The sequence below is a fragment of the Schistocerca americana genome, chromosome 8 (assembly GCF_021461395.2).
Source record: "Schistocerca americana isolate TAMUIC-IGC-003095 chromosome 8, iqSchAmer2.1, whole genome shotgun sequence".
In the NCBI taxonomy this organism is placed as follows: domain Eukaryota; kingdom Metazoa; phylum Arthropoda; class Insecta; order Orthoptera; family Acrididae; genus Schistocerca; species Schistocerca americana.
In genome coordinates, this window is record NC_060126.1 from 192,675,367 (window position 1) to 192,747,455 (window position 72,089).

The 72,089-nt window shown below is 39.8% G+C and overlaps 1 protein-coding gene across 1 annotated transcript; it reads left to right on the forward strand.

The window, feature by feature from the left end:
* The first annotated feature begins 6,435 nt into the window (after window positions 1–6,435).
* LOC124545101 (peroxisomal targeting signal 2 receptor) lies at window positions 6,436–44,193 on the forward strand. Its single transcript, XM_047123914.1, has 8 exons — window positions 6,436–6,577; window positions 6,959–7,081; window positions 11,552–11,727; window positions 21,731–21,844; window positions 33,943–34,051; window positions 35,122–35,315; window positions 36,441–36,526; window positions 41,987–44,193. Exons 2-8 carry the CDS (start codon window positions 6,976–6,978, stop codon window positions 42,168–42,170), a joined length of 969 nt encoding a protein of 322 aa, XP_046979870.1. The 5' UTR covers window positions 6,436–6,577; window positions 6,959–6,975; the 3' UTR covers window positions 42,171–44,193.
* Window positions 44,194–72,089: the final 27,896 nt, after the last annotated feature.

Here is a 72,089-nt window from a genome sequence, read left to right on the forward strand (position 1 = left end):
GTGCGGGCTAATCACAGAAACTATTGTAGGGATTTGTAGGGATTTTAATACGGTTTTCACTAACAGATAGATCGATCCTTGAGAAAACTTTGTGTGCACAATTTATAAATATTTCATGCAACTATGATGAATCATAGACCCCTTCTGCGTTTTTCTGTCTATATGTACGCTGATCTTAGTAATTTTCAGGAATTTTGACACGGTTTTCATTAATAGATAGGTTGGTTCCCAAGCAACGTTTCTGTACATAGTATATAACAGGTATAAGTGTAGTTACTTCTGTCGGGGGCTGAGAATGGTGTACTGCACACCATTACATTATATATTCGGACATGTTCGAAAGAACAGACACGACACATGCAGGGTGAATCACCTAAAACTTGCACCACAAATACTGCGGAAATGGAAAGTTCTGTTGATGTGTGGTTTTCACAGAATGAAGGGGCTCATATTGTTAGCCAATACGCTGATACTTAGAAAGCGTACTTTTTGTACGAACATACACCTTTTTAAGTGGAACAATGCCTACTGACATTAACAACCTATAAGTAGGGTAAATTAGAATGTGAGTGGTGTTTGTTGTAGGATTCCAGTGCGAGTCGTTTACGATATGTCGTATTATGCAAAGTTTCCGTATGGACACTAGTTTGTGCCATTCAACCTGCATTGTTGATAGGTACGATGCTGTTATGTTTGTTTACAATTTGCTTGTGTATTCTTTGACTGTATTGAAACCTGATAGCCGTGCAGGATTAGCTGAGCGGTCTAAGGCGCTACAGTCATGGACTGTGCAGCTGGTCCCAGCGGAGGTTCGAGTCCCCCCTTGGGCATGGGTGTGTGTATTTGTCCCTACAATAATTTAGGTTAAGTAGTGTGTAAGCTTAGGGACTGATGACCTTAGTAGTTAAGTCACATAAGATTTCACACACATTGGAACATATTTGAAACCTGATAGTCAGTTAGTGTGTGACGGTCCAAGCAGTAGGTCACGAGGGGACGATGGGATTTACCAATGCTGAAAAAACCAACGTGCTCATGGTATAAGGAGAGTGTAGGAAGAATGCAGTTCATTCCTGTACGGTGTATGCGGCAAGATATCCCTCTAGACGTGAACCATCTCGGTCCGGCACACAGTTTTAATCTGCCAGGAAGTTTCATATAAGCGCACACTCCGATGCAGAGCGAAAATGTCATTCTGGAAACCTCCCCCAGGCTGTGGCTCAGCCATGTCTCCGTAATCTCTTTCAGGAGAATTATTCTTGCAAGTTTCGCAGGCGAGCCTCTGTGAAGCCTGGAAGATAGGAGACGAGGTACTGGCGGAAGTAAAGCTCTGGGAACGGGTCGTGAGTCGTGCTTGGATAGCTCATTTGGTAGAGCACTCGCTCCCGAAAGGCAATGTGCCCCAAGTTCGAGTCTCAGTCCGGCTGCCAGCAATTTTCATATCAGCACACTCCTCGCTGCAGAATGAAAATTTCATTCACTCTCGACAATTATTTATCAACCTCTTCAACCAGTTACGTGAAAGCTGCAGAGTAACACCTACACAACGTAACAGAAGGAAACAAGTGACGACATAAGAGGGGCAAATTAATGTTCTTGCTAATGTTGCGGTTGACCCGTACGTTAAATGCCCGGCCAGTGTGGCCGTGCGGTTCTAGGTGCTTCAGTCTGGAACCGCGTGACCGCTACGGTCACAGGTTCGAATCCTGCCTCGGGCATGGATGTATGTGATGTCCTTAGGTTAGTTAGGTTTAATTAGTTCTAAGTTCTAGGCGACTGATGACCTCAGAAGTTAAGTCGCATAGTGCTCAGAGCCAATCGTACGTTAGGTCCTGCGCAATGGCACTAGGAGGTGGACGAGTCAGGCAACTGTACTACACATTTTACATTGACATAGGTTCCATCCCTATCACATCACTCTCGGTTAAGAGCTGTATAGAAATGATTACGAAAATCGTGTTAACTTCTGTACAAGGGCATTAAGACACTCCAGATGTATCATCTACCTTGTTTAGCGATGAAGCCACATTAACCAATCATGGCCAGGTAAACCGCCGAAACATGCGCTATAGGTCTGTCGACAAACCCCGTTGGTTTCGTTAAGAGGAACGTCAACATCCATTGAGCGTAAATGTGTGGTGTGGGATAGTGAACCATCAGCTCATAGGCCCGTTTTTCGTAGACGGAACGCTGAACGCTCCCAAGTATCACAGCCTCCTAACAGACCATCATCCACCGATACTAAAAGACATTCCCTTGCGATTAGAGGAACCAACATGGTAGCTGTTCAACCCATAGTGCACGAAGTACTACAGCATGTCTTCACGAATTGTTTCCAAATTGTTAGATTGGATACAGAGGACCTGTGCCTTGGCTGGCCCGTTCCCCAGATATCACGTCCTGGAGACTTTTTTTCCGTGGGAAAAGCTGAACGACGCTGTCTGCAATGATATACCAACTACACTCGATGATATGCAACGACGTATTACTGCAGCCTGTTCGGACGTCTCCGGTGAAATGCTAGCGTCGTTCCATACCAGACTGGAAGCGTGTATTGCTGCTGTCGGTGGTGATTTTGAACACAGCCCGCGATGGTCAATTGTCTAGTTACTGGTCAGAATCCACGTAACTAGAGTATGCACTTAGTTGTCCTTTGGTGTGTGCTACCAAAGGTATTGTGCAAGTATAGGTGTTGTAACTTCTCAAAATACGATATCTCGTAAACGACTCGCACTAGAACCTTTCAACAAACACCAGTGACATTCTAATTTACCCTACTTTTAGTCTGTTAATGTCAATAGGCTTTGTTACATTTAAAAAAGTGTGCGTTTGAAAAATAATGACTTTCTAGGTATTATTAAAATGTATTTATTGGCTAACAATACGAGCCCCTAACTACTAGTCCATTCAGTGAAAATTGCACATCAATAGCACTTTCCATTTCCTCAACATTAGCGGTGCAAATTTTTGGTGAATCATCCCGTGTTAGTAAGGCGAAGACGGCCAATGGTCACTTCAGTGCGGATGCACACCATGCCTGAACTCTTACGGAAATCAGCGAAATACCACGAGTAAGGAGGCACTACACGCACTACATCAGTGGTGTGCGAATACATTTAGAATTTGGGTATGACGGGAGCCGTGCTAAGGTAGTCCGTGCAGTTACGATACCATTGTGTCTGGATGGAGCAGTGGTCAGCGCATCTGCCTCGTAAGCAGCAGACCTGGTCTGGCACAAATTTTCAACTTACCCCATTGATTCAAACAACGCCCCCTGGCACCTGATGTTATTAATTCCTTTGTGTCTTGAACATCACATCAGTATTTACGCCGTTTGCACACTAATAATTATAGCCATTACAAGTCGTACGTTTGTAGGTTTGTTAATACCTCCAAGAATATGCGGAAAGAGAAAACCATTAATGCTTGTTTTCCCCTGGGCAACAAGTGAAATGTTCAAGTGTTGACAGGTAGACACAAAACGGTGAGTCTATACAGACAGGCGTAATCTGGGCGTAGGTTGTGTTCCAAAAATGAACAGCATAGAGACAGAAGTGATGACACTTTCTGCAGGACCTGGCCATCATTTTGCAGGACAATGCACAAGCATTTACAGTGCAAACTGTTACTGATTTGTTTGACTGACGGGGCTGCTAAGTGCTATATCACCTACTACACTACCCTGACTTAAGCCCTCGTAAGATCAACTCGATTTCTAAACTGAAGGAAACACTTCACGGCATTCACTTTAGAACTGCTACAAATTCGTCAGGCAATAGACCTCGCCGCTCGAACTGTCAACACAACTGGCACTGCTAAGAGTATCCTACGGCTTCCACATCGCCGACGACGGGTTATACACAATGCTGGTGACTATTTTGAAGGCCAGTAAAACTTTGAAACACGTATCTATTTTGTGCGAGCTGCACTATTAAAGTTCCAACTATCGTATTTAGTTGGTGCTTAAGTTCGTAGCGTTTTTGTTTTGCTTGTTGGTATTCCTGTTGCTATGGATTTATTTATAGTGTCATTTTTTATTTGTTTTTGAGTTTATGTATTGTCATTTTATCATTTGAAGATAGTGAGTAGAGCTGTGGACGCTAGAAAACGGGGTGCCAAGCGGAGAAATCGAAACACTTCCGACATATTCTTCTGTTTGAGTTCAACAGAGGAGTGACTGCAACCGAGGCAGCCAGAAACTGCGCCGTGAAAAGGGATAACGCCAATGAACAGAGCACGGCAAGAGCATGTTTTCTCTTCAAAAGGAGTATCGTTTTGACGTACGTGACCCCCACATGCAGTAACACCTTCTGGGTTTGCTGATGATCGTTTAAACGCATTAATCCATTCGAAAACGCATTCAAAAATGGGTTGGGGTGGGGGTACTAAACGCTCTAAGCCAAGATCACAAAAATCAGCGTGTGGTCGTATGTGCAGCTCTGCTTGGTAAAAAACATCGTTCATTCCTGTCCTGTAACTTTTATGGTGACGAGAAACTGTGTCTTTATGCTAACATCAGGAAAAGAAAGGACGGATTGAGCCCAAACAAAGCAGCAACTCACCCACCTTATTCACCTGATCTTGCGCCCTCACTTTACGAACAAGTTTCCGGATGAAAATGCCCTCCGACCAAGGCTCTACGTGTTCTTCGCCTCAAAACATCGTAATTTCTACAGCTGCGGTATATAAAAGTTACCCCAGCGTTGGCGGACTGCTGTAAATACTGAAAGAGAATATATTATTGATGACTAAAATCTCTGTTATGTGAATCTGTTGTGCTTATCAAACCTAATGGAAGAACGCTACGAACTCACGCACCAACCTTTAATGTGATATTTAACCCACAAAAACAGCATTGTAGAGCAATTTTTGAATTGAGGCCCTATAACGTAGCACTGAAGCTCTATTATTTTACTGTATAAAGTTTTACCATACAATTTATGCTTCAATGAAGTGACGAGATTGAAAATATATACAGAACTTAAATTATTTGTGCCTTCAACAGAATTCGTTAACATTGCTATATCAGTTACATTAGTAGTAGCTTAATCATAACGACAAAAACTATTTTAAAAAATACATTCGTATTTTAAAAAACGCTTTCCTCGCCTGGCAGTAGGGCCCTGCGGCCTACATCACAGTACGTGACAGTACAGGTTTTATAATTTGCAGGGACCATATCTGACGAATAGTGAGTTACTATTTTAGACCAGTTTAAGAGCAAGAAGTCGAATGAAGCTCTAAAATGAGTACAGTACAACTGGCGTTTGATTGAGATCGGTTGATTTGGTTGTTGTGACGGACAGATCTGTAACATAGCCCGTGGTCTGGATTAAGTTGCGAAGTGGTTATTTAGTTATGAGTTGGCGAAGCCAACGAAAATGAATGCCAAATAAAGATTGTGATAACAGCAGAGTCTATAGACTGTGGGAATATACTGACCTGTAGTAGCGTAACCTAATGTTTACGCTCGCGCCATATTTGCACGATCGATTTCAGCCGAACGCCAGTTGTAGATGCTCATTTAAATTGCTCGTGTAAGCCGTTGCCTTATCAGTGCGCTGTCAATCACTATGGATCTTATGACAGCTTGCACCTTTCCCATAATATCTTGTTAGCGAATAAAGTTATCTAAAACTGGTTTTTCCAGCTCATAGGCTCGGGACCCGTGTCTGGCGACAGGAAATATATAGTTGTTAGGGACCTTGGTTTGGATAAAATGAGATATGGAGCCAGTCGGCTTTCCACGAAACCGAACTTACATCAAACAGCCAGAATTCTCTTAACCGTTGTTTTGAAAGTGTTATCGATGTTTCCAACTGAAATGCCATGAGCTTGACTGGGATTTTAACGTGAGGTGATGTCTGGTTTTAGAGGTAAATGGTGACGAGATTCATATCAGCTTTCCACTAAAAAAAAATCAGCCGAATAAGCGTCTACTTTTTATGGTAAGAGGAACTTCATGTTATTACAACAAGGGTGCGGGTGTCCTCTATGAGAGAGCCTGCTCATAAATACGGCCCTGATCCTATAACGTTAGTTGTAGTGCGTCAACCCATACTGATACACATGTGTAAGAGTTTGTGAGGATATGAAATGGAATGATCGCAGAGTCTCAGCTATAAAGTGGCAAGCTTCGTTTCCCAGACGGCACAATGAGAAAACGCGGTCAACCTACGAAGGACATTCCGTACTAAACACTGGTACGAACAACCCCAAAATTGTGCTTTAGTGTGTGGAACCCACATCTTGTATTGTAATTTTTCATGGACAGTTAGCTATTAAACAATGGAACTTGTGGTCCACGTATTCGTATCACAGTATCGACGAGTAATAAGACAACGCGTACGGAACTTGTGCTGCTGACATAACGCGCGCCAAGCGTCTGACGCTTAGCGCTTGCCATTTGTTTGGTTTAATTCCAAATGTTTCCACTAGGTGCTAGGGTGGTATTATGGATTCCCGACAAATTTTGAAGATTGGTGAAATCTGTCAGATGTTTGAAAAATTACTAATAGACCCTACGAAGTGAACTGAAAGTGCAAGTAAGATGGTGTGAATCGCGTATATACGGACGGTAAGAACTTGTATATGCTGCTAATGTGTCGTGTATTGTACACTTGTGCATAAAAAATCTGTATTATGGTAGTTGACTGCTAAACTATAAATTCATCAACAATTTTCCATACTCACATTGCGTGTCACAAGGACCATGGTTTTTGTTTCTGTTTGTGAATGTCAACATTTTCAGTGACGGTCGCTCTTTCACTTAAACCAACCGCAATCTAATATTCTCTTCAGAATGTTCAATTTTCTCCAGAAATTGGTGTTTTTGGGATATGTTTGTTGCTTTCAATAAATTACTTTTCTGTCACTACGCGGGCTGTTAAAGGGACGCCCCCACATTCATTTGTTAAAAGTACTATGTTTTAATCAAGACTTACATTCATTCTCATAGGCAACACCAGGAGAAGAATGCCTACATTTTTAACGCCGAATCGCCATGGGTATTCGGTTCGTTTTTCTCCATTCCATCCTGAAAGAATAGTATGTGCAACATCACAGTACTATGGATTGGCTGGTGAGTACTTAGTTTAATGTAATGCAGGAGCAAAACTGCTACCAGTTCATGCAGATCAGGTAACGGCAGCTTTCAGTGATAATATTATGTCTGTTTGTCATTTTTCTGACGGAATGGCATACTTAAAGGCGACATCTATATTGGAGATCTACATCAGCTGTGTACTTTGTAGCCCAAACTTTTCATCTGAAGACCTATTTACATTGCATAAGGTAGACTTCATGTTTTCATTAATTGTCTAAAACATTTACAGTGCACAAAGTTTAATGGGGAGATCTAGGGTGAAAAATACAAAATTTGTCAGTTAAATTGAAAATTTGGAATTTATTGTTGAGCATTTATTATCCTTGAAAGTGTGACAAAAATAGAAGTTTCATATTTCATTATATCCTTATCCAAAGAGTTACAGATGAGTATTCCAAGCACAAGTGTTTCTGCTAAGAGAACACAGTAATTGTATTTTGTTCAATACATAAAGATGGCCAAGAGAGAGTACCTGATGAGAAACCCTTTGATATATAAATGTATACTGGAAATAAGGAAGCAAACAGAAAGTCTTTTAGCTTTGGTCAGGCTTATACTTATCTTTATGGTTTAACACTGCACATTACCTCAGATTTATCTTTATGCCAGAATAGTATTTATGGATATGAATTAGCATAGGAGCAAAGAAATGGTCTACAAAAGAAACAGCCTCCTATTTAACAGCTGTTAGCTTCATTTTGATGTTAGATACTGTTTCACATACAATCTAAGAAGTATGTTAAATGCTGTACTTCAAATCATAGTATGTGCCTTAGCAGTATTGTGTTGTAAGAAGTTTCTGAAAGAACAACAGAAGTAATATTTAACTGAATTTCTCTGTGGTGTTAAAAATAGTGTGGCATTGTATGGCTATCATCCATTTGGTTGGGTCTTAAATAAAAGAACTCTTTACTAATATATTAATAATGTGGATCAACAGTGTGATAAATTTTCGGGTCAGCTAAAGAATGGGACAACTGAAGAACAGGATACAAATTTTTGGTATGCCACTTTTTTTCGACTTGGCAAGCACTAGTATACTGTTCTTCAATTGAGCTATATAAGTCAACTGAAGAACAGGATACTACCTTTGTAGTTTAACTGAGGTACAAAATGCCAGTGTTACATGTGATTCACTGAGCGTACAGGATGCCAAAGTTACATATAGTTCACTGAGATACAGCATGTTAATGTTACGTATGCTGTTCTTTTCGTCCTTGCTAATGCTAGTTTCCTATTTTTCAGTTGACGTATATGAATAAACTGAAGTGCAAGATACGAATTTTACGTATGCCAAGATTTTCGTCTTCGCTAGCACTGGTATCCTATGCAGGTCAACTGAAGTACAGGATACAAATTATACTGTTGTCGGTTTTTTCGCCGTTACTAGTACTACTATGATACTTTACAGTCAATACTATTACTGTCAAAGGTGGAAAAAAATTGTATCCCATACTTCATTTGACCTATACAGGGATAAAAATTTTATGTACATTACTTTTTCTTACGTTTGCGTAGTTCAACTGAGATACAGGATGCCAATTTTATGAACGTCGACTTTTTCGTCTTCGGTAGCATTTGTATCCTATTCTTCAGTTGACCATTATTGGTCAGCTGAAGTATGGGGTACAAATTTTACGGATTTTTATCTTTTCGACTTCACTAGCATTCGTATCAATTGCAATATAAGATGCTAGTAGTAGCAGAGGTGAAAAAAGCAACAACTGTAAAACTTGCACCCTGCACTTCAATTGAGCTACATAAGTCAACTGAAGAATAGGATACTAGTGCTAGTACTGCAATTAACTGAAGTTCAGGATACAACTCTTAACCATCAGCTGTGTTAGTGCTTGCTAATGTTACTTCTGTCCTTCTTTTTTTTTTTTTTTTTTTTTTTTTTTTTTTTTTTTTTTTTTTTTTTTTTTTTTTTTTTTTTTTTCCTTCCACTAGTATCCCTTTCTTCAGTTGAGTTATATAGGTCAACTAAAAAATATAATACCAGGGCTTAAAGAAGTGATATATCTAACATTACGTTTGAAACATGGATGTATGTGATATATGTCTACCATCTGGTTTCTCTGTCCTGCATTTGTTTGGCTTTTCTCAACATTTGTTTTTGCTGTTAAATCTGTGCAATGTATCATCTTCAATAACTTCTGATGTCATTGGTCAAAGCCAACAGGCTGTATCCCAGTCTTCAGTTATCCCAAATTTTCTTATCACAAGGGAAAAAAGTAAAATCTTTTGTGTGTTCAACAGGTCAGGAGCAAACCAGTTGTTGTTCATTGTGGCATTCTGTGTGTTACAAGACAACAAATAAAGAGATGGTCATTACTTTGTTCCAGGGCAACAACTTCCTGACAGTATTTTTCTCTGCTCAGTATAGAACCAAACATCATCATGAAAATACCTCCACACACATAGGTCTACAGTGACTATTTGTGTGCATTTTGATGCTCTTGATACTTAAAATAAGTGAAATATTTCTGCCGTCTTGTACTAATTTTAAAATTTACCATGATGCACCACAGCAAGTAGGTTAATTCTAATCAGCAGAACAAAACATTCTGTTATGACTCCATAAACAACCCCGTGTATTAATAGTTACTTATAATGATAAACAATGAGAGAAGTTGACAGGGCATTTTCCAGACTGTGGGATATAGAGCAGTGACAGGATTTGCTCATTCCTCAGATTTCTGCTCCATATAAGTATTCCTAAAATCTGAAAAGCTGGATGTGTGTCCAGTTGAATTTGCCATATAACAGAAGACTTGTTGCGTGGAAGTCTACAACCAAAATGTTCAGTCTTAGCATGCTGTGGTGCCAGGAAACGAGATGTCTTTATGATAACTGACACTATTCTATGCATTGTATCAATAATGAAGAACCGGAAAACAAAAAGCAACAATATCATTATTGAAAATGAATGGTACAACAAGTGCTGAGAAATACTGCAGCATACTGATGTATTCGAATAAAAGACTAGACGGTAATAGCTTACATCATGAAAATAGTAACATTTGCTTTGTTAAATGCTGGCACAATGTAGAAACATTCAATAGTGAAGCATATATGGAATCTACCCAAAACACTATGAATAAAATAAATAGTGTCAAAAGTGATTAGCATGAAAGTAAGTAGAGCAAGGTATCATATTTTCATGTAATAATCATTGACTAATAAGAAAAGATGTTAGGGTCAGGGGAAGGGATGGAGAAGAAAAGGTATTAGGGGCAGGAGAAGGGAGGGAGAAAGAGAAAAAAAAAGTAGGAACATAAACTGAACGTTCATGTGATAAGTAGGTAAGGGAAAGATAGATACAAGTCACTGCATATTTTTTTCAAAGAACATGAAGTTTTCAGGAAGTCTTTACTTGTAGATAGAATATGTAAGAAGAAGCAGAAGTTGAGAAGTAGATGTAAGATGATTTATTTAATTACTTAACACTGTAGGATTGTAATTCTTTGTGTGACACAATTTTCTTTCCTGAAGTCTGTGGAAGTAATAGACAGTGTGTTCCAGGAGTAATGGTCAGTATTTAGGGATTTGGGAACCATCATTTGAACCAAAAAAAGTCCCAGTAAACATGGACTCTAAAATGCATACCTTAAGAGCCATGAGCACCTGTTCAATAGAATAGATGTGCTTCACAGCAACAAAGATGAAAAAGTGCCCATAGCTTATTTTGGTCCATTCTACCATCTCTCAAAATATGGGAAACAAAAAGCTTGCAGTAGAATAGATTTTTGTACAGTATCAAAGGTGTAGTACTGGTAGCTCTTAAGATACTCAGACATTTTAGAACCCATGTTGACCAGACTTTGTTGCTTCAAATGATCTTTCCTGTCATTACCCTGAATATTGACCATTCCTCCTGGGGCACCCTGCATAGAAGATAGTTTGCACGAAAGCTCATTATTTTGTTAAGTGCAGCCTGTAATGGAATTTGAGTAGCAAATGGGAAGGGGTAATGTTACTGCTCAGAATGGTTAAAAGGGTTCAAGGTTAATCATTTAAAAGTGGCTGATAATTTTAAGCAAAATTATACCCAACTTGGCAGTGCTATGGCAGACTTGTCATGCAGTTTGCTGGCAGTGGTCGGAGAAAATTGGTGTAACCCTCTATATCCTTAATTAATTGTAGGTTGTCCTGGAATTTTGAATCACACATAATGACTTTTTTGGGGAGGGAGGGAGTAGGGGAGGGGATAAGGAAGGAGTGTGATTCTTCAGTTGAAGACTGGTAGTTGACCTGGTAATATTCACATTATAAATTCAGGTTCTTGCCAGAATGTTTAATTATTCACTTTAAAAATATAGGAATAGATGGATACTTCTAGACTGGAACTACTCCTAAGTTGTTGCATGGGATTTTCATTCCACAGTACTTGGCACTAAGCTCATCTATCTCTATCACTATTTAAGAAAGGTCTTAATTACACAGGTGGAGGAACACTGTTTCTCCTGGAGCTGACACCTGATGGTGGCCTTGTGGAAGTGTCAAGTGTCACATGGCCAGATGGACTATTTGATGTTGTGTGGAGTGAAACTGATGCCAACATTGCTGTCAGTGCAAGTGGGGATGGAGTCCTGCAGCTGTGGAATGTCGCTTGCCCACAGGTATGCTCTGAGTAGCAAAATTGCTAATTTCTCCAATAATGAGTGAGTGTAAACTTAAAATAATCATGTACAAGAAAATTATGCAAAAAGCAATTATTACTTCCAACTGCTGTATCCGTATATTGCTCATAATACAGGTTTTCGAATATGTTCCTTTCTCTACAAGACCTATACATCTTACAGGTGACTCCTAAAAAAAATTCTGTATGACATGAAATTCTCTCTTGTTGAAGCCACAAAAACTTGAACTTTTGAACCTCTGCACTTTATTCTTTATCAGGAGATGGCTTGCATCTCCTGATGAAAAATAAAGTGCAGAGTTTCAAAAGTTCAAGTGCATCTTAATGATGTTGTATGGAGGAAGCAGGATTAACAGATGCAAATGCAAAAATTTGGGTGTGGAGGATGTGCACCCAGCCCTAGGTTAGAGAAATGTGGACACTGAAACTCAACTTGTTCTGTAACATTGTTACAATTTTTTCCTATTTGTCAACATTCCATCTCTAGCAACCATTCAGACTCTGCTGTTTATTAAATTTTTTGGTGCACAAGTGAACTGTTATTGTTTCTTAGTGACTGAGTGGGCAAGTGTCAAATTACAAATCCAAAGATCCATCCTCAGTCAGTCACAGGACTTTTTCTGTGATTTACTGTTTCTTTCACATCTGCCAATGAATTGCTAACAACAAAAATGTCAATCTGCACTGTGGTTTGGAGTTGATGTTCCCCATAGCTGTCTGGGTGAGTGAGTTCAAATGTTGGAGGAAGGCAATGGCATACCACGTCTAATAGGACCGTGCCTAGTAAAACACTGTGATGTCTGGTCAACCTTCAGGTTGTTAATAACCTTACCTTTTGTTCATTTGCTACTGAATCCCAGTACAACAAAGCACAGGATATGATCTTGATATCACTGAAGCTAATCTTAAGCCATTTCATAAGGCCATGTTCCAATGTTATTGACTTCTGAGAATCTGGTTTCTTTGTATTTGAAGCATTGGTTGAATGGCTGGATGGGCCATTTTGTATCTAGGAAGGGAAAACACATTTAGCTAAATGATTGCAGCTCAGAAGAAATCTGTCAGTTCCATCCGGATCAATAATTCTGTCCTGAGCATTTTAATGTACAGAACTTGGATGCTGTCAGATCACAACAACTGAGATCTAAATTAAATCATTTAAAGGCTGTGTTTAGGAAGAATGAGTGTAAATGACACCAAGTGAGATCTGTGATAATGAGTAAAGGAAGGTCCATCCCCTTTCAGCAGTATTAAGAGATATCCACACCATGTGTTCTATTCTGTGTAACCATCTCAAGTTAGGTAGCACTTTATGAAGAAATATAGCATTAGACTAGTGTTTTGCCCACTGCCTAAAATTAAAGAATTGCTGTGTTTTAGTCAAAGATGACATGGTATCTCCTGAGATTAAGCAAGCTGTCCAAACACTACACTGAACATAAACAGCAGTTCACTCTCAGAAACCAGGAAAAGTCAGCAATAGTGGAATCTAAGCTTAAGAAGTTTTGAAGATCCCACTATCCTATACTTGTCTTACTGGGTTTCTATAGTAAAAGTAGCATGCTGATCCACCCTTAGTTTTGGAATGGTTTTCACCTAGAAGTTTGTATCTTATTGCCACAAGTACATTTCAGACTTATCAAAATCTTAGTTTTGAAAATTTTATTTAGTTTGCCAAAAACGGTTCAGGCCATTTCTTTTTCTGTTCATCCAGATGTTATCAAACGACCTAAGTGTAAAACCTCTTCAAATGATAATATGACATAATTGTTAATTTGTATAATTTTCATTTTGTTGTATTGATTCAATATTAATTTAATATTACTATAATTGAGTATGTGGCCTACTTTCGAATGTGCTCCATTATTTGTTGAAGTTTATCTGTGATGAGGCAAAGGTAAAATGTCATCAGAAATACAGAGGTAGTTGACATATATTCACTGAAGAAACAATACCATATATCTGATTTTTCCGATTTTCTGAATTTCAGTTTGTTGCTAGACTCAACTTTGGTCACTTGCTGTTACTGTGGGAGTGATGTATATTCATATCCTCACAATGAACATGAAGCTGAGAGAATACCTCATAATTCAAACAAATTTTACAAAAGAGTAAATTCTGCATAACTGCAAAAGAATGAATCACCACATAACTGGAGTGTTGGAAGCTTCATGAGGTTATGATGCTGTTCGCAGACAATGCTATATACTCGTCTATAGAGAAACTGTAATGTCACATTATTGTAGCAGAATGCAGGAAGATTTTCAGAACGTCATTGAGGTTGCAGGAAATCAGTCAAGAACTTTCCAATATTTTTGCCAACAATGTTGCTCTTGAAGTAAATCAGTCAAGCACTTTCAGATATTTTTAGCAACAATGTTAAAGTATAACTTGTCTTTATATAGTAATATAGATGATAGTTACCTACCATTTGTAGAATGTAATCACTCACTAAACTGGGCAATTGTACAGGGTGAAGCAAAATTCGCACACTTGGGCTTCACAGCGCGACTCCTCACATGGCAGCGATAGAAAAATGTCTGTCACAAAATTTCATCCGACGAGTACATCTGGCAGTAAAAGAACATTAAGGAGTGGCAATCTGGCAGCACTGTAAATACATGTATGGTAACAACCACTGTCAGCACATATTAATCGTGGTGCTGTACAGTTGGAGCAGTGGATGGAGTTTTGGGTTAGCATGCAGGAGGTCGAGGGTTTGATCCTGGGTTGGGGCGCATTTTTTTTTTTATTTGCTAATTTCATTCTGACATTTCATACTGTAATATACACCGCTTCTTATGTCACATGTATCTTAAATTTACATAATTTTGTAAAGCTGAATGTACCAAATATATGGTTAGACGAATAGGAAATAGACAGTTGAAATAAATGACTAGTCATGCGATAGAATAACTACAAAAACAATATCAATTTCGAGATGCTAAGTATGATAGCACAGTACAGTAACACAATATGTACTTGTCATTCATACTACATGCAATATGAGCACTCAGATGTCGCGCATTAGCAACCAGTGACAATAATAATGTCCATATTAAGGACTGCATGACCTTCACAACAGAATACGTTGTCCTCAGAACAATAGATGCTCAAAGCGATCTCCCTGTACGTCCAAACATTGTGCAACCTGCCAGATCATACAGCTCTGTACCCTTTGCAGAAAAGCTGTGTTCACAGGAACAAGAGCAGCATGAACATGCACTACCAATTCTTCCACATTTGTTGGCGGAGTAGGGTACACGTGCTCCTTCAGGTGTCCCCACAAGAAGAAATCCAGAGGATTTAGGTCAGGTGAATGTGGAGGCCATACAACTGGTTATCCACATACGAACTATTTCCCTGGAAATGTTCTGTCCAAATACTGTCGCACATTATTTCCAGAGTGTGGAAGTGCACCATCATGTTGGAACAACATCCTCAGTGGAACATGTAGCGAAACATCATCCAGTGCATTGGGCAGGTAGTTTAAGAGGAATGCATGATACCTTTGTGCAGTCAACCGGTCAGGCAACATGTAGGGGCCCAAACACCTGTCGCCCAATATTCCAGCCCTGGCATTGATATCAAAACGAACTTGATATCCACGGTCACGGGTGATGTGTGGGTTAACCTCACACCAATGGTGGACGTTGTGCATATTGAAGAGAGCCTCACAAGTGAATGAATGGTGCTTCATCCAACCATATTATAGTGTTTATGAAGTCATTGTTGACTTCATGTTGTTGTTGGACCATTCACAGAATTGCATCTGCTGATGGCAATCTGCAGGATGCAGGTGTTGCATCAAAGCATAATGATAGGGATGCAGTCCACGCTCGTGCAGCACATTAACGACTGTGCGTTGCGAGACATGCTGCTGCCTTGCTATGCTACGTGTACTTTGCTGAGATTCTTGATGTATGACCTCCAGAATTGCTTCCTCAGTAGCTGGAGTTGCAAGTCTGTGGACAATTTCTGTCACGCGATGGTGGAAGAAGAGAACCTGACTCCCGAAGGCACAGCTCCAGTTGACGAAACACATTTTTATCTGGATGCCATTGACGAGAATATTTAGCAGCATATTCATGATCATGAGCAGCAACACCAGCCCAGTTATCAGATGCACCAAGATATCCACATATTCATCATTTGTGTATGCCATACATCTGTCACACTGGTTTAGAGGTTTACAATAAGAAAATTCAAAACGTGTACGCATGTACATTGGAGTCTGTCATGGGCGCGTTACTCCACTCGCAACTAATCCCTGTCTGGTGGAAAGTGCATACAGTATAAACACGCTGTGAGTCCTGCACTTTGTTCCACCTAACGCAAATTACCCCTCTGAGAGATATTGTACTGCATGATTCGTCCCAACACCAGTAATTGTAAAATGTTCGGTTTAGACTTACACTGTTTCCCTAACAGTAATAGACATGATGTTTTCACAATCCCATCGATAGAATAATAATAATAATAATGCATTGAGGTAAGTACTAAACAGCATGCGGTTACCAAACTCAGTATTGAAAGGCATAATTAGTGGGACGATGGTGCTGACACATACAAATAGTAACCGAGAGTGGGCATTATTTGCAAAGCACATTGCTAGTCCTACTGGTAACGTGATGGGTCTGAGCGAGGCAAGAATAATAGTTGCTACTAATCTATGGGACCATTGGAGAAGGGTACAAAGAAAACAGGTTTCGCCTCTAGTAGATGAAGTGGTGTGAATAAATTCATGCCCGTGACGTGGGAAGGGCTTCTTTCAAAGCTGGCCAATCTTCCATTTCTACAATTGTAGTATGTAAGCGAATGTTTTCTGGAGGGCCTGCTGCATTGCTGTTGACGAATAAGATGCCAGTTACCGTACCATCTGGACTACTTTTACCAAATAAAAAACCAGTGACCTCCTGCATGCTAACCCAAAACTCTATCCACTGTACCAACTATACAGCAAGACTAATATGTGCTGAGAGAGATAGTTACCATACATGTGGTTACAGTGTTGCCAGATTGCCACACTTTAATGTCCTTTTTCTACCAGATGTACTAGCCAGACGAAATTTTGTAAGCAAGCAATGCCTACACTTCTTCTGTTGCTAGGTTAAATTTTCTTCTTTTACCAAAATACAGTGGGGTTTATGCATCTTCATGTCACTAACATGCTACTGTAACTGCAGTTGTTGCAGAATCCTGAAACAGTGTATTATTAAACAAACAATTGAGGACAATCAGATAAGTAGCTTTGGAAAAGTTAATTGTCGATATAAAAATAAACCTGTAATTTCGTCATACATGTTGTTACAAACCTATACTAATCCCAGTTTCACCAGTTGATGATGCCCCTTAAAGAATTACGTTATTTCACTGATAAGATCTACAGTTAATCATTTATCGCAGAAGATAAGAAAGTTTCACATTTTAGTGGTATGGCAAAATACTCTCCTCTATGCTTGCTATCATTTGTCAAAAATTTATTCTTTATGGGAATATTTCACTCTCACTGCATCGTTTGTGCACATGAGGGTATGTGTGCGAGCTCATTGTAGATAGTTATCATATGGCCTAACATAAACTCATATGACTCCTGTTCTTCATTTTAGTATCTTCTAATTTTGAAATATTACAGTAACTATGATTGTTAAAGAAATGATAGGCAGATCACCATGAAGCTGATAAAAGAGCCCATAAAATTTGCAAAAGTCAACTTTCTTACTAAATAGTTTCTTTAATACTGTGTGAGAAAGACGGCAGAACAGCTGGTGTGCGCACATTGCAGTTCTGTATTGTAACCATGCCAAAGTGGGCTGAGAATATTTAATTCAAAACAGATGAAGCACACAGTGCTGGAGACAACAGAGAACTAAGGCAGCAGGCTCTTTGAGGCAGAGGGCCAGACTTGCCCATCAATGATAATATTCTAGGTTATCCTGTGTTTCAGAACCAATACCAGAGAAAAGGTACACATTACATTCTAGTCATTTACTACAACTCCTGTCCCTTTTTATACTGAGTTTTTAGTGATTTGCCTCCCTCCCCCTCCCTATTTTTTATTACTTTACACATGTCAGTTTTATTCCATGGATGCCACAGTGAGACGACTCTCAGGTTTGGAGAGAAGTAAAAAATGTACATGATTTAAATGATAAGTGAAATGATTTCACATTGCAGAAGGTTAGACTGCTAATTACAGTTATAATCTAAAACGTTAAATTTAAGAGTTTCTGTAAAAATACTCGGTGAATTAAGTCACCCAGCAGAAGGTTTTCTTTTGGAGTTTTAAACTCCACATTTCCATTTTTATTATCACATAACATGCCTTATACAATCAAAGATTGTGACATAGGTGACTTATCAGTTTTACACTATATATAATAATACCTATTGTGTAACATCTTCAAAGAGGTATTTTAATTACAATTATAAGGCATTGTTGCCATTCAAGAAATCTTCTACACTATAGTAACATTTATCTTTCAGATATTTTCCAAGTCTCTTTTGGTGCCTTTTACATTTGGGTCCTCCACACCTTTCCATATTTTATTTACAAATTTCATGCCCATATAGTATGGGGTTTTTTCATATGATTTTAATCAGTGGGTGTGTAACATGTAGCTCGTTCTATATCTAGTATCATATTGATGCGAGAAGCAGTTGCCCTCCAAAAGTTGTGGGTTTCTTTTCGTGAAAGTGAGAGTTTCATAGATGTATATGCTTGGAATGCTCATTAGATATAAAGGTTTACATTGTTGCTTTGGTTTTGCTCCCACCTTTGCTCGGATGATTCTTTTTTGTAGTCTAAAAGCCCTAAGTAAATTTGTTTTTTCAGACCCCCAGAAAATTATACAATCCCTAATGACTGAAACAAAATATGCATTATATACAGTTTTTCTTACAGCTAAATCAGTAATACTATACAAGATATTCATAATATATACAAGGCTATTCAGTCGACCCAGTATGTTGTCCACATGGTGACTCCAAAACAGGTTTTTATTGACTAATATGCCAAGGAATTTGACACAGCGTGCAGTCTCTAGTTTTTTGTCCATATACCTTATTTCTCTTATAGACTGTGCAGATTGTTTTGTGGTGAAATGAACAATTTCTGTTTTTGTAAAATTTAATGTCAAGTTATTGTTTTTGACTCATGCCCCCAGTTCCCCAAGTGTTTGTTCAATATGACAATTAGGTCTACCTTATTTTTACAACAGACTACAGCTGTTGAGTCATCTGCATAGAGGATAGTATCAGACTGGACCTGGCATGGCATATCATTAATATAATACAGAAAAAGTAGTGGCCCTAATATTAAACCTTGTGGAACACCTAATTGAGTGTGTTTCCGGCCAGAGAGAAATTTCTTGCCATTGATGTTAATAAGTACTATTTGTTTTCTGTTTGCCAAGTATGATGACATCCAGCTAAGAGATTTGCCTTGAAAACCATAGTGTGCCAATTTTTGGAGAAGCAGGTCATGATTTACTGTGTTGAAGGCTTTGAACAGGTCACAAAAGATGCCGGACACACACATTCTATCATCAAGACATATGCTGACTTTTGTGACTAATTCATTTATTCCATGGATTGTGCTGCGGCCTTTTCTGAAACCACATTGATTGCATAAGATAATGCTGTTAGATGAATTGTGATTTTTCGATCTGATCACATGCAGCTCTTTCAAATATTTCTGAGAAAATTGGTAACAGTGAGATTGGCCTATAGTTCATCTTGTTTGCCTTTTTTATGTACTGGCCGAGCTTCTGCATATTTTAATCGATCTGGGAAACATCCCTCATCAAAAGATTGGTTGATTATGAAAGAGAGTGGATGTGCAATACTGTGATTTTTGTTATTTCAGTGGGGACCTCAACCCACCCCACAGATTTTAAAATTTTTAGGGACATTATGATTTTGATGACATCTGAGATGGAAACATGAGAAAACTTAAAACATGGACAATTACTGTCTGTCATATTGGGCTTTGCTTTTGGTGGTGAACAGTCACCAAATTTGTTACAGTTTATGAAAAAGTCATTGAATGATTCACAAATGGCAAACAGCTCTACCATTTATCGCTATTTTAGAAGGGCATTTTCTCTCTGCCTTACTGCCAACTTCGCTTCTTATAACAGACCGAACAGCTTTTGATTTCTTTTTTGCATTTGAAATGAAGTTATTATTCGCAGTACATTTCGCTAGTTTAACTAGTTTGTCACATGTTTTTTGTATGTGCTTACATACTTAAGAAATTCAGGGTTTCGATTTACTTTTGCCTCCATATGCAGTTTCCTCTTAGTAGCACCAGACACTCTAATTCCTTTTGTTACCCATGATCTACTTTTATGGAACCTGCTCCTCACTGTTGCAAAAGGGAAACATTCATTGAATATACCCAAGAATTCAGTTGAAAAGTTATTGTAATTGTCACTTGTGGAAGTGTGTTTGCTGACTGTACACTTGGTTTGGCTTAGTTTTTTACAAAATACTTCCACATTTTCTTGACTGAAATTCCTACATCTTTTTGTTGTGCAGACTGAATTTTGCTTTGGTAGTGATAAAAATAGCACTTTATGGACTGATACTCCTAAATCTAGAAGAAACTTTTATTTTACGTAATAAATATAACTACTTACAATATTGTCAATACATGTTGCAGAGGTTGCTGCAATTTTTGTATACTGGTCAAAATTGAGATTTAGCCCATTTGTGGCCACTACCAGGTTCCTTAAGTATGAAGAAAATTTGTCATCAGTCCTTACATCTATGTCGAAGTCAGCACATATAACCACTCTTTTGTACAGTTTCTCACTTTTTAATTTATGTGGCAATGTATCAAACTTGTCTAAAATACAGAGCTTATATGGTACCCAGGGGTGCGATATATGCTGATACTTAATATGTTATACTCTTTAAGTTCTATACAACAACTTATCTGCATGACATTTTGTACTGCCTGTTGTTGAAATTACATGATAAGCCATTTGACATGAATCACGAGTTGATTTTTTTCAAATATTTTGAGTTACTTACCTTTTCAGTAACACAAGATTTTATTCCTATAATTGTATTATCTGCAAAAAGAACAAAAATTTGCATGTTTTGTAACTCCTAGTGGAACATCATTAATGTTCATCAGAAGACTGAAAATAGAATCTTGTCATAGATTTTGTCTGGATGCTTCAAATTGCAAGTGCCTTGATTGATGTGGAACTGATATGCTCTGCTTTCTGTCATTCTGATAGGATGCTATTCCACAATATTTCAACATTTGTGTGACAATGTAATGATTAACACAATCCAGTCACAAAATATTTCCAGTGGGTGTAATTTCAGATTTGATCCAAATATTTCTTCCCTTGCAGCATTTTTATTCTGAAATAGACATTTTAAAAATCTGGAAACCAGATACTCAATGATATGTTAAAATTTGTTTATTTGTTAGTACTGCTCCATGTGTTTTTATTTTGGTAGCCAGTATATGGAATTATTCTTGTCAGTAATAAGTCCAAATGTACTCTTGGCCCATATAATTCTGTTCCATTGAGAACTAACGATCACCAAGTAGCCTTCCACTTATAGTCAGACATGGAATATAAAAAGAATTCACAGGTACCCTTAAAGCCAGTCAGGTTTCTTCACCAGACTCTCAGGTGATTTCTCTTGCATTTTTTTGCGAATCTGAGTTAGTCCTTCATATCTAATACCTTTAATTGTGGCATGCTGCTCAGTATAAGGTAAATAAATTGTAGGTTTCACAGGTAATGGTGCACATGATAAAAACTCAGAGATAACACATCAGTTGTGTTATATGTCTGTAATTATCCATTAAATAATTAATTTGCAATTTTTAGAAATTAAAATTAATGTGGGGTGATGAAAATAAATTTTACGTTATTAAATTGCAATGTGGTATTAAAACACAACCTTCAGATTGACAACAGCTCTACTTACTTACCCACATATCAACATTTCAGCTACCTCCGCAGACTTTCAGGGAGCACAAGAAAGAGGTATACTCTGTGGACTGGAGTCAAACACGGCAAGAGCAGTTCATCCTTTCTGCTTCGTGGGACTGCAGTGTGAAACTGGCAAGTACTGTCTTATAATGTTGTGATAACTTGAAATGCTCCTGGTAACGAAACTGTAATGTACTACCCTACCACAATACTATTGCACTTGGCTTCCTGTGGCCATTACCGAAAATGTGTTGACTTTACTGTGAACAAGTACAGTGGTGAGTAAGGAAAACACATTGTACTGTAAATGATTTCAAGACAGTTATGCATATACTGTCAAGTTTTTCAGCATGTCCTCTTGAAATATCATGATGAAAGCTTGCAATAAGGTGAGCGAAGTGCCCTCGCACTCGCAGATGCAAGAATATCATGGTTGACTACTATAGCTCTGCCCCTTTGTTCCCACCTTCCTCCCAATTTATAAATCAAGATTCATGACACACTGCACACATTAGAAAGTGTCAGATGATATGTAAATAAAATTAACACTGTAATTGAACGTCTCACAAGGGGAGGCCGCCAATTGTGAAATTCAGATTCGATTCATACTGCGCATAATAAAAGCTCATGGCCAGAGGTGTAATGTGGCAAAGCACCAAGATGCACTTCGCAGCCGTTGTAGAGAAAATCGACAGTTAAAAGAAACCGTTGCGGTGAAATACTCTCTACGATTAATGATTTTCTACAGCGTCATAGCGCAGCGGTAAGCGCTGGGGTTCGTAATCCGAAGGTCGCCGGATCGAATCTCGCGCCATGCAATATTTTTTTATTATTGGTTTTTTGCAATTAAACTATTAATGAATTTCTTATTCATGTTGGTGAAGGCGGATCGCTCTCCAATTGTACCGCCTCCGATCGCTCTCCAATTGTACCACCTCCATTTTTCCGTTTGTTTAACAGGGTGTACCAAAGCTGTCCTGTCCACACTGATTTTCAACAATGTTATAAGTTGCGCTAGGGACCGCATCTACCTTCTTTCGAAGTTAGCAGGCAACTACGCTGTTATGGGGCAGCTCGTTTCGGCCCATTCAACATCTGTCCTTCAAGTGTAACGAGCGAGTAACGGAGTTTATATTTCATACCTGCCACAGCAAGTTTGTGTTCATGGGGTCTCTATTCTAATTCGAACGTTTGACTTACGCTATACGTATTCGTTTCTACATCTTCCGTTAACTATACGTGGTTAACATTATGAAGACAATTAATAACATTTGTGAAATACAACTTTGTTTGCGGAAAACATAATGATGTTCGAAGTCGCCAGTTTTTCCACGACAAACGACTTTCAACAACTTATTATATGCATAATTGTTGCAACTGATTGCCGGGAAAATATATATATATATATATATATATATATATATATATATATATATATATATATATATATATATATATATAAAAAAACAAAGATGATGTGACTTACCAAATGAAAGTGCTGGCAGGTCGACAGACACACAAACATACACACAAAATTCAAGCTTTCGCAACAAACTGTTGCCTCATCAGGAAAGAGGGAAGGAGAGGGAAAGACGAAAGGATATGGGTTTTAAGGGAGAGGGTAAGGAGTCGTTCCAATCCCGGGAGCGGAAAGACTTACCTTAGGGGGAAAAAAAGGACGGGTATACACTCGCACACACACACATATCCATCCACACATATACAGACACAAGCAGACATATTTAAAGACAAAGAGTTTGGCCAGAGATGTCAGTCGAGGCAGAAGTGCAGAGGCAAAGATGTTGTTGAATGACAGGTGAGGTATGAGTGGCGGCAACTTGAAATTAGCGGAGATTGAGGCCTGGTGGATAACGGGAAGAGAGGATATATTGAAGAGCAAGTTCCCATCTCCGGAGTTCGGATAGGTTGGTGTTAGTGGGAAGTATCCAGATAACCCGGACGGTGTAACACTGTGCCAAGATGTGCTGGCCGTGTACCAAGGCATGTTTAGCCACAGGGTGATCCTCATTACCAACAAACACTGTCTGCCTGTGTCCATTCATGCGAATGGACAGTTTGTTGCTGGTCATTCCCACATAGAATGCGTCACAGTGTAGGCAGGTCAGTTGGTAGATCACGTGGGTGCTTTCACACGTGGCTCTGCCTTTGATCGTGTACACCTTCCGGGTTACAGGACTGGAGTAGGTGGTGGTGGGAGGGTGCATGGGACAGGTTTTACACCGGGGGTGGTTACAAGGGTAGGAGCCAGAGGGTAGGGAAGGTGGTTTGGGGATTTCATAGGGATGAACTAAGAGGTTACGAAGGTTAGGTGGACGGCGGAAAGACACTCTTGGTGGAGTGGGGAGGATTTCATGAAGGATGGATCTCATTTCTGGGCAGGATTTGAGGAAGTCGTATCCCTGCTGGAGAGCCACATTCAGAATCTGATCCAGTCCCGGAAAGTATCCTGTCACAAGTGGGGCACTTTTGTGGTTCTTCTGTGGGAGGTTCTGGGTTTGAGAGGATGAGGAAGTGGCTCTGGTTATTTGCTTCTGTACCAGGTCGGGAGGGTAGTTGCGGGATGCGAAAGCTGTTGTCAGGTTGTTGGTGTAATGCTTCAGGGATTCCGGACTGGAGCAGATTCGTTTGCCACGAAGACCTAGGCTGTAGGGAAGGGACCGTTTGATGTGGAATGGGTGGCAGCTGTCGTAATGCAGGTACTGCTGCTTGTTGGTGGGTTTGATGTGGACGGACGTGTGAAGCTGGCCATTGGACAGGTGGAGGTCAACATCAAGGAAAGTGGCATGGGATTTGGAGTAGGACCAGGTGAATCTGATGGAACCAAAGGAGTTGAGGTTGGAGAGGAAATTCCAACCTCAACTCCTTTGGTTGGAGAGGAAATATATATATATATGTGTGTCTGTTGTGTGTCTGTCGACCTGCCAGCACTTTCATTTGGGAAGTCACATCATCTTTGTGTATATATATATATATATATATATATATATGTATGTGTATATATATATATATATATATATATATATATATATATATATATAAAAACAGACACAAGCAGACATATTTAAATATGTCTGCTTGTGTCTGTATGTGTGGATGGATATGTGCGTGTGTGCGAGTGTATACCTGTCCTTTTTTCCCCCTAAGGTAAGTCTTTCCGCCCCCGGGATTGGAATGACTCCTTACCCTCTCCCTTAAAACCCACTTCCTTTCGTCTTCCCCTCTCCTTCCCTCTTTCCTGATGAGGCAACAGTCTGTTGCGAAAGCTTGAATTTTGTGTGTATGTTTGTGTTTGTTTGTGTGTCTATCGACCTGCCAGCGCTTTTGTTCGGTAAGTCACCTCATCTTTGTTTTTATATATAATTTTTTCCACGTGGAATTTTTCCTTCCATTATATATATATATATAAGGGGGAGGGTAAGGAGTCATTCCAATCCCGGGAGCGGAAAGACTTACCTTAGGGGGAAAAAAGGACAGGTATACACTCGCACACACACACATATCCATCCACACATACACAGACACAAGCATTCATATCATTAATTTGTATTCATATATATATATATATATATATATATATATATATATATATATATATATATATATATATATATATATATATATATATATATATATATATATATATATATAAATGAATTACTAAAAAAAAAAAGTTGCATGGAGCGAGATTCGATCCGGCGACCTTCGGATTACGAACCCTAGCGCTTACCGCTGCACCACCACGCTGCAGAAAATTATTGATCGTAGAGAGTATTTCACCGCAATGGTTTCTTTTAACTGTCGATTTTCTCGACAACGGCTGAGAAGTGCATCTTGGTGCTTTGCCACATTACACCTCTGGACATGAGCTTTTATTATGCGCAGTATGAATCGAATCTGAATTTGACGGCCCCCCCTTGTCAGAGGGAAAATAAAATTGAATATCCTTAAGACAATGTACAGAGTGGTAGAGAAACAAAAAAGAAGACTGGGTAACAGCTTTCATCCATATTATTTCTGTTCACAAACTTTTTTATCAGTATTAGGATAGTAATACACAATACACATCTGAAGAGTATTACTTTCTGTCATTTTGTCAATAGTTGAAAACAGCCTGTGTAGCCTACCCAACTTCCCTGATCTATCTCCCTTCCCCTCTGTCAAGGAAGGAACTAACAGTTAAATGTGTGTGTGGAGAGACATCGACACAAACAACGTCCATCATCTTGTCAAATCAAGGGAGGAGTAATGGTACCAGTTGTAATGGTTTAATTAGGCTGTTCAGTATTAAAAACAGCCAACCAAGAGAGCTCAGCCTTCTATAAAAATTAAAAGTTACATACCGTCACAGCTGTCACCTAGCGTAACAAATTTTATTTGTAAAATTTATAATTTTAACTGAATTTTCTGTTGGTGGTTGGCAGAACATTTTAATAATATTGAAAAAGGAAAACACTTCCTAATTTTTTGAAAAATTATATTTATTTGGTCATAACCAGCTTTCAGCTACTCAGGCCGTCTTCATGTGACAACTGAATGTCGCAAAGAGAGATAAACATGATGTGGGACTTATACAGATGTTACTGATGTTATTTGTACAGAAGATACAAATATGACAAACTAAACTGAATTTTAATGCATTACCTGCTGCTTGTGTCTGTATGTGTGGATGTGTGTGTGTGTGTGTGTGTGTGTGTGTGTGTGTGTGTGTGTGTGTGTGTGTGTGTGTGCGCGCGCGCGAGTGTATACCTGTCCTTTTTTCCCCCTAAGGTAAGTCTTTCTGCTCCCGGGATTGGAATGACTCCTTACCCTCACCCTTAAAACCCACTTCCTTCCGTCTTTCCCTCTCCTTCCCTCTTTCCTGATGAGGCAACAGTTTGTTGCGAAAGCTTGAATTTTGTGTGTATGTTTGTGTTTGTTTGTGTGTCTATCGACCTGCCAGCGCTTTCGTTCGGTAAGTCACCTCATCTTTGTTTTTATATATAAACTGAATTTTCTTATTTTGTGAGCTTAAATACTGTAGTAACAATATTATGAGAAGGAAAGTAGCTACTCACCATATAGTAGAGATGCTGAGTTGCAGATAGGCACAACAAAAAGATTTTCACACTTAAAGCTTTCGGCCAATGGCCTTTGTCAACAATACACACACACACACACACACACACACACACACGTGCAAATGTAACTCACACACACGACTGCAGTCTCAGGCAACTGAAACCACTCTGGGAGCAGCAGCATTAGTGCATGATGGGAGTGGCGACTGGGTGGGGGAAAGGAGGAGGCTGGGGCTGGGAGGGTGTATAGTACAGTGGGGATGGCGAACAGAGAAGCGCTGCAGGTTGGGTGACAGGCAGGGGAGAGGTGGGGAGGGGGAGGGGAAGTAGCACGAAAGGAAAGAAATGGAGAGAAATAAGTAACATAAAATAAATAAAAAAAAGACTGTGCGTGGCAGTCGAATGACGGCTGTGTAGTGCTGGAATGGGAGCAGGGAAGGGGCTGGATGGGTGAGAACAGCGACTAACAAAGATTGAGGCCTAGAGGGTTACGAGAATGTAGGATGTATTGCAGGGGAAGTTCCCATGTGCGCTATTCAGAAAAGCTGGTGTTGATGGGAAGGATCCATATGGCACAGGCTGTGAAGCAGTCTGAGAAATGAAGGATATCATGTTTGCAGTGTATTCAGCAACAGTGTGGACCACTTGTTTCCTGGCCACAGTTTGTCGGTGGCCAATCATGTGGACAGACAGCTTGTTGGTTGTCATGCCTACATAGAATGCAGTACAGTGGTTGCAGCTTGGCTTGTAGACCACATGACTGGTTTCACAGGTAGCCCTGCCTGTGGTGGGATAGGTGATGTTAGTGACCGGACTGCAGTAGGTGGTGGTGGGAGGATGTATGGATGTATAGGACATGTCTTGCCATATAGGTCTATTACAGGAGTATAAGCCATTAGGTAAGGGATTGGAAGCAGGGGTTGTGTAAGGATGGAAAAGTATATTGTTAGGTTCAGTGGACGGCAGAATACAACTGTAGGAGGGGTGAGAGGGATAGTGGGCAGGACATTTCTCATTTCAGGAGGTAATTGAAACCCTGGCGGAGTAATTCAGTTGCTCCAGTCCTGGGTGGAACTGAGTTAAGAGGGGAATGCTCCTCTGTGGCCGGACGGTGGGGCTTTGGGAGGTGGTGGAAGACTGGAAAGATAAGGCACGGGAGATTTGTTTTTGTAAAAGGTTGGGAGGATAATTACGGTCAGTGAAGGCTTCGGTGAGACCCTCGGTATATTTCGAGAGGGACTGCTCATCACTGCAGATGCGACGACCACGGGTGGCTAGGCTAGGCTGTACAGAAGGGACTTCTTGGTATGGAATGGGTGGCAGCTGTTGAAGTGGAGGTATTGCTGGTGGTTAATAGGTCTGATATATATGGACAGTGGTACTGATGTAGCCATTGTTGAGGTGGAGATCAACATCTAGAAAGGTGGCTTGTTAGGTTGAGTAGGACCAGGTGAAGTGTGTGTGTGTGTGTGTGTGTGTGTGTGTGTGTGTGTGTGTGTTGTTGTTGATAAAGGCCATTGGCCAAAAGTTTTAAGTGTGAAAATCTTTTTGTTGTGCCTAACTGCGACTCAGCATCTCCGCTATATCGTGAGTAGCAACTTTCCTTCTCGTAATATTGTGTTACATTCCATCCTGTATTTTCCATTGTTTGATAAATGCTGTAATAATATATCTGTCTAGTGGTACCTGTTCACAAGAACAGCACAAATGGTTCAAATGGCTCTGAGCACTATGGGACTTAACTGCTGAGGTCATCACTCCCCTAGAACTTAGAACTACATAAACCTAACTAACCCAAGGACATCACACACATCCATCCCTGAGGCAGGATTCGAACCTGCGACTGGAGCAGTCACGCGGTTCCAGACTGTAGCGCCTAGAACCACTTGGCCACTCTGGCCAGCAGTACAGCACATCATCAGCAAATATGATCCAGTACTTAATTTTACAATTCACTGGCTCTTTCTGTAAGAAATTTTGTTTGAAATTGTCCATAAAAATATGTATCTCCTCTTGAAAACTTTGTTTACCCTTTTTTAGTTACTGTAATTATTGTAATATTTTCCTATGTAATACTTTGTCATTTTTTGTATCTTCTGTGCAAATAGTATCTGTGTAAGTTGCACATCATGTTTATTCCTGTTTGTGACATTTAGTTGTCACCTGAAGATGGCCTGAGAAGCAAAAGCCAGTTTGTGACCAAATAAATATAATTTTGTAGAACATCAGGAAGTGTTTCATTTTTAATATTTGTGTTTGTAAACATTAAATGTGGACAATGTTTTACCCATTCAGAAGGGTGCTGAAGCCTTTTTGAGGATCTGAAAATCACCCAGAGACTGTACAGTGGGAGATTACTACTAGCAAGCCAAGAAAATGCAGCAAGATACCAGCTGCATGAAACCACTGATGGAATAGCCTTTTTCAAGGAAACTGCAGCATATACCTAACTAGAAGTTCTTTTCCCAGAGAGGAGAGGGATAGGGTGGGGAAGTTTAAAAGGAAGAGCAGGTCAACAGACCCCTAGTAGGGGGGAGGGGGGGAGGGGGGAGTAGACAAAGATTAAGTATCCACGTGCTCCTGTTTGATTATTTTAGGTACAGTGATTTTGCTATATTTAAATTTTTATTATGGAGTATATTAGCAGTCCTTAGAGCAAGTGTGTGCATTTTATGCTTTGTGTGGGTATGTGAGGGAGAGAGAGAAAATGTCACAAATTGCTGAAGAAGTTGTATATTCAGTATTGCTATTGTCAGAAACGCCTTTGATTGTCTTAATTATACTTTTTTGTTTGATAATGTGACATCTAGGGGCCTGGTTAGTATACTGTGTGAATTCACAATTTTGTCACACCTATGTCGCCGTGAATAAGTCAGTGCCATCATGCCACCATTGTCTAATGTGAAGTAATAAACTGTAACAGTAATGAAAGAAAAGGCATTTTCTATATATTAGATTGCTGCATAACTCCATAGTGTTTTTTTTCCCCATGTTGGTATTCCAGTTGCTATGGGCTTATTTATTGATTTTCATTTTCTCTTTGCAGTTCATTGTTGCTATTTGAGTTAACATATTGTCATTTTGTCACAGTGAATGAAGTAATGGGTGCTAGAAAATTGAATGCCAAGTGGAGGAATCAGAACATTTCCGACACCCTCTTCTATTTGAGTTCGGTAGATGGGTGACAGCAGCAGAGGTAGCCAGAAACATTTGTGCCATGTATGGGGATAATGCCACTGGACAAAGCAGTAAAATGGTTTTCTCAATTTAAGAAAGATCGTCGTAATGTTAGTGACTCTCCGCATTCGGGAAGACCTTCGGGGTTTGAAGAAGATTGTTTAAATGAATTAATCCAACAATGACATCCATCTGTGTACTCAAGAACTTGCAGATGTGATGAACTGTGATCATTCCACCATCATGCTACATTTACATGCAATAGGGAAGGTTAAAAAAAAAATCAGGTATATGCTCCAAGTGAAATTCACAAAAATCAATGCTTGGTCATATGTGCATCTCTGCTTGCATGTTATCAATTGGCGCCTGAACAATGACCATTGCTATCCTGAATTGTTACTGATGATCAGAAATGGCGTCTTTATGCTAATATCAGGAAAAGAAAGGAATGGTTGAGCCCACACAAAGCAGCAACTTCCTGAACAAACATCTGTTCACGTCCACAAAGGATAATGTTATGCATCTGGTGGAACAGCGATGGTGTGGTGTACTACAAACTTCTTCCTTGAGGAGTAACCATACAGCTGACATTTATTGTCAACAACTGAGATGGCTTTGGAGACACAGTCCAAGAACAATGGCCAGAAAGACAACATGAATTGATGCTAACTCCACTATCATGCCCACCTGCATTCTGCTAGACTGACAAAAAGCACTATACAGAAATTGGGTTGGGAAGTCATTCCACAACTCTGCCCCCCTTATTCACCTGATCTTGTGCCTCAGATTGTTAACTTTTCTGCTTTCTATCAAACAACCTTCTAGGAACTTTCTTCCTGAATGAACATGCGCTCCAAACATAGCTCAACAAATTCTTCACCTCAAAACCATGTGATTTCTACAGCTGCAGAATCGAAAAGGTACCGCAGCATTGGCAGGCTGCTGTAAGTAGTGAAGGATAATATATTATTGATAACTAGTCTCTGTTATGTGTATATGTTGTTTATTAAAATTATGTAAAAACCTTAAACTTATGCACCAACCCAATATTTTAGTGGAGACAAAGGACTATGTGCAACAGTTTATTTTTATTGAGAATTTCAATAACATTGTGCTATGTACCATACTGAATTTGTAAGAAATGTTAACACATCTTAAATTCTTACACTAGACAAAACAGTTCCAATGAGATTCAACTCAGTAGCCATTATCAGAAAGTGATGTGCTAGACAGATAAGATTATGAAGGAATGTCAGTATAATTAGGAGAAGCTGTTCTCTATGTACCAAGCATTCAGTCCAAGGCTTATGTATGCAACAAAACAAGTAAATGTTGACTTAAAAGAGAATTCTGTTGTTAAGTTTCAGCTTGGGAAAAAAAGATATGAATTATTTAACAAATGCTAGCAATTGATGAGACAAGAACAAAAGATAATGTCAGATAATTAGTAGCAGAATGGTGGAAACTATAATTTTGATGCAGAATTGCAGACTATCACAAACTAATAATCTGCTGTATGCGAGCCATATAGTAACCTCTTTATAGTTAAGATAACATCTACACACTGGATGTACAATTTGTTTTTTTGCAAACCAAGCTCTATGATTGGTGGAAATTGTGCTACTGTCTGTGGATGACTCAAAGTTCGAGCATGTCTCTTCTCTCCCTCCTCATGTTCCAAGATTTACAGAGGCTCTCTCAAATGTGTTGTCCAGCGGTATAGCAAGAGAATCTCGGTGAAGCTTGTAACATCTGGAGGTAACAAGTGAAAAGATGAAACTTTTAGTCAATATGTGATGCATCCATGGTTTGTAGGTCACTTCCAACAAAATTACCTCTTAATGGTTTTGAGGCCAGATCCAGCAAACACTTTTAACCTGTTATGAATATATTCACTTTATTGTTACTTGAAGTGGAGACATTGGGAACATGGCAGCTATGAGGTTGAAAAAGGAAAGAAAAATAAGAAAAAAAGAAAAATTCCGCAATCAGGTGTTGAAGATTTCATGATGTTGACTGGCCACTGTGTGATCCTCTGCCATGTGCATTGTGTAGATGCAATATGGAGGGAAGGTGTTTCTTCAGTTGATATCATGAGGCTGACTCCACTCTATTCCAGTCCTCCTACCAAGGAAAAATCCATGGGAATTACTGGAAATTGAACCAGGGTCCTCTGTACGAGTGTCAGACATACAGGTCAGTTGGCTACAAAGACGAGATAGAAAAACACCATATTAATTCAGAGTTAATGGTCTTGTCACTTCCAAACAGTGTAATCTGATATCCATAAAGGGAACTACAAAATAATTTGTCAACAACCTTAATAATTGTTAATCCCTGAGACAATTTGTGTAGTAATATAATAAATCTTATTTTGCCGTCCATGTATGTATTTTCTGTCACCTTTCTGTATAGAATAAAACCCAATTCCCCAAATAGTTTAAATTTTAATGTGAATTTTTTGAAATGCCTTGCAAGTGTTGGCAGAAAGAAGCAGTCAAATACACTAGTGAGCCAAAACATTGACCACCTGCTCAGTAGTATGTTGGTCCACCACTGGAGAGCAATATATTCTGCATTTCATTGATTCAGTAAGTCCTTGGTAGATTTCTGGAGGTATGTGGCACCAGCTGTTTAGACACAGGTTATGCAATGCCTACAAATTAGGGACTGGTAGTATGTTGGTGGAAAGCTGACATCTAGTAGTATATTCGATGTGTTACATTGTATTTAGATCAGGCGGATTTGGTGATCAAGACTTCAGTGTGAGCTCTCTATTGTGCTGCTCCAATCACTCTAGCACGATTCTGGCCTTGTGACAAGGCAGTTATTCTGCTGGAATATGCCATCACCACTTGAGAAGACCTGAAACATGAAGGGCTGCAGGTGGTCTGCAATAATTTTCCATAGTCCACAGATGTCATAATGCTTTTGATTACTGCTTATGTCCCATGGAAGGCAAAGTGAGTGTCCTCCATAGCACAACACTGCCCCAACTGCCAAATGTCAGTGGTCCAGTTATATTTCAGGCAGCCATTTGCCTGGGTGCAGCATGAATTGGTGTAGTAAGAAACTTGATCCACTCAGACAGGTAATACATTTCTGTTGATTCATGGTCCAATTTCAATTATCTTGTGCACATTGCTGTTGTAAATGGTGATGTCATTGGGTCAGCACAGGAATGCACAGGGTTTGTCTGCTCAGAGCCACATAATGATGCATTCCTAAGCACTTGTGGGTGTACTAACACTGTACTCTGGTCATCACATCTGCCATAGATCATTCCTACTCTACTTCACAGAGCAGGCAAGCCTCTAATCTCAGCATCCTGTGATAAGACCTGGAAGTCAAACACCTTATTACCTACTTGTGCTTTCACAGTCCTTCAACCACTTTCTGTAGGTGCTCATGGCAGAAGTACTTAGTCAGTCGACCAGCGTCACTATTCAGAAAAGCTCATTCCCAAGCACTGAGCCATAACAGCCTGCCCTTTGTCAAAGTTAACCCATGTCACTAGACGTCGTCATTGTTAGAATGATTCCTCATTTGTTTCCATTCCACTTACATACTTTCCTTATCACCAAGTGGGCTTTAGTCTTGCAGTCAGCATAATTTTTGGCTCGTCAGGGTATATCACAACTTATGATGTTGTTTACTTTTTATAGTAAATCTCTCCAAAACATGAAAATGGAGAATCACTGGGGGAATGGTAGTGTTTACTAAAAACAAAACTCCAGTGATGATTCCGGAAATGATGATGAGTTAACACTTTAAATAATTGCAATTGTGATTACTCAAATTTGCAAGAAGAGGAACATTTTCAGTGCATATCACCCATTCCTCAGTCACTGTTCCAGTTCATGTATGGTAGAGATCCAAAACCTAATCCGTTGCTAATATTAAATATTTTGCAGTTAAAAATTAAAAACTATCCTGAATGTTAAGAAGTTATATATCTCTATAATTCTCTTGCAGTGGGATCCAAACCGTTCAAACTCTCTGGCAACATTCTTGGGACACTCCCAACTAGTTTACAATGCTATGTGGTCTCCACATGTTCCTTCATGCTTCGCCTCTGTCTCAGGTGTGTTTCTACAATGCCTAAAGTTTGTATTCTCTTTATTTGTTACTTCATTAATATTTCTGATTTATTAATTGTCTAGTTGTGTTTAATATATGTAAACATAAAGCCAGTACAATGTCATTGGCAAAACAATGATGTGTAACGCATTATTCAAGTACGTTTCATTAACACACATTCATTTTTGCTAGTTTAGAGATACATATTTCCATTTTCTTGTATAATGATTAATTTTCAAAGTGAACCTTGGTTAGCTGAACCTTTTTATTATCTTTAGGAAATAAATCAATTAAGCATGACAGACTACTTCCCCCTCCTCTTTTGTACCAAGAAAAAGAAACCTCCTTTCACATAAGTTCAAGATCCTCTTAGCTTTCTCCCTGCTTTTCTTTCAAATATTTTTGTGGGTAAACTCGTGTGTTACATAATTGTTTTAGCCATATCTATAGATAACTAGATCTTATACCAGAAAAAAGCAAACCTTCTGTAGTTGAAGGCCAGGGACAGTCATTTCTATGCTATATCATCAGAGAATAACATCCTTACAGGATTTAGAAAATCTGTAACATAGCTAAAGTGATCACTTCAAATTTTACCACCTAATGTGCACATATAGTTATGTATAGTAGAATATAAAACAGTCAAAAATCATGCAGTCTCAAACTAAATATTGTTGGTATTACTATTTCTTTAATTTTCTGTCTTGGTCACATTCACCTTTGAGTTAACGGAGACTACCGTAGTTTCAGACATTTCTGATCATCTGTCATATTGTAAAATACAAAATATTGAAGTATACATGTAATTTACATATAGCATTCTATATGTACAGATAATAATGGTTCATATTAAAGGTTGTAACATGCCAGAGTTGTTCTCACGTTATTAATAAAATAAATTCATAGTATAACAACATTTAAACATTTTAAATTATTCTTGATGCATGTACATGTGTGCGTGTGCACACACACACACACACACACACACACACACACACACACACACACACACACTTTTAATGTTGTAATCTCTCATTATTTTGTGAATTAATTGATCATCATACTATCCTGTAGGTGATGGAACACTGCGAATATGGAACTCGCATATGCCACAACGTGCTACGATGACATTACGAGCACATGATGCTGAGGTGCTTAGTTGTGATTGGTGCAAGTACGACCAAAATATTCTAGCCACAGGTGGTTCAGATGGCCTCATCCGGGGGTGGGATCTCCGTAGTTTCTCAATGCCAATCTTTGAACAGAAGGTAAGTAGCAGTTAAAAAATTCAAAACAAGAATATGGGAGACAGAAAGAGCATAACTCTTAAGGTCTGCTATGTTTTGCCGAAATGGGCACTGTCACTAATGGTGTGAAAACTTGCTCTTATACTGGAAGGTACCGTATTTCAAAAGTACCATTGTTTTAGCAAGTTGTGGGCAGATTTAGAGGTCCCTGTTTGCAAATGTTCAGCATGTTGTCAAATTATGCGTCAATTTCTTGGCTCATAAATTAAATTATGTGGTAACGAATGAGTCTCGATTACTCTGAGATTGTGCAAGACAGGAAAAATTCCTAAGTTCAGTAGCTTATGTTTGTATGAGGAGTGGTAGAAATCGTATTACAGAATGTATTTCACCCCTTAATGAAAAAAGAAAAAAAAAAACATATTTAGCTAACTCATACTCCCAACTGATCATCATTTCTCTCCTCTGTTTTGAGTGCTCTCCTAGATTTGTCATCAGTGATACATTGAATAAAAATTGCTATAAGAGCTAACTGTGTAACATTGTTGAGTTCAATAATCAGAATTATTGTTGCATAGTAGCTGTCATCAAGATAAAGTTAGTCACATGAGGGATAAAGTTAGTCACATGAGGTGGTTGCTGGAGGAGAGGTAGCTGGCACAAATAACTTGGAAAATAAATACCTGTGATGAAAAGTAAATTAGGTGGGCAAAGGAAAAAATGAGTAGAGGGAATAAAAGTTATGGCAAGAAGTAGTCTACAGGAGGGCAATTGGCAAAATAAATTGTGGAACTTAGAATGCAACAAATGACCTTTGATGTTGGAGGAAGACATCTGATAGATAGATAGATAGATAGATAGATAGATAGATAAAGCAGCATCTGTAAGATATTATTGGTTTATGAATATGAAAAAAGTGTATAATTTATATTTTCAAAATGGTACATTGGGTCCTTTATCACTGTAATCGATAGAGAAAATTGTATTAAGTTGAAGGCATTCATATTTTCAGCAACAGGATAGGCAAGCACTTTTCATTTGGCAGTTATATTATTTTGGCAGTTTCATACATGAAATGAAAAGATAAAATAACTTCTTATATTGAATATTACTTTGGTTTTCTGTAATAATTATTTCTCTTTCTAGGGATGCGAATTTGCAGTTAGAAGGGTGAAGTTCTCTCCACATCATCTCTCAGTATTAGCATCTGTTGCGTATGATTTCACTACAAGGTATGTCCTAAATGTATTCATTACTCTGTGTGTTGAACTTTTCAATGAATGAGAATTTTCTATCTCCCGTAACAAGCTGATTTAAGGATCAATGGTAAATCATGGGGCAAAAAATTAAGAAATGATAGCTGAGCAGCAACAGTAAGACCAACTTATACTTACTTTAGAACATGAAATACCATTTGCCTTGTTTAGAAGCCAAATGTAATGAAAATATGTATAAAAGGCTATCGGTGATAGACTCAAGGATAATATGCTCTAAAAATTTCAAAGACAACTGCGCATGCATGGCAGCAGAGCACGGGTCAACGAAGTCTACGTTGCCGAACTGTGTTGCTACAGACAACAGTCAGCTCATTTGCCTACGGTACATTACACATTACACATTCAAATATATGAGGGGAATAATAAATATTAAAACCAATTTCGATCAATCGTCATGAGAGAAATATTAATTCATGTCTTGATGACGTTGCGTCCACTGCTCCACAGATTTACTCTGCATGACGTTGGGAGGCGAGAACAGCTGACACAGCTTTGTGAAGATATGAAGTATAATTTTTCTCAAAATGGCAATTGGCTAACGATAAGGTCATTGAAACTGCTTGCAGTAATTACCATTTATTGTAATTTGAACTGCATAATAAGTAAAAATGTCATACTTTTCGCTGTTAATGGGCATTATGATTGTAAACTAACACATCCAATGTTACAGTGAGAGACCACATTTATAATCCTTTGAATAAGCAAACAATTAACCAACTCCAGGGAATGCTGGCCGATCACATCGAAAACCCCAGATATCTCGACAAGTAACAGTTACTGTCATTTTAGGGCCTTATCCAGTTTGTGCCTTGAAAATGACATATGTTTACATGTGGAAATAGGACTTCTGACGAATTTATCCAGCTGCATTCTCGCATACAACATGATGGGAGAAGCTTAACTGCTCCTTGGGCAATATTTTGAACGTTATAGTCTTCTTAATTAAAAGGATACAAAGTCCTAATCAAAAAGGCTAGGAAGTTCTCCATTATTATGTATGCAACTGATATGTTGACGAACACATTTTTTAAACCATGAGTCTGTAAAACTATGAAATGTTATTACTTTGTTCCAAAGTCTATATCATAACACCATCGTCACTTCTGTTTGAGTCAATTTCTGAACAATATGATTGTAAATTTACAATGGGAGGTTCAAGGCACATATCCATCATCACTTCCCTGTCAAATTCTTCTTTCTGAAGCGTTTCAGCATGCCGCACAGACAGTGCGCCAGCTGCAGGTGGAATGTTGTCTACTGCCTCATTGCCTATTGTCTCGTGCACAAGCGATTCACTGTATGTTATCTTGAATCATTCATTTCTTTCTCCCACATAGCCTTAAAACCCTTTGCCCAAATCATTTCTATGGGGCTACACTGACAGTGACATGGGGGTAAATGTTAAACTGTGTGACCCCATTCACATGCAAGAAGGTCAAGTTTGTACATTCTGTCATGTGACTTGTATAAATTGACAGGCTGCAGGAGATCGGCACGAGTCTGGTTTATACGGTGCTTAATATTTTTGTTTTTAAGCTAGAGAAAAATATCCGCTTTTCCAGTGTTTGTAATTGATGTTTTCTCTATAACATTTGAATTATAATTGACAATGACCAACTTCAAAGCAAGGTATGACAAGAATTGTGAATCACATCATGAAAATGACAGCGTTCATTTCCAAATGGTAATCACTGCTGTTTTTCTTACACGTAAATAAAAGTTTAATCTCAGAAACAAAACCAGAAGAAGAGCCAACACGAAGAATAATTATCCAAGAACTTATTCCTATGAGAACTTTAAATCTGCCACTACCATTACACATTTTCCAGCAGATCTTTTTCAAAATATTCTGACTGACTCATCAAGGTAATACAATGATGAACTACCTCCTTCTCTTGTATCATGAATCTTTATATGGGATATAGTTCATGCTGCATCTATGTCACTTCTTTGATCTAAAACTCTCTTCTTAATGTATCTGGAACCGCATTTACATTGACGAAGCTGCATAACTATTACAGGTTTATGTGATGTCGGGCATTCATCATTCACATCAAGCATTTTAAAATAGCGTTGTTAAAACCATCCATTGGTGTTACAGGTTCCTTGCAATTTCAGTGTTTTCCAGGCGACACGAAACCAACTGTTTCTGTGGTTGCTACAGCTCTGACACTTTCATTTACAATTCCTTTTACAGTTCTCTTGCCGACACCACCTGGTTCTGCAGTCCGTTCTTGTGTTTTCAAATGTCAACGGTAGGAGACCTGCTTTCAAATTCACGTTTGAAAAAGTTATAAATGCAGTAAATAATCCACCTCACCTGCTTGTGAAACACTTCACATTTATTGCCGTCACTTGACTTTTTTTTTTAAATCACGCTTAAACATTTACAGATACATGTTCACAGTTATACTGCTGCAAGGAAAAAAATGAAACAATAAAAAAATTGACAGTTGAATGAATAATTCGGTTGTCACCAAGTACGGCAACAGTGCAGCATGTAGAAGTGAGATTCTCGCTCTCTAGCTGTAACTCTCTGCCAGTGCCTAGTGGAGGGGGATACGCAGAATGGCTGAAAACTGACCGCCTTCTTACATGACGCAAACTTTAGGATCAGTTCAATCAGTACTCTTGTCCCCACACACAAAAAATTGTACCAACCCTTTGCAGTTAAACTGTTGTTTCTTTTTTATGTTGTATATCATACCGTGAATTCAGTGTTATGCGGCATAGCTGCTGTTTTAAAATGTACGGCGGCATCATCATCGGAATCAAATGCTTTTGGCATTTCTGTTGCAAATTATTTTAAGAGTAAGCCATTGCTGATGCATTTCTGAGCTTTAGGTAATTTTAAGTGTGCGGCATATGACGCAATGAAACTCTCTTCTTCGAGATTCGATGGCTCAGTCAACTCATGTACCTCTACCTTTAAGTTATTGACAAGAGGACATTGTTCGTCATAGGAGTAATGCCTGTGTGTCACTTCACGGAGCAAAAAGAAATACATATTAAACTTTGAGGTTTTTCATTGGAATTATGTACAGAAAGTCCTTTATCTCCCATTCCTCATGACAAACGCTCTTTTTTTAAAAAAAAGGCATAGAAATAACCGGAATGAAACTAGAATGATGGCCATGGCAATAAACACAATGACAACTTGAATGATCGTGTGATGTTACTGAACAAAATGCCTAGAGGAAGTGTACTAACAAAACAGTGATGCCTCTTCGAAGTCAAAAAGATGCTGCCCCACTGAATTGCTGATAAGCAAACGAACTGAGGGCTGCTGCTGCACTGTGACGACACTGCCCGAGTAGTGTTCGAGGAGGAAACACTCATTGGAGGGAACTATCTTAAGAGTCACACTGTTCCAGTCCTGCCTTAATCCCTTAACATAAAACCCTGAGTTATCTTGATTTTATTTTGACAGAAACTTAAAATCCCTAGTACACTTGGGCAACTTGAGAACAGACCTAAAAAAAAAAAATCCCCACTTATATCCGTTTCAGCACCGACAGTTACATGTTCAGCCACTCAAGAGTATCTGGTACTACATTTGTAACCTGGCTGTCACGTTTTGGTTGAGGTTGTTGTCACCAGATATTGTCTTTACTGTGTGGAGCTTTGGACCTAGACAACACAACACATGCTTTCACACTCTCTCTTATATTGTTGTTTAGGCAACGCTTTCAGAAAAAGAATTACTATAATGATCTTGAGTTTGACATTGAATTTAGTAGCTCAGAAAGTGAAGAAGAATATGATGTTACTTAATTAGAGACTGAAAGTGACGGCAGTTAGTCAGTTGAATGCCAAATGTTCAGCAATGGTTAGAGATAAATACACTCACTGTGCTTCAGCTAGCTCCTTCAAGATTTATGTTCACAGAAAAATGTTGTGAAATACATGGTTAGACTTCATAATTACACATAAACTAAAAAATGACTTCAAGTTTCAGTATAATCAAGAGTCCAGTGCGTGAGTATACTCGGGATTTTATCATTGGTGATTTTCAAAATTTTGTAACTCATTATTTTGAGCTTTTAAAACCATCTTTGTGTGTTCATATGTAATGTCATTCATTATAGGATGTATTTCATTAATAAAAAAAATATTTTTGGAACATAATTTGGAAAAAAAGTTACGTTAACCCTTTAATGACCTCTCACCCCCCCCCCCCCCCCCCCCCCCACAGTATATATATATATATATATATATATATATATATATATATATATATATATATATATATATAAAAACACAGATGATGTGACTTACCAAACGAAAGTGCTGGCAGGTCGATAGACACACAAACATACACACGAAATTCAAGCTTTCGCAACAAACTGTTGCCTCATCAGGAGAGAGGGAAGGAGAGGGAAAGATGAAAGGATGTGGGTTTTAAGGGAGAGGGTAAGGAGTCATTCCAATCCCGGGAGCGGAAAGACTTACCTTGGGGGAAAAAAGGACAGGTATACACTCGCGCGCACACACACACACACATATCCATCCGCATATACACAGACACAAGCAGACATTTGTAAAGGCAAAACTCTTTGCCTTTACAAATGTCTGCTTGTGTCTGTGTATGTGTGGATGGATATGTGTGTGTGTGTGTGTGTGTGTGTGTGTGTGTGTGTGTGTGTGTGCGCACTATAAATATCGTTTTTCGAAAGCATTACTAAAGGAAGAGTCTGAGAGTCCGTGTTTCGTTGTGTAAAGGCGATATCTACTGGTAACCTTTTCAAAGAAAACACGACAGCCAGGCTACAAATGTACTACCATATGCTCGCTAGCAACCGAACATATAACTACCAGCTCTGAAGCAGATATAAGTGGGGTTTTATATTTCCGAGGGTCTGTCTTTAAGTTGCCTGTGAATACTCGGGATTTTAAGTTCCTGTCAAAATAAAAAAAATGAGATAACTCGGCGTTTTAAGTTAAGGGGCTAATGCTGTCGATACACATTATCCTAGCTTTTCAATGGTTTGAGGTAGGTTAAAAAGGAAGGGCACATCATTTGGACTTCCAGAATGAAATAATTTTTTTTTTTTCTATTTCATACTTTTTCAGGTTGCTGTGTCAAAATGTGAAATCCAGAACATTTAAATACCATCTAATTTTGTACCCTATTCCTGAACTTACATCATTTCCTATTCAGTCACTACTATGATTATATGATTAATCTTTTTTTTTCTTCCTCTGTCATTGTTCTCTTATGACTGTTATTTTACTGTCTGTAATCAAGTTCAGAAGCTGTTGATGAAAACTTAAACAATATCAGATTTTGTATGTAACAAGAATACTGTCAGACTGAATTAATATATCACACTGTCTTCATGCTGATTTTTTTTTTTAATGTTGTACTACTTTGTTTATTGTGTACAAGTTATCTCAATGATCTCTTTTCTTCAGGATTTGGGACTTCAAAGTGTCATCAGAAGCGGTGGAGACAGTAAAGCATCACTCAGAGTTCGTGTATGGTTTGGACTTCAATAGCCATGTGGTAGGACAGATTGCTGACTGTGGATGGGACTCACTCGTTCATGTTTTCAACCCTCGTTCTCTCAGTACCGTGCCATCCATTCCTATAAAGTGAATCATTCCAGTTTTCTTCGTGGTTTTCCTCCTCCTAGAATTTGTTTGTCAGTGCATCATCTGGTACATAGATCCCTGCCTCATATTTAAGTGGAAATAATGTAATCATTAATGAAATTATGAAGTAGGGATGATGGAATTTGATGCCAAAGAAGGTGACCACTCACCTACAATAATGAAGTTCTGAGCCATGAATGTGATCCACACATTAGAGTATGGGTAGATCTATTTTGTTTGAGTCTGCAGAATTACACATGAGCTGTAATAGTAGCTGGTAATGACCAACAACTATGTGCTTATACACCACTGTCTTAAAAACATTCAAGCTACTTTACTTATTATGGTATTGTTTTGCTTGCTAATGAAGTAGTGATACAGCTTTTGAGCATATGTTTTGGAAACTTAACACTCATAAGCTAGATTCACTGCAGTGGCTTTGAATAAAGCACTCAGAAACTTTAAGACAAGTTATGTAAGCTTTTCATGCCAAGATCTTTGGTGAATGACTTGACATGTGTATTCCTCCAGATAAAAGTTATAGTACCTGTAGCCTTTTTAAATAAATTCACCAGCAGAAATAGTTTGTGGAGACAAGGAGATTTCTATGAGCTGCCTTAATTATAATGCAAAAACTAAATTGTTTTCTTTGCAACTGTGTACATCACTGTTCATTTTCATCTTAAAATTTGAACATTTATTGTAGTCTGAGCACAGTGCACACAAGATTTTAGACTGTTTCAAACTGTGTAATAATAAAATAACCATCAGTCTAATGTTTAATATTTTTCCTTACTCATTTTGTTTAAGTTTACAAACCTTCAAAGTCACATACATATTTGTATTTATTTGTATTTACTCGTTGCTGGTCATTCTCTCTAAATACCAGTGATATGTCACACAAGTTAAATTTTTTGGGATTCATATCTCTATTTTAGTCGTTGTAACTGTGTTAACCATGACTTAATTGTTTAAAACAATAAAATAATACTAGTGATCACTTTATTCTTATTCAGTTCTTTTTATTACTCTTTGTACATGTGGTCATATCTATTCATGACTATAGATTTTTTACTTCATACTGAAGAAGGGAGTGGTTTTTTTTAATAAAAAGAAAAGAAAGTAAAAAGTCAACTACTGTATTGATTACTACTAATAGATTCAGGTTTCCATGTTTATCAAATCTCCTAATTAATAAGTACATTGTACAGTTTTCTGTCGTGTATTTATTCAAAGTGAACAGCATGGTGGCATCAATTTTTGTACTTATTCAGTGAGACACTTTTCTCCTTTAAGTGTTATAATATGCAAATGGGAAGATGTCAGTGTCATGTGATTGAAGATGTATGTATATCAACATAACTTCTGAAGTTTTCCAATATTTAATTGCACAAGAAACAGATTAAATTTTACTTTTACCTACAATATTTCTGTAACTTAATTTATAAATCTATCTGCCATTTACCAGTGCAATATAAATGTTAGCCCCACCTTAAAGACACAAGAGTAATAGTGTGATGTAGCATTTCACTAAATTAATGCTGGAATTGTTTTGCATCTCTGGATCTTGAGTATGTTTAATAGACCACTTCTTATTTAATAGATGTTATCTCATAAATGGTTTTAGGATTTTTATGGCACTTGACAGGACTTTCACCACTGTTGAAGCTGAGTGTAAGCAAAAACTTATCTTGGTTATCTGTGTTAATGAAGCTGTACAGCCTTTTCATAACTGGAGAGGCTGGTTCAATCAACATGTAACACAAAGACAAGGGCATCTCCTTTATAACAGTATCTAGTAGAGCATTATGAAACAAGGCTGTCTTCATATTTTACAGCTGGATAATTTTAGTTAAATATTTGGCCATACTATTTTTAAAATAATTATTACAAAAATGTGGACAACTTCAGTATGATTAATAACAGAAAAGCCTTGCATGCAAAAGAATCAGAATCTTAGGTTTGCGATGAAAGCATTGAGCCTTAAGATTGTGAGACGATTGCTTTTTTTTGGGGGGGGGGGGGGGAGAAGAGACAGGAAAATAATTATTTTCCATAGCTTTTGATTGCACATGCTTGCATTTTGAAACTATGGTTTTAAATAGTTTCAATAGTATGTCACTTTACAGTTGTTGGCCTTCTTCTGCTATGGAAGCAACAGCTTGAGGTTGTTTTTTGTAGTTCTTTTTTTCTTTAAGGAGTGCAATACATTCTGTAATATGATCTCTACCATCCGTCACCCGAACGTAAGCTGTTGAACTAAATAAGCTCTCCTGTCCTCCACAATCTCAAAGTAATCTGCACACATTCCTTATCACATAATGCTGGTTAGAGTTAAGAAACAGACATAATTAACCAACTTGCTTAACAGTTGCAAACAAGCAAGTCTAAATCTATCTACAATTTACATAAACAATGACATTTTTTAAATATGGTACGTTCCACTATAACAGCAAGATTTCAACAAATGTATGTTTACTTTCTAATGGGCAATATGGTACCTTGCTATCCACATTACAAGATGCATATTTCCCACATTTGGGTTATAAATGTGACACTGATATTTGTGTCATACACATCCACATCATATGTACCTATGAGGTTAGACATTTTCTTCATAATATTTCAATATTATGGTTACAGATAATCCACTACTTATTTATGTTGAGAAACATTCATTATCATTTTTCTGAGCTGGATATACACGGTAACATTATTTCAGTTTAATATTTAAATACATCCACTAGATTTGACTCATCAAGAATAATTACTATTAGGTTTGAGACCAAGCTGCTATTCATCTGTTTTTAATGAATTCATATACTGAACTGCCAGTTTTGTCTCAGAATTGCTGTGTATAGTGTGGATAATCCCTTTGAAGGTGACAAAGGAAAGCTTCATAAATGGTAATCTGAGCAGAATACTCAGCAGCATGTAGCAACAAAACAATGGAAGGGTTCCACACATTGTCAGTAATTACAATCTTCAGTTTCTTACTAATTTAAATTTGTTTACCTTTTGATATCATTCTTGGAATATTTTTAGCAGCACAAGGCAGGATGTCATATGAAACTTGGAAAACAACTGCGTCATGTACATACACTATTTTATTTATTCTTGTGTTACAGAATCATTAATAATATCTATGTTTAGAATATATTGCGTGTTTCCTAGTTTTTCAGTTTTAACATCTGGAGTACTTACAGCACAGATCTGTTAAAAAATGTAGCTTCTATGGATTACAAAGATAACTAGATAATTACACAGTTGAAATGCATTATAATCATTTGAAGTGCATACAAAATTAATAACATCAAGCTGACTTATTGTCTCCTGAACTAAGTATTTTTAAAACTGAAGTTGCTTCATTACTGTAGTGTCTTAGGTTCTTTGAACATGTTCATGGTTTATAACTAATGGTTCATAAACCATATAAGTTCATATATAAACTGAACTGACTTCATAAGATTTTCATTGTAGCAAATTAAGAGAGTCAGAATGACAAGGACAGAGACTACAGAAAATTTGTGGAATAAGTGAAAAGAATTTTGAAGTCTATTTCCATTACAGAAATCCACAAAACTTAAGACTTGGTAACAGAAGTTTTATTTATTGTTAAATGATACTGTTAATTTTTAATGTTGATTTAAAGGTCCACACACACTAATTCCATAAGACTGTTATTGTGTTTTTATTGTTTTTGTAACTACAGAAGTTTATGGGGTTATGCAACTAATGAATCCGAATTATTTGTGTAGAAAATTTGTATAGACTGAAATTGTTGATTGAAATAAAATAGTACAATTAATAATGAAATTTATTTTCATTCTCTACACAATTTCTCATCTATTGTGTTGTCTCCCTTTCCCCAAACTTCTTCCCCCCCTCCCCCGCACATATAGCTTAACATGTGACCTACATATGTACAGTTACAATCAATCAGGGTAACTTTTTTGCCAGTCAGGGTATCTTTGAACTATGTATTACTTTTGTTTCAAATGGCTGCTGCTCCACCAACTTCCATTATTTTGTACTAAAAGTGTCAGTTTGATTACCTTTGACTTCTAGTTAGTATTTCAGTCATCTTTTCAACTTCCTACAAGCTCTTAGGCTTGTGGTTATCCATTAATTATACTGGCTGTGAAGAGATGTCCTTACAACAAATGATTTAAGCTGAATAATTCCAGGTCTAGTTAATTAGTAACATGTTCTATGGATCATTTAGAACGATAGATCTTAATGGTGTGGAATGAGTCATTACGCGTTCACATCGCAAATTAATTTGTATGAGGGTTGACCCAGAAGTAAAGTTCCCTCTATTTTTACAAATGGACATCTGTTTATTCTCATAGAAATTTACGTAGTTACAAAGAAAAACTTAGCTCTATATTTCTACATAACTTCCATTTTTTTCTATTTATTTTTGTAGATGGTGCTCCAATTCCTGTATCCCCATTCGTAGAACTCTGGCACCTACCCATTGAGGAAGAATTTCATTTCTTCTTTGACTTCATTGTCGCTCTGGGAGCATTGGCCAGGCAAGTATGATAATTGTTAGGCACAAGGTGCGAACTGTAAGTTGGGTGGAGCATGACACTCCAACCAAAGTTTGTCAAAAGTTCCTGGGTGTGGCAGAACACGTGAGGTCAGGTGTTATCGTGAAGCAGCTTTACACCTTCTGTCAGTCGTCCTCTCCACCTGAGTTTTCATAGCGTGTCGCAATGACTGTCTGAGTTGTTTATTGCCCCACGTTCCATGAAATCAGTCACCAGTATCCCCTTACGATCCCAAAACACTGACCATGAAGCAGCACGAGTTTGTTTGAATTCCTTTGTGACTGGTGACCCCGAGTGATACCTTTTGTGGTGTCACCACCAGACACCACACTTGCTAGGTGGTAGCCTTCAAATCGGCCGCGGTCCGTTAGTATACGTCAGACCCGCGTATCGCCACTATCAGTGATCGCAGACCGAGCGCCGCCACACGGCAGGTCTAGAGAGACTTCCTAGCACTCGCCCCAGTTGTACAGCCGACTTTGCTAGCGATGGTTCACTGACAAAATACGCTCTCATTTGCCGAGACGATAGTTAGCATAGCCTTCAGCTACGTCATTTGCTACGATCTAGCAAGGCGCCATTACTTGTTGCTATTGATCTTGTGATTCATGTACCGTCAGACCGACGTTCAGCATTTATGGATTAAAGTTAAGTATTCCACCACCTACGTCCGTTTTCCTAAATTCTAATTTCCTTGTCCAGTTCCAGACATCACGCCAGCCTGCGTGAGCTAAAACGCGTGCCTTTCGGCTTCCTCTATTAATAGGGTGTTGGCTCTCCTGCCAACCCACAACACCTTTGTTTGGATTTTTCTTTCATTTTGGAAGTGAAACAAAACACACATTTCATCTCCTGTAACAATGGAGTCCAACAATCGTTTCTTGTGTTCTTGACACTTTTGAAGAAACTGGCGAGCACAGTGAAGGCATTTCTCCTTGGGTTCTGCTATCAGCATATGCGGTACCCACTGAGCACTACACTTGTGATACCTCAATTTTTACATCAAAGTTCTTTCAACTGTACTGTAAGAACTCCTATGAATCCAAGAAACAAGCTCACGGATGGTGACCCGTTTCGAAAGGCTTCACATCGGACCATCTCGATAACCATTTCCGAAACTGAAGGTCTTCCACTTAAACTCCCTGCACCATTTTCGGACATGTTGAAAGGACATATACTTGTCAACTGATGACGAATATCTATGGGTGAAGTCCTTTTCGTGAGCAGAAACTGAATTACAGAGCAAATCTTGCACGTGAAGGGATCAACAATGGCCACCTCCATCACAGATGGCTGCTGAGCTAATGCTGGCAATGCAGCGAAGTGCGGCTGGTTGGAATCGGGAATGGGGGAACACCCACACACAGCAGTCTTGAAGATTTTGCCTAGCACCTTCCCACGCATCTGAAGCTCTTTGGGAACCTTACTTCTGGATTAGCCCTCATACCTATGGTACGTTCTAAGCATTTGCAAACAGAAAAAAGAATATACAGATGTAAGGTAGTAATTTGTATCCACCAACTTTTACATGTTACAATAAAAGAAATTATTCTACAAGATAGAAGGAGTTGTGAAGGAGAAACTTCCTCAGTTTGTTATCAAACTGTACTTTGCTGTCTGTCAGACATTTTGTATTATTTGGTAAATGATTAAAAAGTTCTGTTGCAACATTGTAGCTCTTTTTGTGCTAAAGACAACCTTATTGTGGAGTAATGAATGTAAATTTTTCTTCTAGTATTGTAATTATGTACCTCATTGGGTGTCTTGAACTGTAGTGGATTATTGACAGCAAACTTTATGAGGGAATAAATATACTGTGAAGCAGTAGTCAGAATGCCCATCTCCTTAAACAGACGTCTACAAGATGATTGGGGATGAGCACTACATATTATTGGCTCAAATGGCTCTGAGCACTATGGGACTTAACTGCTGTGGTCATCAGTCCCCTAGAACTTAGAACTACTTAAACCTAACTAACCTAAGGACATCACACACATCCATGCCCAAGGCAGGATTCGAACCTGCGACCGTAGCGGTCACGCGGTTCCAGACTGAAGCGCCTTTAACCGCACGGCCACACCGGGCGGCAGCACTACATATTATTCTCACAGCACGTTTTTGCACAATGAAGATTTTCTTTCTTAAAGATGAGTCACCCCAGAAGATTATTCCATATGATGTTATTGAATGAAAATATGTCAGCTTACCAGTTTGTATCTTCCAAGATTTGCAATGATTTTAAGTGCAAATCTGGCTGAACTAAGTTGTTTTAGGAGTTCCAACATTTATTTTTTCCAATTTAAATTCTCATCATATAGACCCCTAAGAATTTTGAAGTTTCCACCCTATTTATTATTTCCTCACCGTGTGTTACACTTATCATTGGTGTAGTACCTCTTGATCTGCGAAACTGAATATGGTGGGTCTTTCTAAAATTGAAGGTGAGACCATTCACAGAAAACCAGTCAATTACACTGCTAAGAACTTTACCATTTCTTCTGTTTCTGTACATATGCTTGGAGTGATTACACTAGCAGTATCATCTGCAAAAAGCAATAATTCTGCTTGCTATATATTAGATGGAAGATCTTTTATATATACAGTGTGAGTTAGGAGGAAAGGTATGTGCTTTGCGACATGATAGTATTAGTGATTCTGAACAATAATCTTCATATGGACATATGCCCTATTGCTAATGGTTTCCGCGATAGAACACTTTTAATATCACTTTTGTACATTTTTCTTTAGTAACACGAAAACTGCACACTCCAATGAAAACTTGTCTCGGTACACAATTAAACTAAATTAAATTTACTACAAAAAAGGTCCTATCTATTTTTTGTCTAGGACTAACAGTTTGTGCGGAGAAATCACAGGAATACTGAAAATCTCGCACCACACATGCGCTGTAACTTAGGTACATTTTGTAGGCCAGTTTGAGGTAGTTTTCTGACTTGATAGACCACAAGCGTCCTGTATGAAAATGTTTGTCTCAACTTCCCCTATATTACTGTGATACATTGTAAACAATGACAATGAATAATACGTCAAATAAATAGAAATGTCCACATCAAGTTTTTTTTGTTCAGAATCAGTCAAAACATGCACCTTTCCTCCTGACTCACCCTGTATATATGAGGAAAAGTAGTGGACCTATAATTGAACCTTTGGGAACCCCAGATGTAACTTCTCCTGTCAGATTTATGTCCCTGGACTATATTGCTTGAATTACTAAGTACAACTTTCAGCATTCTTTTGGTTGGATATGAGATGATCCATTGGTTGGCTATATCATCAATGCTATAAAATGTTAATTTATCTAGGAAAATACTGTGATTCATACAGTCAAATGCCTTAGAGAGATCGCCGAAATACCAACTGATGCTATTGTATTATTTAATGCTTGCACAGTGTAGTGAGTGAAAGTGTAAATGGAATTCTCAGCAGAGAAAACCTTCTGAAACCCCAAAGTGTGATTCACTAAGGATACTATTGTTGCTAAGGTGAGATACTATTCTAGAATACATCACCTCAAAAATTTTGGAGAATGATATTAATGAACCAGATCAGTAGTTATTGACATGTCTGTCGACACCTTTTGTAAAGAGAGGTTTAAGAACGGCATATTTCAACCTCTCTACAAAAATGGCTTGAGTTAGTGATGTATTACATTTTTCAGAGAAGGCTGGGCTTGTTACATGGGAACTCTATTGAAAACAGTGTCAAAACCAGATGAATTTTTTTGAGAAATTTTCTTAATTTGTGAAGAAGCTGATGATGCATTCATATGATTGAATTTTATGAAACTTACATTTTCAGCATACTGCTCTTTCTCCCTTTGCCTTGTACTATATTTAAGAAATAATTATTAAATGCGTTTGCTACCTGTGACTTATCATTTGTAGCCCTTCCATTCAGTTCAATAGAGCTTTGTTTTGTTGTGTGTCTGGCTGGCTGTCCCATCTCTCACTTAACTATATTCCTATTGCCTTCTGTCTGTTGTTGGAAGTACTGATACCTGACACTATGTGCATGTCCTTTGATTATTTAATAACCTTTATTAGTAAGTTTGAATATTTTTGTAGTGTGCAACTACTCCAGGATTCATACTTGTCCTTGCCAAAAATTTGTTCCCCTTTTCCTTTTACAAGATACTTTAATCCCTTTAGTGATCCATGGTTTTTTTTTTTTTTTTTTTTTTTTTTTGCTGGCTGCTCAGTGTTCCTTGTTACTAGCTTACGTGGAAATCTATTTTCAAATAATTATATGAATTTATCATAGAAAAGATTAAATTTTATGTTAGCATTTAGTTCATTATAAGTTATATCCCGTGTCATTTCCCGAAAACTATTCTTAAAAACATTTGTCGTGGAATCATTAATTATTCTAACTGATTTCTACTAAGGAGTATTCATACTGTAAGGTGCTATGTTATTTATTCTAACTGACTGTGCAGCATTATCAGAGAGAGCTTTTGTTACTCGGTAAACAGTTATTTTCTTACCCTGAGCTTCATCAAAGAAAACAACATAAATTAGGGTCCTACTGCCTTTCTCCACCAATGTTGAAAGTTAATTACTGAGACTAAATTGTAGGAGACAAATAAGGTTTCCAGATCATTTTTCCTATCAGAATCCTTTAAAAAATCTACACTGAAGTCACCTTAGACTAGTAACTGCTTGGTGCTGTCTGACAGATAGTACAGTAAGGAATCCAGATTCTTCATAAATAATTCAAAATTTCACAATGGAGATCTATTTACAGTTACAATTAAAAGTGAAATTTTTTCAACATTTATTCACAAGCAAACGCCTCTGTGTGGTGATCACTACAAATTCTACTTGTCTCATTGTTTTTGAACTTGTGTTCTGTCTTAATGTATGTAACAACTCCTCCTTTTCCTGTGTTATTTCTACACGAGTAAGCTACAATAGCAAAATCTTTTACCTGTAACTTGTCTAGCCCTGTGGTTATTTGGTGCTCAGACAGGCACAGGATGTCTGCTCTCTAAAAGTTTGCAAACAGACAAGAACCTCTAGATTTTCCTGCTGAGACTTGGTTTAGGTTTGAAATCAGTATATATTTGCTCGTCTGCTGACTTGCTAGGCCTAATGCAGGTGAGAATTTTCTTTCAGGTTTTACTCCCTTAGCCCTTTAAGATCCCGCTTCTCCACAAGGCAATGGCAATGGTATCCTCTTCTAATTTCCCATGAAGGATGGGTTGTCTCATCTGCCATCTCTGCCATTGTGAAGATCTCCTCCTCTGCTGAAGGTGTCATTAAGGTCTTTGCCGTAACCCTGGGCATGGATTCCACATTATAGCCTGTGAAGCTGGGTCCCTGCCTAAACTTAGCTATCCTTTCCACCCCCACAGCGTGGATGTGCCAGCCACAAGAATTACTCGAGTAGATGACAGAGAATGTGGCCCTATCTCCCTTGAGCTGGGTTAATGGTTGTGTATGATGCCACAACCGAGCCCAGCTTATAATATATTCTAAATGATTAACATCTCTGATTTACTGGAGAGAGACAGAAGCTGCAGCACAGAAGAAACTTAAATGGTTGGAACAACACATTCAAAAATTTTGGACTGAAAATAAGTAAAACAAAGACAGTAGAAATGACCATCAACAGGTAATGAATGACCTGAAATATATTTCTAGAAGGAGTCAAAGTAGAATCTGGTTTCCATTTCAGGTACTTAGAAAGCTAGATCTTAAAACACACCATTAAGCAGCAGGACACAGAAAGCATCTAAGTTTTACAGTCGAATCAGAAATCTTCTCTGGGATGATAAAATGTCCCAAAAAGTTAAAGTGATCATGTACCACACCTATTTCGTACTGATCCTAACATATGGTTTAAGCCAAACAATGGCAAATCCAGGATGGAATGTAACAATACGAGAGAAGGAAAGTTGCTACTCACCATATAGTGAAGATGCTGAGCCGCGATAGACACAATAAAAAGATTCACACAATCATAGCTTTCGACCATTATGGCCTTTTGTCAGCAGTACACACACACACACACACACACACACATACACAAACGCACGCGCAAGCGCAACTTGCACACACATCTGCAGTCTCGCATACACACACACACACACACACACACACACACATGCTCACACACACTCACTATAGTTTCAGCTCTCTGAGACTGCAGATGTGTGTGCAAGTTGCACTTGCGTGCACACGTGTGTGTGTGTGTGTGTGTGTGTGTGTGTGTGTGTGTGTGTGTGTGTGTGTGTGTGTGTACTGCTGACAAAGGCCTTAATGGCCGAAAGCTATGATTGTGTGAATCTTTTTATTGTGTCTATCGCGGCTCAGCTTCTCCGCTATATGGTGAGTAGCAACTTTCCTTCTCTTGTATTGTAACATATGGTTTAGAAACATGTACCCTACTAAACGAAGACCTCAGCAGAATTCTGGTAGCAGAAATGAGATTCATTAGAATTGTGAACCAAACCACTAGACAGGGCAAAATCAGGAATAAGAAATAAAGTAGCTGGTATTGAGGTTCCCGTTACCACTGTCATTAATAAACACAGCCTTCAGTGGTATGGGCACTTAATGAGAAAGAATAGTGAAAGATCTGCAAAAAAGTATTTCAATCTGAACCTCGTAGGAAGAAGACTATGGGAAAAACCAAGAAAATGCTGGATAGACTGTAAGATCAAATTTGAAAGAGAAAGCACACAAATGGGAAGTTGTCCTGGAACAGATGATGTGTGAAGACAGATGCAGATGGCGAGCACTTATACATCACATCCGGGGGGCTGGTGTCAGAAAACGACGATGATGACAACACGAAGCTCTTCTACCTTACTACTCAATCCTCTCATATTCTGATGAAATAAGCTAACCGTACTGTTTTGTGCATTATTAAGCATTATACAAATATCTTGATGTTTCAAAGCCAGCTCATATTACTGAATTACCACTGCTTGTTTTTTTACTTCTTATTAACACCTAATTTCCTCCTGAAATAATCTAAATTTATCTGTAGTATTAGAAACAGGGAAAATTGTTATTGTTTTTAAGACTGGTCTGAAGTTATCCTGAATGACAGTGTAACTTTACACCAGCATTAAAATTGAAATTTTACTCTAATAGGGCATAGTTAGTGTTGTGGCGTAACAAGACAGCTACGCCACACTGAAGTAGCCGAAAGGCACGCGTTAATCTCACGTAGGCTAGAGAGAGGTCTGAAACAGGATACGTAATGAATGGTAGCAAGAAAAGTACGTAGCTGCTATAATACTTAACTTTTAATCCATCATTTGTATACATCATTCCTTGATGATACAAGTGAGACTCTATCTTAAAATGGTTAATGGCGCCTTGCTAGGTCGTAGCCATTGACTTAGCTGAAGGCTATTCTAACTGTCTCTCGGCAGTGTAGTCGCTAGCAAAGTCGTCGTACAACTGGGGTGAGTGCTATCCGTATCTCGAGACCTGCCTTGTGGTGGCACTCGGTCTGCGATCACTCAGTGGCGACACGCGGGTCCGACATGTACTAATGGACCGCGGCTACCACCTAGCAAGTGTGGTGTCTGGCGGTGACACCACATTCCTCCCCCGGAAATCGGCGAACGGTCGTGTTATAAGGCTTCCGCCCGCCGTGGGGAGGACCCCATGTTGACGCATGCAATGTGGTGGGGAGCCTAACAACAGGCGAGGGTGTGCCACCTGCACCCGGCCATTCGGTCCGAGGGGAGCTAGGAAACACCTGAAAACCTAGTCCAGGGTGCACGTCAACATGCGGTGTATGCGCCGGTAAAGAGACAGGAGGGGCCGAAGGGTCGACCTCCATTGCATCGGGGTATCCGACGCCATGTGGTCCGGAGCAGGCAAGAGTTCCATGGCGGAGGACAGCTGGTCACGGGAAGCGATCGGCGGCGCGTGACCCAGGGAGGCGCTTGGCGGCTGCAGCGAAGCGTCCACTGCGGGCGGCGCCGGCTGAAGGACAGGCGGCGGCGGCGGAGGCGGCAGCGGCGCGTCGCCATGGGGCAAAATGGAAGGCATCGTCGGTAACACCTGGGGATGAGGCGAGCCAGTAGATGGGTCCCCAGGGCGCTGACCGGACGGCACCGTCGCTGAAAGCAGAAGGGGAGCGGCAGAACCCGTGCGACGACAGAGGCGCAGCTGATTGAGATGCCGACGCACCTCACCAGAGGCCCCCAAAACCAAATACATCGCGCGGCCGAGGCAGCGAAGAATGCGCCCTGCGAGCCAACGCCGTGAACCTCGATAGTTGCGATAGAATACAACGTCGCCTGGAGCAAAAGCAGAAGTCTGCCGCTGCACAGGAACCTGATGCGGCGAATGCAGCAAAGACATCAAGGTTCGATGAGGACGACCGTGGAGCAACTCAGCCGGCGAGCGACCATCTCGGGGCTGAGAGCGATACGATGACAAAAAGAGCAACAACGCGTACTCCCGAGAATGCGACTCTTTCAACTTCAACATCTGTGACTTGAAAGTCCGGACCAATCGTTCAGCGGCACCGTCTGACTGAGGCGAAAACGGCGCGGATGTCAGACGTTGAATACCATTGGCCTGGCAGAATGACTGAAATTCTGCGGACATGAATTGTGGGCCATTGTCGGAAACAATAGTCTGCGGAAGACCTTCAATGCAAAAGATAGCAGACAACGCTTGGATGGTGGCAGAGGACGTCGTGGAAGACATTCGGACAACAAAAGGAAAATTACTGAAGGCATCTACCAGAATGGACCAGCAAAATTGATGTGCAAGCGTTGCTAAGTGGAAGTGGCTGTTGGCCATGCAAAGAATTTCCGCAGTGGTGCGGATTGTTGTTCGGCACACGCCATGCAAGAACAACACATATTCGTAATCGCAGCATCGATTCCGAACCAAGTACAGTGCTGACGAGCAAGTTGTTTCGTTCGCACTATACCCCAATGTCCTTGGTGAAGAAGCCGTAAAACAGAGGACTGTAACGAACGTGGGACCACGACTCTGGACTGATCATTATCAGAACACAACAACAAAACACCACGTCATAAAAAAAGTCTCTCCTTATGAGCAAAAAATCGGCGAACCAACGGATCCTCGATCCGAGACTTTGACAAAGGCCATTGCGTAGCAACAAAACGCAAAACGGTAGCAAGGACAGGGTCAGCAGCCGTGGCTGTAGCTACATGACGAAAATCAATCGGAAACGATTCAACCACTTCATCGGTTTCCGCATCAATGAACAGGCAAGCAAGTTCGCAAGAATCGAATGCTGTATCCTCAGCAACAGGCAAACGGGACAACGCATCAGCGTTTCCATGCTTAGCAGTGGACCGATACAAGATATCGTAGCGGTACCGCGAGAGGAAAATAGACCAGCGAATGAATTTCTGCGCTGTACGCGGAGGTACAGGCTTGTTCGGATGAAAAAGCGATGTCAAAGGTTTGTGGTCTGTGATGATGGTAAAGTGACGACCATACAAGAAATCATGGAACTTAGTAACACCAAACATGAGAGCCAAAGCTTCTTTCTCGATCTGGGAATAATTTCTTTGCGCAGATGAGAGCAATTTTGACGCAAAGGCAATAGGGCGATCATGCGACCCATCTTTGTGCGCAAGCACAGCACCGATCCCGAAATCCGATGCATCTACCATCAACAAAAGGGGTTTCTGGGGATCGAATGGCGTAAGGCAAGTATTAGAAAGCAACGCCGATTTCAACTGGCAAAAACCGCGTTCGCATTCCATCGTCCAGACGAACGGAACACCCTTACGGCGTAAGCTATGAAGCGGAGCTGAAATGGAAGAGGCATTGCGCAGAAAGCGATGATAATAGTTAATTTTACCCAACACACTCTGTAGGTGCTTCACATTCTGTGGCGAAGGCAAATCTTGTATGGCACAGAGGTGCTCTGGACTCGGATGTATGCCTTGGGCATTGATGACATGCCCCAGGTATGGTAAGTCACGAGCAAAAAACACACATTTGTCCTTCCGCAAGCGAAGACCATTTTGTCGCAATACCTGAAATAATGTTCGTAGGTGTGCTAAATGCTCGTCGGCTGTCTTTCCGGAGATCACAATATCGTCCAGATAGTTCGCAGCAGTAGGGACCGACGCACAAATAGTTTGTAAATATTGCTGAAACAATGCAGGGGCGGATGCACACCCGAATGGCAGTCTTTTGAATCGGTACAAACCAAGATGCGTGTTAACCACCAAGACGCGCTGGGATTCGGCATCCACTGGGATTTGCAAGTATGCATCTGCTAGGTCCAACTTCGAAAAGTATTTACCCGGGCACAATTTATCAAAAAGATCTTCCGGGCGGGGTAAGGGAAAAGTTGCAATCACGAGTTGTGGATTCACTGTTGCCTTGAAGTCCACACAAAGTCTCAATTTTCCAGAAGGTTTTGGCAAAATTACTAAGGGTGAGGCCCAGAGAGAAGCTTGCACACGTTCAATTACACCTTGTGATTCTAAATTGTGTAATGTTCTTGCGACCTCATCACGCAATGCGTGAGGAACATTGCGCGCTCTGAAAAATTTCGGTTGCGCGTTGACTTTCAGTTCCAAATGTGCTTCATAGTTCTTAGCGCAACCAAGGCCCGGTGCAAAAATGTCTGCAAATTCTTCACATAGCCGAGAAACACTGTCTGAAGGCACAGTCTGATTCACTGATAGGACCTGATTTACAATAGACAAGTTAAACAACTGAAATAAATCTAAACCAAACAAGTTCACGGCAGTAGAAGAACGTAAAATGACACAAGTTTTGTTTGTCCCTTGTATGTCGCAAGAAGAGTGCACTGTCCTAACACAGGGATCTGCTGTCCTGAATATGTAGTGAGCTTAACAGGTGCGGAACGCAACGGAGGTTTGCCCAGTTGTTTGTACGTGTCATGATTGAGCAATGAAACTGCAGCTCCGGTATCGAGCTGGAATGGTATGACCTTGCCATTAAAGTCCAAATCTACAAAAAGTTTATTGTCCTGCTGACGACAAGAGCGACTGTCTCGTGCAATTGGAACTGATACAGGTACAGCAGCACTTGCTAATTGACGCGATTTCCGGCGACGTCGACGCACAGTATTTGTGGGACGAACACAGTCACTGTTAGAGACAGTGGCACTGGACGAAGTGGAATTAACTACATGAATATCCATGGGCGAAGGTTCACGAGCCTGAGTAGTCTTGGTTCGATTCCAGCGCGAAGCAAAAGGCCTGGAATGGTTGTGATTGTCTGATCTGAGCTTTTTCTGGCAAACACTTTGAACATGTCCTTTCTTATTACAGTAAAAACAAATAGCTTGGCGTGACGGGCAATTGTCACGCGAATGTCTAGTTGCACACCGCGGGCATGATTTCACTGCATTTGTGTGCTGGCGCGGCACACCTGGTTTAGAGCGTGGCGGCAGCTGCGTGGACGTGCGCGAGGGCAGTTTACCGGGCCGTGCAGCGTTTTGTACGAAAGAAAGTATACCTTTTTGCAACGACATTGACCGTTTCTTTGAAATAGGTATCTAAAGCAGACAAAATTTCTTCGTAGGACAGAGTTGCTACGTCGCGTCGGGGAAACAATTTCACTATCACACGGTACGTTTGCACCCCTACACACGCCAATAAATGAGGCTGCCGCTCGTTACCTTGAATTCTGTAGGTGGCGAGATGAAATCCAAACTGGCGTGACCATTCCGTCCAGGATTCTACGTCTGCTTGAAAATTACGGAATGGCGTTGCAACAGCGAGTTGTGGCTGCTGTAGCGGTGAAGCGGCGGCTGCCGCATCGTGTTGCAGTGCACGTTGACCCTGGACGAGCTGTCCAAGGGCATCCAATAACGCCTGCGTCTGCTGATTCTGCAAGCGATAAAATTCGGACAGAACATCGGGAGATTGTGGCGAAGCCATGACACAAGTAAATGTAAGCAATTAGAAAGAACAAGACCCTTTCCGTTGACTCGTCGCCAACTGTTGTGGCATAACAAGACAGCTACACCACACTGAAGTAGCCGAAAGGCACGCGTTAATCTCACGTAGGCTAGAGAGAGGTCTGAAACAGGATACGTAATGAATGGTAGCAAGAAAAGTACGTAGCTGCTATAATACTTAACTTTTAATCAATCATTTGTATACAGCATTCCTTGATGATACAAGTGAGACTCTACACTCCTGGAAATGGAAAAAAGAACACATTGACACCGGTGTGTCAGACCCACCATACTTCCTCCGGACACTGCGAGAGGGCTGTACAAGCAATGATCACACGCACGGCACAGCGGACACACCAGGAACCGCGGTGTTGGCCGTCGAATGGCGCTAGCTGCGCAGCATTTGTGCACCGCCGCCGTCAGTGTCTGCCAGTTTGCCGTGGCATACGGAGCTCCATCGCAGTCTTTAACACTGGTAGCATGCCGCGACAGCGTGGACGTGAACCGTATGTGCAGCTGACGGACTTTGAGCGAGGGCGTATAGTGGGCATGCGGGAGGCCGGGTGGACGTACCGCCGAATTGCTCAACACGTGGGGCGTGAGGTCTCCACAGTACATCGATGTTGTCGCCAGTGGTCGGCGGAAGGTGCACGTGCCCGTCAACCTGGGACCGGACCGCAGTGACGCACGGATGCACGCCAAGACCATAGGATCCTACGCAGTGCCGTAGGGGACCGCACCGCCACTTCCCAGCAAATTAGGGACACTGTTGCTCCTGGGGTATCGGCGAGGACCATTCGCAACCATCTCCATGAAGCTGGGCTACGGTCCCGCACACCGTTAGGCCGTCTTCCGCTCACGCCCCAACATCGTGCAGCCCGCCTCCAGTGGTGTTGCGACAGGCATGAATGGAGGGACCAATGGAGACGTGTCGTCTTCAGCGATGAGAGTCGCTTCTGCCTTGGTGCCAATGATGGTCGTATGCGTGTTTGGCGCTGTGTAGGTGAGCGCCACAATCAGGACTGCATACGACCGAGGCACACAGGGCCAACACCCGGTATCATGGTGTGGGGAGCGATCTCCTACACTGGCCGTACACCACTGGTGATCGTCGAGGGGACACTGAATAGTGCACGGTACATCCAAACCGTCATCGAACCCATCGTTCTACCATTCCTAGACCGGCAAGGGAACTTGCTGTTCCAACAGGACAATGCACGTCCGCATGTATCCCGTGCCACCCAACGTGCTCTAGAAGGTGTAAGTCAACTACCCTGGCCAGCAAGATCTCCGGATCTGTCCCCCATTGAGCATGTTTGGGACTGGATGAAGCGTCGTCTCACGCGGTCTGCACGTCCAGCACGAACGCTGGTCCAACTGAGGCGCCAGGTGGAAATGGCATGGCAAGCCGTTCCACAGGACTACATCCAGCATCTCTACGATCGTCTCCATGGGAGAATAGCAGCCTGCATTGCTGCGAAAGGTGGATATACACTGTACTAGTGCCGACATTGTGCATGCTCTGTTGCCTGTGTCTATGTGCCTGTGGTTCTGTCAGTGTGATCATGTGATGTATCTGACCCCAGGAATGTGTCAATAAAGTTTCCCCTTCCTGGGACAATGAATTCACGGTGTTCTTATTTCAATTTCCAGGAGTGTATCTTAAAATGGTTAATGGCGCCTTGCTAGGTCGTAGCCATTGACTTAGCTGAAGGCTAATCTAACTGTCTCTCGGCAAATGAGAGAAAGGCTTCGTCAGTGTAGTCGCTAGCAAAGTCGTCGTACAAGTGGGGCGAGTGCTATCCGTATCTAGAGACCTGCCTTGTGGTGGCGCTCGGTCTGCGATCACTCAGTGGCGACACGCGGGTCCGACATGTACTAATGGACCGCGGCCGATTGAAAGCTACCACCTAGCAAGTGTGGTGTCTGGCGGTGACACCACAGTTAGTATACATTTTCACTTTTCCAAAAACTGAGTGATGAGATGTAAGACATTACAATGTCTGTTGTGAGATGTAATTTGCTGTGTGCCCGGTATTTTCAAAAAGTGGTACAAAGTAACCCTATTGACGATACTGTTCATTGTCACCAGACTGCTGGGAACAACACGTTATCCAGAAGTACTATTAATCTATTTACTGCACAGTTGTCAGTAGCCTGATTCTTGCCTGAGGCCTAGCACAGTGTGTGTTCCAGAATCACAATAGTTTTGCAGGTAACAATTATTTTACAGAAACTCTTAGAGAGAAGCATCAATATATTTACCACAGTTTTACATCTCTGCCTCAGCTGAATACAACAATGTAATAAATTCACTTACTGGGAATTGAGAATAAAGACTGTCACTTAATGAAATTTTACTGGAAGAGACTAAAATCACTTCAGTTCAAGAAGTGAGAATTAAAAGAGAAATTTCAGTGATGTGTATCTGTCTAGTATATGTGCATCTCTACTTTCTCGATTTATTGCTTTTGTACAAAACACAATGTCATGGTATGCTTGAAATAGTGGAAAAGATTCCCCAGTCTGTCTCAGTCTTTGACAATAACTGCTTGTTCTTGTAGTTGGTCTTGCCCTATGCAAGATCCCAAAACACACATAGTGATGGCCAGAAATTTGGAAATCCCCATTTCACAAGTTCAGATAGCAGTAGAATGTGACTGTCATTAGATATATGGGCAAACTGAAATGTCTCTATAGCTCTTTGTGATAATTTTCCTATGTATGATCATTCTCATCTTTGTGGATTGATTTTTTTCATGCACTAGTAGTCTACTTTCGTAATGATGTCTTGTCTTAACTCTGTCTGCCATCCTGGACCAACTGTGCACATGAACATCCTCTCTCTCTCTCTCTCTCTCTCTCTCTCACTCTCACTCTCACTTCCACATCCTACAGCCATTTCATTACATGATACACAATTCAAATTACACAAGCTAAAGACAACAGTAATATCATCCATTTGTGTTAATTTGATATATACAAATAAAGCTTTCAAACAGTTTATAACCCATTATTCAAACTGCATAATGAGAAATTTACAGCACCAGTTTCAAGTATCTGAAAACTTTTTATCAGAGATCCCTCTTAACAAGAGCCAACACTGTATTGTACTACAAAGCCTTTGAAGGCTTTTATTTGAAGAAAACATGCATATTAACTGATTTCTTATTTTTTCTGTGTTAATTGAGGCTTAACTTAATGATATGGGCGAGAGATGTATGAAGTTAGTTTTCTCGGAAAGTGAGCTCTATATCTTCTCTTACCACTATTTTGCAGGTGGGGGTGCAGGGTGCTTGGGTCTGAGAAAGTGAGGTTTCCTTGCAGTTTGTTATTTAACCCTGTAACTGTAGGCATAACATGTGTGTTCATTTTTGCTATGAGGAAGTGGTATGGTATTGCGCATTTAAAAATGAAGTGGCTCTGCTGTTGATAATAATGGAGAACTTGCAAGTGTGTGTGTGTGTGTGTGTGTGTGTGTGTGTGTGTGTGTGTGTGTGTGTGTGCATGCGTGTGTGTGAATGCAAAACTCATTCTCTCTGCATTACAAAAATTTTTGCAGCCTCCCATCCATTAGCAAACTGACAATCCCTTGACACCTTCGGATGTGCCCCATCGACTGAACCCTTCTTTTACTCAAACTGCACCACAAATTTCTCTTTTCCCCAATTCAATTCAGTGTCAATCTCATTAGTTACCTGATCTACTCTTCGATATTTTCTGTAGCACCACAATTCTAAAAATTCTACTCTCTTCTTACCTGAACTGTTCATAGACCTCATTTCACTTTCACACCAGGTTACATGTCAGACAAATACCTTCAGAGAAAGGTGTCCCTAATACTTACTTTAATATTCAGAGTCAATAAATTTCTTTTTTCACAAACACTCTGTTTCTGTTGCTTGTCTGCATTTTGTATCCTCCATACTTTCATTAGTTATTTTGTTGCCCAAATAACTCACTACCTAATCAAATTTCCTCAGCATTGTGTGATTTTATTTGGCTACATTACATTACCCTTGTTTTACTTCTGCTCATTTTCATCTCAAAATTTATTTTCAAGACACTATCCATTTTGTTCAACTGCTCTTCCAAGTTCTTGGCTATCTCCGACAGCATTATAATGTCAGTAGCAAACCTCAAAGTTATAATTTTTTTCTCCCCGAACCTAAAGAAGGAGAGGAGTGGGGAAGACAGGTGGATGCATTGGTAGACGGCTGCAAATAAACAAGGTGGAAGATGAGAATGGGGAGGAGATGATGGACATATGGTGTGGAAACTGTTTGGTTATCACAGGTTGAGCCCATGATAATTACGGGAGTGGAGAATGTGTTGTAAGGATAACTCCATTTGCGCAGTTCAGAAAATCAAGTGGTGAAGGGAAGGATCCAGATGGCTCGGGTAGTGTAGAAGCCATTGAAATCAAGTGTGTTATGTTCAACAGCATGTTGTGCCACAGGCGGTCTACTTTGGCCTTGGCAGTGGCCGTTCATCCTGAGGGACAGCTGGTTGGGGTCACACCTATATAAAACACTGTGCAATGATTGCAGCAGTTATGGTAAATGACATGGCTGCTTTCACAGGTGGACTGGCCCCAGATGGGATAGGATAAACCTGTGACAGTATTGGAATAGGGAGTGCTGGGTGGGTGGATAGGGCAGGTTTTGCACCTGGATCTTCCAAAGGGATATGATCCTTGTGGCAAGGGGTTGGGGTTGGCATTGGGAGTGGCACTCACCTGTTGGCAGACTAGTCCCTGCACACTCCACCAGGCAGCATTTGTCTCTCCCCCCACACATACGGTACTATCCCTTCCTCTTCCCTGCCCCATCCAGATTGCTGCTTGCATCCCACGTGATAGCTGCATTCCGGTCCAAGATGGTGAAGTCAGCAGTCGTGTATGCATGAGGTGTGCTAGCTTGTGTGTATGAATGGTGTGTGTCTCTCTTTTACTGATGAAGGCTGTGGCCAAAAGCTTTATGTGAGAGTCTTTTAATTGTGCCTGTCTGCAATTTGATATGTCTTCATTAGAGTTCATAGTAATCTGTATTTTCTTACAGTGTTGATATTCCTACCTGGAGTTTCTACTACCTGAAATTCTCAAGAATTGATTTGTCAATGGAGTAGAACTGATGTTCAAAGCCAGAAAACCCAGTGGTGCTTATCACAGTCAAATGAGAGCTACCAATTTCATGATGCAGGTGCAGAAAAATTAGCTCCCCAGCCTATCCAAAGCTAATATTGTAATTGTTGAAATGCTCTTTTATCATAGATGACAGCCTAGACACAAATTTCAGATTTGAATAGGATACACCTTGGTGACGAGAATGACAAAAAGAGCTCTTCGTATTGTGATCTGGCTCAACCAGAGACTGAAGAAAACGCAACTGAAGTCTAGACACATAATAGGATGACACTCTAATGGGAGTATTTGTGTCGATCATAGTATTTAACAACATGTTTTTGGGCATACAATTAGTATGTATATGACAGGACAGTGCATAGTGTACACTGACTGACACAAATACATTACCTGCAATAATACTATGTATGCAGTTATTAAAAATACATGGTTTTGTCATCATCAAAGTCATATCATATCCCTTAAAAACCCATACATGTTGGTGCCCCATCTTCCATTAAGCAATTATGATGGTATGAGTACCCTGCTCGCACATTTCACATGACTTTTATCTTTGTCACTAACTTACACATTTTTTATTCACAGCATCAGTGCCACAGCTGACAATTTTTGTGAAACAAACATAAGATGTCAAATCCTCATTGTGAGCAAGGAACAGACAAGAAAACTCCACCATTCGAAATGCTTCAACTGAGTAAAACAAAACACGCCATGACAAAACAGCACAGTTCAGCAGTTGTATGCAAAATAACAACATAAAAAACTATTTACATAGTAACTACTGATGCAAATAAAGAATTTGACCATTTTTATTATGGAAGGATTCGTACAGTGTAAAGTGCAACACCTCAGCACAATATTAACATAGTGACAGTAACAACACCATTTAAAATGATGCATAATATTATGCTGTAGATTACATCATCATCTGCAACTGCTTTCCTGTCAAGCACATTATTCTCAGTAGCAGACAGTAGTTTCCTCCAACAGTAGTTCCCTCCAGGACATCCAGACGAGGGACTATTTTTGCCTCTGGAGTATTTTACCCAAGAGAATGCCATCAATCGTTTAATCATACAATAGAGCTGCTTGCCCCTCAGGAAAAAATAAAGGTGCTGATTCACCTCACTTTCAGCCATTCACAGCAGCAGCATAGCTATGCCTCGTTGGTTTGTGTTAACAGGGTCTGATCAGTTACTTAACCAGATAGTTGTTCCTGCAACTACTGAAAAGGCTGTCACCCCTCTTCAGGAACGATATGTGAGTCTGGTCTCTCCACAGAGCCCCTCCAATGTGATTGCACCTACGATACAGCTATCTGTATCACTGAGGCTTCCAAGCCCCCTCACTACGGCAAGGTTCCTGATTCACAGGGAGGACTTAATATTATGATGATTTCAATTTGTCACCTATGTTTTAAACGTCTCCATGACCAGTGTCACCATATATTATTGACTATATTGTGCTACATGCATGGCCAATCGCCTGCATAGGGCGTACATTTCACCTCAAGGTAAGGCATCTTACCAATGTCTGCCCTAAATGAACAACAAGGTGACAGCATAATTCTGAAGCCTGTCGGTATGCATGCAACAACATACTTACTAATATGTTCCAAAATGCCGCACATAAAAATGGGATTTTCCGGTGGCTATACCTCAGTTTATATTGGTGATAAAAACGTAGCGCCAAGTGTTTCAGATAGCCCTTGGGCTGGGGACCATTTGTATACCTAACAGAAGGATCGTCTTAAGAGTTACCTACAGTACAGGTTCAAAGTATGATTACTACACTTCTCCTCCTGCTTAGACAAATGGAGCACATCAGCTGGTTCTTTTTGCATTTGATGTGGTTTGTAGAGGACTTCAAGGGACTTATGAAGACATCATTACTTCATGAATGATTACTCAGAAAACCAGAAAAAAGTTTTATTTTTTTATTACATTTTCACCCTCATCAAAGGACCAAAACCCAGCCAAAGATTTCAGGATGGCTACACACAACATATGGCTGAAATTTTTATGAATATTCCTAAGACTCTGATCTCAAACAACCTCAAAAATTTTCTTGATATCTTTATTCCTTTTCCAGATACAGAGGTTTAAAGTTACCTTACTTGTGCAGTGAAAACATACTTTATGAAGTGATGCAGTATGGAAAACCATGATGCAAAGTGTCTTCATTATCATAGGAAGGGTTCTGGAAACTCGACGTCGTAGTACTGAACCACATACAAAATTTAAGTGCATGTAAAATGTGGTCTGAGGAGTAAAATTAGTTTGCATTATTTAAATTTCACATAAGTAAACTACCAAAATTTTACTGACCCATAAATTTCTTTATGCCCTGCTGTGGTGGGGAAAAGAAGGGAACCAGTGGAAAAATGCTCCTATTGGAGCACAAAAAAGGTGAGTACTCTCCTCTTTATTAAAAGACTCTGAAAAGTAGGGTACCAACTGTCTCATTCTACCTTCTTAAGCACCTTTAAAAACGTCCACAAAAATATTGGCAAGCAAAAATATTCGCACTTTTTGATGCTGAAAGAGGAGGAGATGGTGGCAGCAGAATGAGACAAAGAAGTAATAAATACTGTTAACTAGTAGACAGTAGTTGTGGTATAGAAAGAGCGAAGGAATGACAGAGAGAGAGAGAGAGAGAGAGAGAGAGATAGGCAGGCCATGGAACATAGCAGACAGTGAGAGAATTGTGCTAGGTAAAGAGTGAAGGAGACAGTGCCAATGGGAGAGGCTAATGTATGAGCACCAGTGATAATGAGAGACAGAGTCTATAACAATGACAATGAGCAAGAAGCAGATAGCGACAGAGAAGCGACAGCAACAGTAGGAAGAAATGAATGAGATAGTAGCAGTAAGAGATAACAAGAGAGAGACAGTGTTTGTGTGATAAGACAGCAGCAGTTGTAGTTGGACAGAAAAATGGTGTCTGTAGCTGTGAGACAGGAGACAGTGACAGTTGGAGAGCAACAAAGGGATAATGAAATGAGTTGGGCTGAATGAGTAAGCGAGAATGGGTAATTGGAAGTGGATGGACATGAGAGACTTATAGAGATGGACTAGGGGTTGTAAGCAACCTACAGTTAGGGCAGCTTGTGGGTGTGAGATGTGAGCTGCATGTTAAAAAGAAAAAAAGAGTGCAAATTTGTTCACATTCTAACATTTTTTGCAAAAATTTTTAAACTTGGTGAGAAAGGTAGAATGAGGCGGCTGGTACCACACTTTTCAGTCAGTCTTTTGATGAAGAGGAGCATATTCGCCTCTTTTTGCACTCTGATAGGAGCGTTTTACACTGGTACTAGTATGAATAGCATTTCAAAATTTGGAATCTCGTGACGTATATCCCACACAGTATAAAACAGAAGTAATCTCTGGCATTCCTCAAGGAAGCGTTACAGGCCTTCTGCTGTCCCTGATCTACAAAAAAGGATTTAGGAGAAAATCTGATCAACGCTCTTATATTGTTTGCAGATGATGCTGGCATTTAGGGTCTAGTTAAGTCATCAGATGATCAAAACCAACTGCAAAATGATTTAGGCAGGACACATATACAGGGTGTTACAAAAAGGTACGGCCAAACTTTCAGGAAACATTCCTCACACACAAATAAAGAAAAGATGTTATGTGGACATGTGTCCGGAAACACTTAATTTCCATGTTAGAGCTCATTTTAGTTTTGTCAGTATGTACTCTACTTCCTCGATTCACTGCCAGTTGGCCCAATTGAAGGAAGGTAATGTTGACTTCGTTGCTTGTGTTGACATGCGACTCATTGCTCTACAGTACTAGCATCAAGCACATCAGTACGTAGCATCAACAGGTTAGTGTTCATCACGAACGTGGTTTTGCAGTCAGTGCAATGTTTACAAATGCGGAGTTGGCAGACCCCCATTTGATGTATGGATTAGCACGGGGCAATAGCTGTGGCGCAGTACGTTTGTATCAAGACAGATTTCCAGAACGAAGGTGTCCTGATAGGAAGACGTTCGAAGTAATTGATTGGCATCTTAGGGAGCACGGAACATTCCAGCCTATGAATCGCGACTGGGGAAGACCTAGAACGACGAGGACACCTGCAATGGATGAGGCAATTCTTCGTGCAGTTGACGACAACCCTAATGTCAGCATCAGAGAAGTTGCTGCTGTACAAGGTAACGTTGACCACGTCACTGTATGGAGAGTGCTACAGGAGAACCAGTTGTTTCTGTACCATGTACAGCGTGTGCAGGCACTATCAGCAGCTGATTGGCCTCGACGGGTACACTTCTGCGAATGGTTCATCCAACAATGTGTCAATCCTCATTTCAGTGCAAATGTTCTCTTTACGGATGAGGCTTCATTCCAATGTGATCAAACTGCAAATTTTCACAATCAACATTTGTGGGCTGACAAGAATCCGCACGCAATTGTGCAATCACGTCATCAACACAGATTTTCTGTGAATGTTTGGGCAGGCATTGTTGGTGATGCCTTGGTTGGGCCCCATGTTCTTCCACCTACGCTCAATGGAGGACATTACCATGATTTCATACGGAATACTCTACCTGTGCTGCTAGAACATGTGCCTTTACAAGTATGACACAACATGTGGTTCATGCACGATGGAGCTCCTGCACATTTCAGTCAAATTGTTCGTACGCTTCTCAACAACACATTCGGTGACCGATGGATTGGTAGAGGCGGACCAATTCCATGGCCTCCATGCTCTCCTGACCTCAACCCTCTTGACTTTCATTTATGGGAGCATTTGAAAGCTCTTGTCTACACAACCCCGGTACCAAATGTAGAGACTCTTCGTGCTCGTATTGTGGACGGCTGTGATACAATACGCCATTCTCCAGGGCTGCATCAGCGCATCAGGGATTCCATGCGACGGAGGGTGGATGCATGTATCCTTGCTAACGGAGGACATTTTGAACATTTCCTGTAACAAAGTGTTTGAAGTCACGCTGATACGTTCTGTTGCTGTGTGTTTCCATTCCATGATAAATGTGATTTGAAGAGAAGTAATAAAATGAGCTCCAACATGGAAAGTAAGCACTTCCGGACACATGTCCACATAACATATTTTCTTTCTTTGTGTGTGAGGAATGTTTCCTGAAAGTTTGGCTGTACCTTTTTGTAACACCCTGTATATGGTGTGGAAAAGGGCAATTAACTCCAAATAGCCGGGCACTGTGGCCGAGTGGTTCTAGGCGCTTCAGTCCGGAACAGCACTGCTGTTATGTTCACAGGTTCAAATCCTGCCTTGGGGCATGGTTGTGTGTGATGTCCTTAGGTTAGTTAGGTTTAAGTAGTTCTAAGTCTAGGGCTGGTGACCTCAGATGTTAAATCCCATAGTGCTTAGAGCCATTTTTGACTCCAAATAATGAAAAGTGTGAAGTCATCCACATGAATACTAAAAGTGACCCACTAAATTTGAGTTATGCGATAAACCACACAAATCTAATGGCTCGAATTAAACTAAATTCTTAGGAATTACAATTACAAAGAACTTATTGGAATGATCACATAGATAATGTTTTAGGGAAAGCAAACCACAGACTACAATTTATTAGCATAACACTTAGAAAATGTAACAGGTCGACTAACAACAGACACTTGTCCATCCTCTTCTGGAGTATTGCTCCACAGTGTGGGATCCATGATGGACATTAAAAAAGTGCAAAGAAGGGCAGCTCTTTTCTATTTTTGCGAAATGGAGGAGTGTGTGCCATGGATATGATACAAAAATGGGGGTGGCAATCAAACCAAAAACATTTTTCTTTACAGCTGGATCACTTCATGAAATTTCAATAACCAACTTTCCCCTCCGAATGTGAAAATATTTTGCTGGTACCCACCTACATAGGGAGAAATGCTCATCATCATAAAAGACAAGAAATCAGAGCTCACACTCAAAGATTCAAGTATTCTCGTTTCTTGCATGTTGTTCAAGTGTGGAATGGTAGAGAAACAGCTTTAAAGTGGTTCAATGAACCCTCTGCCAGGCACTTAATTGTGAATTGATGTAAAATATGCTTTAACTTACACAAAATGAAGTTCTTTTGTTCCTTTCCAAGCAGACCCAAGTGCTACAATGACTTGTTTGCACCCAGATTTGCCATAACTAGTTGCCACATAATATTGTTTGCTGAATTACAGTGGTCAGCGAGTTTCTGTCACAAGTAAATTTTATGTATAGGTTGCATAGTAGAGACTACTCTGTCATTCTGAGAGAATGTTAATCTTAATGCTAGAAATATACTTGCATTGCGTAACTTTTCAGCATCTGTGTTATCAATTCATGAGAATTGTTAATTTAGTCTATGAACCCTTACCACTCCAAATTTTAATGGTATCTGCTACAAGCAGCAAATTCTAAGAACTTTCCCTGCCAGACTAGGCCAAGCAATGTCGTACAAAATGCACACTAACATGCTGCCTCTTGCAACCTCTGCCCTTCTCCCTCAACTGATTACTAATTTCATCACTTCCATATACGCTAAATGACATCACCAAAACTGAACTGGACCATACAGTTTCTATCACTGAATCAATTTACTCCATTTCTTGCTACATTAGAATGAGTTGAATGTTTTTGCTACTTGGCCCTGTCCTCTGTTGACAGACACATTATCCAAGTCTCAAAAGATAGTGAAGATTAACGCAAATTTTAATTTATAATGGAAGAAATCGATATCTTTTGGGATAGCAGCAGATATAGTTCATGTTCTTGGATCAATTCATTTAACCTACCCCTATGTGTGCTAATTAGTTGGATAACATCACAACAGATTCCAGATGATAGGGACATTTACAAACTTTGTATACTTTATGCAGAGAATTGCAAAACAATATGCTGCTAGAAGCTTATTTCAGCTTTATTGCCTTCATCATTACAACTGCAAAAAATCACATTCATTTAAAAATTACATAATATATAATTCATAAAAGTTTTCTTACATTTAATGTTGTACTCATGTCCTGACGTTGTGGATGGACGTATGTGAACTTTGAATAAACCATTTTTGTTGCCTGTAATTGTTGTTAGTAATATTTTTACAGCGACATTTTAAAGTTGTTCAATAATATGATATTACACATACATTATACTACTTGTTTAACTATCTGACTGTTGTAGAAATTCAAGTTTGACAGCTAGTTGTTTACTCACAGATATTTATGTTGTTGTGGGTCGTATACCTACCAAACTATTATTGATGTGTTTGTATTCTCTGGTGTTTTGGTTATCCATTATCCCTATACAAAATTTTGTATGGGGATGATGGGTAACCAAATCACCAGAGATTAGAAAAACATCAATAACAGTTCCATAGATGTATGACCCACACCAATATAAATATCTCTGAGTGAACAACTAGCTGTCAAATTTGAATTTCGATAGCTGTCAGTTTATTAAAAAAAGTATCGAATGTCTACAATTGGCGCATAGTAAAAAATGCATTATAATATGCAAGCAACAGAAAATTATTGAACAACTTCAAAACACTGATGAAAAAAATATTACAACAAACAACTACTGACAGCAATAATGGTTTGCTCAAAGTTAGGACATCAGTACATCATCAAATGTACAAAAAAAAAAAAGAAGAAGAAGAAGGACTATAAATTATACATTATGTAAATTATCATCATCATCATCATCATCATCATCATCATCATCAGCCAATTCAGTCATTAAATGATGTGGCCTCTTTGAGTCGTGGATTCAGGTAGGCTTTCAGCAGTCTTCTCCAAGTGGGACGGTCTTGGGCAGTTCTCTGCCAGGTGATACCAGTGATCTTCTTGATGTCTTTGTCCCATCTGTCTGGTGGTCTTCCTCTAGGCCTCCGGTGCTCTCTCGGACTCCACTCCAGAACTAGCTTCGTCCATCTGTTGTCTTTTCTTCTTGCAACGTGGCCAGCCCACTGCCATTTCAAGGAACCTACTGTCGCTAAGATGTCATTAACCTTCGTCACAGACCGGATGTCATCTGCCCTTTTCCTGTCCTTTCTTGTATAGCCCAGCATTGATCTCTCCATGGCTCTCTGTGCTGTCCTAAGTTTCCCTTTTGTAAATGAGTTCAGTGTCCATGTCTCGCAGCCATACGTCATCACAGGAAGAATGCATTGATCAAATACTGCCTTTTTTCAAATTTACTTGCATTTTTGATCTGAATACTTTTGAATTCTTCCCAAATGCTTGCCAGCCAAGCTAGATGCGTCGATAGATTTTTGGCCTTATGTCTCCCTTCATATTTATAATCTGGCCAAGGTAGACATATTCACTGACCTCTTCTAGTAGACTGTCCT

Coding starts and splice junctions, on each gene's coding strand:
- LOC124545101 (XM_047123914.1), top strand. CDS start 6,976: ATGCCTACATTTTTAACGCCGAATCGCCATGGGTATTCGGTTCGTTTT. Junction 7,082..11,551: donor ACAGTACTATGGATTGGCTG/GTGAGTACTTAG, acceptor TTAATTACACAG/GTGGAGGAACACTGTTTCTC. Junction 36,527..41,986: donor GCGTATGATTTCACTACAAG/GTATGTCCTAAA, acceptor TCTTTTCTTCAG/GATTTGGGACTTCAAAGTGT.